The following is a 72,089-nucleotide window of genomic DNA, read 5'->3' on the forward strand; positions in this document are numbered from 1 at the left end:
GAGCTTGAATTTCTTTCACTGAAAATGTAAGTCCTGTTGTGCTGGGAAAAATTTTCCTTGTTTGGACAAAAATTGCTAGCTCATTTCCACAATTAGGGAAGTCCATTTTGGTATTAACATTTTGTAATTCATTTTGAAAGAGGTTAAACTTAGATTGATTGGGCTAAGTGTTTGTCGAAGATATTTTTAGCTCTCTTCTGAATTTTATCTTTTTTTATCTCTTTTTCTAACTACAATTGCGCGAAACATGATTAGGTTGGAAAATCGTCTAAGGAGGTTGTGTATTTAAGCCTCATAGCTTTATTTCTTTGTATCGAAACACTTGGTCCACTCATCTGGTACTGAGGTTGGCGGAGACAACTTGGAGACTTGTTGTGGATTGTACTATGGGAAATTTGGACGAGTCAGTCCTCAAAATTTAAGATTCCCGGGGGGTTGCCCTACTAAGGGATGTCGTGGGATGATCGACGCACAACCTTACATGCAAGTGAGAACAGATGGCGCTACGGCATCCATTGAAAATGGAGTTTGCACGAGCTGAGTTATTGACTTAATATCTGACAATTCATTATGAAAAACTGCTAAGCGGTTGATAAACATTTTACCATTAAGCAACATATGGTAACGTATCCAATCAGCGCAAATGGAATTATCGCTTTAGCCAAATTAACCACTTTTAAATATTATTTTTCAAATTGAAACCAACCGAAAATAAGACAGAGGCATTGTTATACGATTCAAAATCCAACGCTTAGTAAGTTAGCCGGTTCTGAATATTTAAGCGAAATGCAATAATTTCAAATTTAAGAAATTTCCAAGAATACGAGACGAGTCAAAATACTCCCGAGACAAGCATCCAATTGTGTCTAAGTGTTAGCTCATCGACAGCGGAAGCAATGAAATTGAATACAGTATTTTGTACTAAATCTCTGTTTTGTGGAACCGAGCGGAGGAGGTGATCGAGAAAAGAAATTAAGCGAGCAGCACCTCAGTGAATTGAGTGAACCAATCTTAACTCTAAAAGTGCAATATTCGAAGCTCAGAATCTGATGAAGCGATCAAGATCATCGCGGCTTCAAGGAATAAGATGGGACAAGCGTATGCTGTGTTATTGATATATCGATACATACTTTGACACTGTGAAGACAAAAGACCAGAACTGAGGGAAATACGCTTTTTATGGAGTTTTGTTTATACTGTGTCAAGATATTTCTCGTGACCCTGTACATTTTGATCAAGTTTGTTGACAGCATAGTGAACAGTCGAGTGAAAATTAAACATAATGATCAAGGATTTACGAAGAGGTTCTTCGATGAGAAAAAATACAACGTAATTAATGATAACAGTGTAGGCGAAACCTGCACAGGACTGGTGCATTTTATGTAGTGCCAAGAGACACATGTCGGAAAAAAAAATGACTGTTTCAATTATTTGTATTGGACTTTAGTGCGGTTTCTGTATTTTTAACTCGTTTCACATTTAATTATACGGCTTGTGTTACAGACCAGCCGCTTGTTTTGACTAATTTCCTACAAACTTTCTTTTGATTTGTATTTTGTTGTTATTTAGTTAATTAGTGATCTGAAATGAAGGTGTCAGTAGAAATCGAGATTTCTTGGAATTTTATCACAACTTTGGAATCTTTGCTGCCCAGGAAATAGTTCTTATATATTGTAGGAGCTACTTTTTGCAACGCCTTAGCTTTCTTCACGTATCATAAAAATGCGGCGTGTACCTTTTAAAAAAAAAGAAGTTGGTTGAAGCCGCACCGCTACCTTTGCTACGATCAGTAGGATCCAAGCCACCGCTATCTCAAGTGTATCTGCTATTTTTTCGGTGCGAGTCGTCAACTAAAGTACGTAAGTCTTTTCATTGTTTTAATTAAGTCACAGAAACATCAGCCTCTTCTCGGTCATAGAACGTCTCGTTTAGTCAACTAAGTGTTATTATTACGGCACTATAGCGAAACGATCTTATCTACAAATTGTCTTGGTTTCCTTTTAAATCGTTACCCTTTTATTTTCATTTAGTTACTTTTCTTTAGTACTATACTGTTGTTTGTACCATCGTTTGATTATAATTTATTTGACACGAGAATTATCACGTCTATTCATTTCACTCTATTAGTTTGCTACTTTACTGCTGTTATATGTCTCTTGAGAGTCTACCGTTTCTCTTTAGCCTTATCTAAGTTAGACTTTATGTTAATTATCGTGCTACAGTTCAAACCTACAACTTAATCTGCACCTACAGCTACTACAATTTTTTTATACTACCACGGCTACTAAGGTCAACGATCTTCGATCTTCGCCATCTTCATGACCCCTCATGTTAAATGCAACCGATTGATCTAGACCTTTGAACTTTTGATCTCTTATAAAATCAGTTTAAATCTACCAAGTGGAGTTTGAATTATTGTCACCCCACACCGCGCTGTCGTTGTTGAGGATTTGAGTAGGCCGCAACCTCCAGAGTTTTCACAATTACAAAGACAACGTGAAGAAAGCAAAGTTTCGTAGACGATATCAAAACTGAACGATATTGCAACAAACCCTTAGTGTCACTTAGTGATTCTTTTCTGAGTTCTGAATGAGCAGCCAATAAACTGCATCTCTAACGCTATTCAGTCGTTGAGTTTTTAAACTCTGATTGCGCCGAGGACATAAAGAAAACCAGGTTGTTTGACACTGCTTCCTCACAGGTAACAAAGGTGGCTGCTTGCGTTTTTAAAAAGAAGTCTGACCATTGTTCAAATCAAATCACAGGTATATCTACAACAACAAACAAAGCAGTCTTTTTGTGAGTGGTTGTGTTTTGTTGTTGTTTTTTTTCTAACAGTAGAAATTATGGTTGTGAATATATGAGTCATATAAGTCATATATTTGAACTGCGGATAAAGACGTGAATATGATAGCGATCTTCACAGTAAGGACCACTACTTAATCAGTAGTGAAAAGAAGGCCTGAAAAAAATTCAGGCCTGTACGGGATTTGAACCCATGACCGCTGCGATACCGGTGCAGTGCTCTACCAACTGAGCTAACAAGCCAACTGGGAGCTGAACTCTGTGTTGGTTCCAAATAAACCCGTGAAGAGGTGAATGAACGGCTGTGAATATATGAAAGTCATATATTTGAATTGCGGATAAATACGTGGATATGTTAGCGATCTTCGCAGTAATGAACACTACTTAAGCAATAGTAAAAAGAAGGCCTTTAACATGCCTTTATGACCATTTTGTCTATGCTACTCTACAGTCACACACGGTAATAATATCCTAGTGCGTTGTCCAGCCAAGCCTCCTTGCTATATACATCCGGGCGCTAAATCGAATCATTACGGTAGCTTCCATATTCTCAAAATGTATGTTGAGATTGAGGACTAAATGCATCAAAGCCGGACACGAAATTCCCAAAAGCCAGCAGATGTAAAAAAAGGGGAACAGGTGACCTCGACCAAGGTAGTAGTGTTATCGTCAGGACTTCAGGCGTCCCATGTAAAACATGGTGTGCACATGATAAAAAGTCAAGGAAGTCAAGGAAGGATATGAGTACACGTTAAACTGAAACAAGGTGCCAATATGACAATACATAATAAAATAATGAATTAAAAGAAAACGAAACCTAACAGTTTTACTTGGCGAGGGCTGAGCGTAGAATACCTCACCCTATTAGCGATTGAAAGATGCAAATTACGATCCCATCCTCGCGTCTCGCAACTACCTCCGACATGCGTACCGACAAACTAACGATCTAAGCTAATTAGTGTTAGTATATACCACACAAGTCTGATATCTGATATCTGAAGCCGGAAATTTTATTAAGAGATCGTGGTCGATGTAATAAAAAATGTAAGAAAAGAAATCGATAGCGCCCAGTTGTCGGACAACTGAGTCGTATATATTTAAAAAAAAATTATTTTCCAAGTAAGATATTCTAGAAAAATTGAATTAAAGTCACTGAAAAGTCAACAATATCTGCGGAGAGTTTTAAGCGTCACCTGGGAATTCTTTCTTCATTTCTAAATGTGCCGCTTATAAGCTGCTTTTCAAGGTGGTACGTTTCACAGGAATCAAGGACTTAAGGTACGGCCCTGTAAAACTACATTTTTGAAGTCAAAAGCCTTTCAATAAAATCTATGCTTAAAGTCCATGATAATTGTTTACGACTGAGTTCGAAGATCGCTTCCTTAAAAGTTATAAATGATGCTCAGACTGCTTTTCCACGCTGTCATCTGCCGTTTAGTTACGTGTCCCGGTTCCTGGCTTTAAAAGCATTCCTTTCCATCTCTCTTATTTTACGCGGAAGAAAAACAAAGTCGTTAGAGTCCAGTGATAACCAATATCAAAATACGTGTCTTGAATGCGATAAACACTGACCCTTTTACGAGTGGCTTTCGCGCGAGATGAAAATTAATGGGAGGGTTATAAAATAAATGACCCCCTTTCAGGTTTTGTGGTGTATCTTGGCTGATGATGTCCTTGGCTGGGAGATTGTCCTCAAAATTTCAAGTTTTCCCTTGAGGCTTCGCTTGTCGGCCGAATATTCATTTTTCGGTCAACATCCTAGCCGCCAGAAGAGGTTTATTTACAAAATAATTCAAAAAATAAATTGTGGAGGTACGAGTCTCAAAGCCACTGGTCCCTTAGCGCTACTTAATGATTCTTTTCTGAGTTCTGAATGAGCAGCTAATACGCTGCGTCTTGTGAGTAGCACTCTCTGGCTGCTTAAAATCAAGAACAGGACCAATCCTAAATTGCCCTTGATTGCAGTACGTAATTTATGTGAAACATTCTCTTAAGATTTTATCAGACGTTGTTGATCTTGAACTATTTTTGGAAATGATTTGACTTAGAATTCGCTTAACTTACCTTACCATTTTCGCGGGTCTTAATTTTCGAGATTGACAATGTCATCAACCAATTCATTGACCAAGTTAATAAACATCATACAACAATCATAACGGCTTAAATATCAGAAGCTAATTCTTAGACACAACTGTCTGTAAGGGTAAAAGATTCAACAGAGAGTCAGTTCTCGATATAAGAACCCACTTTAAACCAACAGAGACATTCTAGTTCACTTTCTGCACAACGTGTCACCCAACGGGAGCTAACAAAGGTTTCGCTAAAGGCGAAGAGTTACTTCTCCTCAGAAATAATTCTTCAACGCAAAACTTTGTTCAGAACACAGCTGGCCGGGAAAGTCAGAGAGAGGCATGCAAACAATTTCATTAACAACACACACTCAAAAGTTAAATTTAGAGGACGTAAACATTTTAGTTGAACAAGCCGCCAGATTGATCGACGGATACGTTTCGTATTGCGTTTTTGTTGTTTCTCTCTCATAACATAAGCATTTTAAATTTTACCCTTGTTAAAAATTATTAAGTATTTTCTAGCAAACTTATTATTTATCCTTTGAGTGAGTGCTGATCAGTATCATCAAAGAAAAGTAACATGTCGGTTGCTTTTTTTTTAGCCTTATGTAGGACTGAACTAACTGAGCGGTCTATTAATTGCTTACAATTAAATGAAAATAATTAAACTTAAAACGGCTGAAATATCAGAAGCTTCTTTCTCAGACACAACTATCCATAGGGGTGAAAGATTGAATAGGGAGTCAGTTCTCCATTTAAGAAACCACTTCAAACCAACAGAGACATTCCAGTTCACTTTCTACGTAACGTGTCACCCAGCGGGAGCAAAGAAAGGCTCCGCTAAAAGGAAAGAGTCACGACTCCTCGGGATTAATTCTTCAAAACAAATATTTGTTCAGAATAAAATTGGCGGAGAGAGGCAGAGAAAGACAACGCGAAAATTTTATTAACACACTCTCCAAGGTGAAAATGATATGCTAGCGTGGCATGGTCACCTCATACCAAACGAAACATTAACAATTTGGAACAGGTCCAACGTAGGGCTACGAGATTCATTCTTGGTAGGGATTATTCGGAGCACGAGCGCCTTAGTAAATTAAATCTATTACCTTTGCAGTATCATAGAGAAATTAATGATGCAGTTTACTTTTTTAAGTGTCTTAAGAATGTTTATAAAATAATTCAAATAGTACGCGCGCTCTGATTGGCCATAAAACCATTTTACATGAGCGTATGTAAACACGGTTTTCGTTCCTCTTTCATTAGTTATTTTATAAAAGAAATGTAAAGCTGAAAACCACTCCGCTTCGCGTCGTGGTTTCCTACGCTTATCTCGTGTTTTCCCAACCTCCCGCGTGTTTACATCAGGCTATGTAAACACGGAAACCATTTTACATTTCTTTACTTGATGTCCCTTTCAGAAGGACTGACGTCTTTAAGAATTCTTTTTTTGTTCGAATCTGTCGCGTGTGGAATGAACTACCTCTTAGTATAAGAGAGTTAAATACTTTATCGATCTTTTGTAAGAATTTGATGGCCTTCTATCATGATAACTCGATAAGCTGGAAACCACTCCGCCTCGCGTCTTGGTTTCCTACGCTTATTCTCCCAACCTCCCGCGTGTTTACATCAGGCTATGTAAACACGGAAACCATTTTACATTTCTTCAATTTATAAGCGTTCATGTCGCATATCTTTCATAACTGACATGTTACGCTAACGACTTTTTAGATAATTTTATTACTTAATTAATTTTGTAGATGTAATAATAGGTGGCTTATTTTTAAGGAGTCTTGTATTCTGTTTTAAGACTACCTCAGATTTGTCATTCTACTTGTAAATCTGAAACTTGATTAAAGAATAAAGAATCAAGAATTTAGTTCAACATGCAGCAACAATGATCAACAGATACGTTTCGTATGGCGTTTTTGTTATTTCTCTCTCATAGACTTGACTTAAGTATTTTAAATTGTAACCTTGGTAAAAATTGTGAAGTATTGTTTACTAAACTTATCATTTATCCTTTGAGTGAGTCTGCTGATCATTGTCAACAAACAAAAGTAAAATGTCAGTTGTTTTTCGTAGCCTTATGTAGGACTGAATTAACCGAGCGGTCTATTAAATTGGTTATTGGTTACAATTAAATGAAATGAATTTGATTTGATCGATGGATAAGAATTAACTTACGACATAATCCTTGCAAGTTGACCGTACGCTCAAAGAAATTTCGAAAAAGAAGCTTTCAAGGATGCTTGTGCTGAGACAGGAATCAAACTCGTGCTACCGGATAGTACTTGGTTGCTGCTACCAACTGAGAGACAAGGGTTAAGCGTCGAGAGCGCGGCAAATTTTCATGGGCTCTTCATTATCGTAAAAGGAATCTTATGACAATTGATTCAAATAAATTGCACTTGTTCATACTTACCTGTTCCTCAATTTCTTTTTATCTGTGCAACTATGGGGAAATGGATTGTTATGTATTCTCCATATTCTATATGGAAATTGACCAAATATCATTTCATTTAAGCCTGACAATGAACAACTGAATAATTCTTGAAATAAGTTTTGGAATAACGAGAAGAAGCAAGAACGTCAGTCATGCCCTTGGAAGAGGGTAGTGAACGAATAGATGCAGCTTTTAGAGTCGATCTTAACTGAGAAAAATCTGGTCTGCCCATTGTAGAAGAGAGTATAGATTGCTTTAATCTGGACTTCTGATTTCTTTTTTCTTTTTTTGCAACCCAACTATAGAAGTGTCTTGGACAACGAGCTCCAGACATTGCCAGAGGGAATATTTGACAACATGACCAGCTTAACTGAACTGTAAGTATTTATCAACTGATTAATTGATTGATGAACGAGAGCAAGCGTCTTTACTTGTTGCATGCGTGTTCACTAGTATTAAAAGATTAAGTATTTACAGGAATCATGAACGCAGATTTCTACTTTGACTTAAAAATCGTGATCGTGATAGCAGTACGATGCTATATAAACCATAATCCAGCTTTGCAGATCAAAAGTTATGATTAGGGTACATTGCGAGCTCCTGTGAAATGAGAGCAATAAACTATGAGTTTCCACATATAACTACAGCAATCAATTTTTTTGTTTCAATTGGGAGACGTTCTGCCTAAATACATTTGCAACGTCGGAGAATACAAACAGGTGAAATGTATGGAAAACCTCACATAATATTTATATTCCCCAAGTATCATGTAATTACAATTACACTTAACTGAAACGAAGTGCACTTTCCTCTTGGGTGATAACTGATCTTCTCCAACTTCCTATATCTCCAATAAACAGTTATATCTGAGGCTGGAAATCTGACTAAGAGATCGTTACCTAGGTGAATAAATTAAAACTGCAGAATAGAAATTGATAGCGCCCAGTGATCGGACAACTTAGTCGCGTAAAAAAAATGAGTTTCAAAGGAGGTAAATATTCGAGAAAAATTGAATTAAAATCACTGAAAAGTCAGCAATATCTGCGCAAAGTTTTAAGTGTTACCTGGGAATTATTTTCTCATTTTTAAATGCGCTGCTTAGAAGCTGCATTTGTCATGCTGCTAGGCTGAGTATTCTCTGTTCGCAAATACAGATCTTCTTTTCGAAAAAAACAAGATTTTTATTTTGCAAATTATAGATTTCCAATTCGTTTCGTCCTGTTTCGTTTCGAAAATTACAGTAGGCCCCCGCTTCGTAAGAATCAACAAGGAAAAAAAAGCAACATTCAAATGGTGAGATGAAAACAACTCAAGCAAGGCGTACGTCTAAGCATCCAACAACGTCTTGTGGTCGAGCATTGTGTTCAATCCAAGATGTTAGAGGACTGGCCCTCTATCGCAGAAGGATTCCCAACCTTATTTTCACGAGTAACAATTAACACAATGAAAAATTGTCGAATACCTGTGAAAAAATGCTGGTCGTCTCGGCCAAGGTTAGGCTTATCAGAGTCTCGTTAATGAGTTTAAGATTATTTAGTTTGTTAGACTGATGGAGTTAACTAGCTTAAGAAACTCGCGCAAAAGGATGGCGGGTTATCGATATATCGATACATACTTTGAGACTGTAAGGACAAAAGACCAGAACTGAGGAAAATACGCTTTTTATGGAGTTTTGTTCATACCGTGTCAAGATATTTCTCTCGACCCTGTACATTTTGATCAAGCTTGATGCAGCATAGTGAACAGTCGAGTGAAAATGAAACATTCTGATCAAGGATTTAGAAAAAATACATCGTAGTTAATGAAACCAGTATAGGCGAAACCTGCACTGGACTGGTGCGTTTTATGCCAGGAGACACATGTCGGAAAAAAAATTAATGTTTCGAATCAATTATTTGCATTGGACTTTAGTGCGGTTTCTTTTTGACTCGTTTCATATTTTATTATAGGACTCGTGTCAGATCAGCTTGTCAATAACCAATCATGTTCGACAAAACTTTCAATGTTTTGATCTGAGCTCTAGTGGCTCATGCTGTATTTGGACACCTATAGTTTGATAAAAAACCTAACCCTGGGCTTAGTGACAACACATACTAAGAATCACACTCGTACATCGCAACTTAGTTCAGGTGATGCTTATTATTAAGAATTCAACGAGCAGTATGTTGCACACAACTGCTGTTATAAGAGAAACTAAGCATCCGTTTCGTACCTTTCGAGCACTGCCAACTACAACTGGTTTACCGGACTGCTTCATTCACGGGCCTGAGAAACACAAACGGCTCCATAGGTTAGAGATGGTTGCAACTATGCAAAGGAAACTCGAACCTACATCTGGTCCTGCTGGGAAAAGTTATCGTCTCTCAATGAAAACAGCCGTAGACGAAGTTACGATGTAATCGAAAATGATGAAAGATATGGATAACGCCCTGAAACGGAACAATTTGGTTAGACAAAAATACATGTCTTTTAAAGAAAATAGATCTTTGAGAACCAGTTGATTAATATTTATATCGTTGACGGATAAACGATATTGCAGCAAACCCTTAGCGTTACTGGAGTATTCTTTTATGAGTTCCGAATGGACTTGGAATGAGCTGCATTTGGAATGCTTCTCAGTCGTTGAGTATGCAAACTCTGATTACGATGGGTACATAAGACTGTTAGTTTCGAAACGCCGTTTATTTCTACTAATTTCCTACAAACTTCCTTTTGATTTATATTTAGTTATTATGTAGTCAATTACGTGATCTACAATGAAGGCGTCGGTAGAAATCGAGCTTTCCTGGAATTGTATCACAACTTTGGAATCTTTGCTGCCTAGGAAATAGTTCTTATTGTGGGCGCTACTTTTTGCAACGCTTTTGCTTTCTTCACGCAGCATAAACTATAAAAGTGCGACGCGCACCGTTTAAAAAAAGAAGAAGTTGGTTGAGGCCACAGCGCTACCAGTGGGATCCAAGCTACCACTATCTCAAGTGTCTTTGCTATTTTTTTATTGCGATTCGTCAACCAAAGTACGTAGGTCTTTTCTTTGTTTTAATAAAGTCACAGAATCATAAGCCTTTTCAATAGTCTCGGTCATAGAACCTCTCGTGTTATTATTACAGTATTATAGCGAAACGATCTTATTTACAAATTGTCTTGATTTCTTTTTAAATCGTTACTCTTTTATTCTCATTTAGTTACTTTTGTTTAGTACTATCCTGTTGTTTGTACCTTAATTCGTTTGATTATAATAATATGATAAATAATGACATGAAAACAACTGAAGCAAGGCTGCATGCAGACGCTAAACAAGAAATTTGAAATGTCAAAGAAGGCGTACGTCTAAGCATCCAACAACGTTTAGCGGTCTTTTCCAGAGGCGGTTACTTTTATTTGCTTTATTGCTGCAATGCATAAATGGAACAGTTCTCCCTTTTTTCTTTCCTTTGCGACCATCACTCAACTGGTATCTTCCATCCCACAAGTTACTTTTCTTTTTTCCACATTGAATTTCTAAAAAGTTTCGCTCATTTTCACTCACACGGCACTTTATTCCTTTTACCGATGAGAGCGACTTCCTACTTAGTCTCGTTCTCGCGACGTAATTTTAACACCAGATTTCTTTAATATCGTGAGAACACTGGGAATTGCGGAAATGGCCCATTTGAAGCAAATCCATTGAGCATCGCGTTCAGTTCAAGACGTTAGCGGACTGGCCCTCTATCGCAGAAGGTTCCCAACCTCATTGTCACGAGTGACAATTAACACAATGAAAAATTGTCGAATACCTGTGAAAAAATACTTCTTGGGATGTCGTCTCTGCCAAGGTTAGGCTAACCGTAGTCCCGTTAACAAATTTAAGATTATTTAGTTTGTGGACTGGTGGAGTTAACTAGCTTAAGAAACTCGTGCAAACGGAGGCACGCGGAAATGGGACAGTTACAACTTTTTTTTTTCTTTCTTTTGCCGCCATTACTTAGCTGATAGCCTCTCTCTCACTAATAATTACTCACTCCATCACGTTAAATTTCGTGAAACAGTCGCTCATTTTCGCCAGCACAGCGCTTCATTTTTTCTAACTATGAGAGTGACTTCGCTCTTACCCTCGTTCTTGAGACGTAATTTCGGCATCAGATTTTTAAACCGCGAGAACAGTTGGGACTGCGGAAATAGCATATTTCCAGAAAATTCGTTGAGCATCGCGTTCAATTCAGATGTTAGCGGACTGGCCCTCTATCGCAGAAGGATTCCTAACCTCATTTCACGAGTTACAATTTATACAATGAAAAATTGTGGAATACCTGTGAAAAAATACTTCCTGGCTGGTCGTCTCGGCCAAGCTTAGGCTTATCAGTGTCCCGTTAACGATTTAAAGGTTGTTTGGTTTGTTGGACTGATGGAGGTGAGTTAGCTTAAGAAACTCGTGCAAACAGAGGCACTGGGAGTTTGATCAAGAACTTCCATTCCCTCTCTGCTTAATGACTCTAAATGGCTCTTCATCTGAAAGACTGGGTCTTTGTGTCTAATTCAGCCCTAAGTACACGCTCTTAAATATCCTATTAGTATAGGTATGTTTAGAGTTATGCGACAAGTGACCTTGGCAGAGTGAACGCTAACCCAAGTAACTTTACTAGACATTCGAAATGAACAACAAAGTACTTCAAAAACGACTAAAATTCGAGAACTGAAACCCTAAAGAAAACTTCCCGATGGGAACCATAAACAAGATCAAGGACAAACCCAAACATGACCAGCGATGACAATTACTGTGCGAGAATTAAGCCCTATTTGAACTGTCAAAGACACATCACTCAAAATGTAAAAATAGATGTGTGGTCTTGCAGCACAGAACAAACCAAAGCTCATGGCTCTCGCACAAAGATTTCAAGGTCATATAGCAGGCCTAAACAATTCCCAAATACTTAGTGGGAACATTCCCGATTTTAGTAGTTCCCAAAGACTTCTAATTTTAGTAGCTAATAGCAATTTCATTAGAAGATACTGGCTGAGCAGATGTAGTATAACTTGTCGAGTGCTTTAAAATGGGTGAACGCTGCCCTGTTAGCAAATATACTCAATAGAGAGCAGCGGAGGAAAAATAATAAACAAATAGGAAGTAAATGTAACTACGGTCAATTTTCTAAAATCTCAATATTATAATATCATTGTTAGTACTAACCTGCCATCGCCATTATTTATCACAGGCGGTTAGATTTCAAACAGTTAAAAGCACTATCACCAAACGTTTTTGATAAATTGACTCAGCCATAGTACTTGCGAGTAGTTCACTCTATATTCCTAACAATGCAGACATTTAAGATTGAATTGAGCTGCAAACGTTCTCTCAATTATCTATCAGAGGTAGTTGATATATAATTATCTTTTATAATGACTTGGCTGGGTATCACCTAAGCTTATGTCGCTCTAGTGCTGAATTGCTTTGCAATGAAGTAATAAAATGAAGGTGGCTGTCAGCCAAATACTCAGAAAATTATTTATGGAGGGATGAGAAGTCAAGGCCACTGAATTGGTTTGGTTGAATGAACTTAACTTATCAGGTCTCTTTACAACAACAAACTAAGCAACCTTCATCCGGGAATATTTTTTTTTCCTTTTTTTTGTAAATTATAGAAATCGATCGTTAAAATTTTAGTCACAGCGACTTTTATTCAAAAATAGAGTGACCGACTCTGTGTAAGCACAATATCAAAGGGCTTTCTCTGTAGTTATTTACTGATTTTATTAGTTTATTATTTAGTTCATGAGAAAATACTGGGTGAGCAGAATAAAGTAAAGCAAAAAACATGTTGAGTTCCTTTGAATTATGTGAAACGTTTCCCTGTTAGCAAATAAGCTCAATGGAAACCAGTAAGGAAAACAACATAAACAAATAAATTGCCATAATTATTATCATTGTTATTACTAACCCGCCACCGACATCCTTTATTACAGGCGGTTATATGGTAATCAGTTAAAAGAACCACCACCAAAAGTTTTTGATGAATTGACTCAGCTGCAGAGCTTGTTAGTAGCGTGTTGAGTGCCTTTCAATTATGTGAAACGTTTCCTTGTTAGCAAATATGCTCAATCGAAAGTAGTAGGGAAAACAAAATAAACAAATAAATTGCCATAATTATTGTCATGGTTATTGTCATAGTTGTTGCTAACCTACCATCCACATCCTTTATTACAGGGGGTTATATGGTAATCAGCTAAAAGAACTACCACCGAAAGTTTTTGATGAATTGACTCAGCTGCAGTACTTGTGAGTAGTATATTGAGTACTTTTAAATTATGTGAAACGTTTCCCTGTTAGCAAATATGCTCAATCGAAAGTAGTAGGGAAAACAAAATAAACAAATAAATTGCCATAATTATTGTCATGGTTATTGTCATAGTTGTTGCTAACCTACCATCCACATCCTTTATTACAGGGGGTTATATGGTAATCAGCTAAAAGAACTACCACCAAAAGTTTTTGATGAATTGACTCAGCTACAGAACTTGTGAGTAGCATGTTGAGTGCCTTTCAATTATGTGAAACGTTTCCTTGTTAGCAAATATGCTCAATCGAAAGTAGTAGGGAAAACAAAATAAACAAATAAATTGCCATAACTATTGTCATGGTTATTGTCATAGTTGTTGCTAACCTACCATCCACATCCTTTATTACAGGTGGTTAGGTAGTAATCAGTTAAAAGAACTACCACCAAAAGTTTTTGATGAATTGACTCAGCTACAGAACTTGTGAGTAGCATGTTGAGTGCCTTTCAATTATGTCAAACGTTTCCCTGTTAACAAATATGCTCAATGGAAAGCAGTAAGGAAGACAAAATAAACAAATAGGAAGTAAACGTTGATATGCTCAATTACATAAAATTGCAATAATTATTGTCATGGTTATTACTAACCTGCCATCGAGATCCTTTATTACAGGCAGTTAAATGGTAATTTGTTAAAAGAACTACCACCAAAATTTTTGATGAATTGACTCAGCTGCATTACTTGTGAGTAGCACTCTCTAGCTGCTTCAAATCAGGAACAGGGCCAGTCCCAAATTATCCTTGATTGCAGTATTAAATATCTGTGAAAGATTTTCTTAAGATTTTGTCAGAAATTGTTGATATATAACTATATTTAATAATGATTTGGCTTGAATTTACCTAACTTACCTTACCATTTTGGCGGCTCTTAATTTTCGCGATTGACAATGTCGTCAACCAGTTTATTGATAAAGTTAATAAACACCATCCATTAATCAAAACGGCTGAAATATCAGAAGCTTCTTTCTCAGAAACAACTATATATAGCGGTGAAAGTTTGAACAGGGAGTTCTCGATTTAAGAAACCAACAGACATTCCACTCCATTCTAAACAACGTGTCACCCAGCGGGAGCAAAGAAAGGCTCCGCTAAAATGAAAGAGTCACGACTCCTCGGGATTAATTCTTCAAAACAAATATTTGTTCAGAACAAAACTGGCGGAGAGAGGCAGAGAGAGACAACGCGAAAACATTTATTAACACACTCTCCAAGGTGAAATTTGAAGGACGTAAACTGTTCAGTTCAACAAGCAGCCGCAATGATTGACAGATTCGTTTCGTATGGCGTTTCTGTTGTTTCTCTCTCATAGACTTGACTTAAGTATTTTAAATTGTAACCTTGTTAAAAATTATTAAGTATTGTTTACCAAGGTAATCATTCATCCTTTGAGTGAGTCTGCTGATCATTGTCAACAAACAAAAGTGAAACGTCGGTTGTTTTTGTAGCCTTATGTTGGACTGAATTAACCGAGCGGTCTATTAAATTGATTACAATTGAATGAAATGAATTTGATTTGATCGATGGATAAGAATTAACTTACGATGTGATCCTTGCAAGTTGACCATTCGCTCAAAGAAATTTAAAAAAAGAAGCTTTCAAGGATATTCGTGCTGCGCCAGGAATCAAACTCGTGCTACCGGATAGTGCTTGGTTTCTGCTACCAACTGAGGGCCGGAGGGCTAAGTGTCGAGAGCGACGTAAATTTTAATGGACTCTTCAATATCGTAAAAGGATTCTGATGACAATTGATTCAAATAAATTGCACTCATTCATAATTACCAGTCCCTCGATTTTTTTTTATCTGTGCAACTATGGGGAAATGGATTGCCATGTATTCTCTATATTCCATTTGGAAATTGACCAGGTATCATTTCCTTCAAGCCTGACAATGAACAACTGAATAATTCTTGAAATAAGTATTGGAGTAATGAGTAGAAGCAAGAAAGTCAGTCATACCCTCACAAGCGGGTAGTGAACGAATAGATGCAGCTTTTAGAGACGATCTTAACTGAGAGTAAGCTGGTCTACCTATTGTTGAAGAGAGTGTAGATTGCTTTAATCTGGACTTCTGATGTGTTTTTTTTTTAACCCAACTATAGGGGTGTAAGCGACAACGAGCTCCATACGTTGCAGGAGGGAATATTCGACAACCTGGCCAACTTAAGTGGACTGTAAGTGTATACCAACTGATTAATTGATTAATGAACGAGAGTAAGCGTCTTTTACCTGTTACATGCGTGTTCACTAGTATTAAAAGATTAAGTATTTAGAGGAGTCATGAACGCAGATTTCTACTTTCACTTAAAAATCGTGATCGTGATAGAAGTACGATGCTATATGACCATGATCCAGCTTTGCAGATCAAAAGTTATGATCAGGGTCCATTATGAGCTCCTGTGAAATAAAAGCAATAAACTTTGAGTAACCGAAAACTTTCCATAACTACGGCGATCAGTTTTTTTGTTTCAATTGGCAGACGTAATGCCTAGATACATTTGCGACTTCGGAGAATACAAACGGGCGAGATGTATGGAAAACCTTACATAATATTCGTAGTCCACAGGTGTCATGTAATTACAATTACACTAACTTAACTGAGCCGATGTACTTTTTCCTATTGGGTGATAACTCATCCTCTCCAATTTTTTATATCTCCAATAAATTTTTACATCTGAGGCCGGAAATCTGACTAAGAGATCGCTAACTATGTGATCAAAACTGCAGAACAGAAATTGATAGCGCCCAATGATCGGACAACTTAGTCGCGTAAAAAATGATTTTCAAAGGAGGTAAATATTCGAGAAAATTGAATTAAAATCACTGAAAAATAAAAAAATATCTGCGGAAAGTTTTTAAGCGTTACCTAAGAATTCTTTTCTCATTTTTAAATGCGCTGCTTATGAGCTGTATTTGTCATGCTGCTACTCTGAGTATTCTCTTTTCGCAAAATACAGATCTTCATTTCGAAAAATAAAGCTTTTTATCTTGCAAATTTTAGATTTCCAATTCGTTTCGTCATGTTTCGTTTCGAAAATTACAGTAGGCCCCCGCTACGTAAGAATCAGGAAGAAAAAAAAAGCAACAATTAAGTGATAACATGAAAACAACTGAGGCAAGGCTGCATGCAGACGACGGACAAGAACTTTGAAATGTTAAAGAAGGCGTACGTCTAAGCATCTAACAACGTTTTGTGGTCTTTTCCAGAAGCGGCTTGTTTTATTTGCTTCATTGCTGTGGTGCATAAAAGGAACAGTTCTGCCTTTTTTCTTTCCTTTGCCACCATCACTTAACTGATATCCTCCATCCCACAAATTACTTTTCTCTCTTCCACACTGAATTTCCAGAAAGTTTGGCTTATTTTCACTAGCACGACACTTTATTTTCTTTACCGATGAGAGCAACTTCCCACTTAACCTCGTTCTCGCGACGTAATTTCGGCACCAGATTTTTTAAATATCGCGAGAACACTGGGAATTGCGGAAATGGTCCATTTTAAGCAAATTCGTTGAGCGTCACGTTCCATTCAAGATGTTAGCGGACTGGCCCTCTATCGCAGAAGGATTCCCAACCTTATTTTCACGAGTAACAATTAACACAATGAAAAATTGTCGAATACCTGTGAAGAAATACTTCCTGACTGGTCGTCTCGACCAAGCTTAGGCTAATCAGAGACCTGTTGACGAATTTAAGATTATTTAGTTTGTTAGACTGATGGAGTTAACTAGCTTGAGAAACTCGTGCAAACGGAGGTACCGGGAGTTTGATAAAGAACTTTCATTCCCTCTCTGATTAATGACTCTAAATGGCTCTTCATCTGAAAGACTAAGTCTCTGTGTGTTATTCAGCCCCAAGTACACGCTCTTAAATATCCTAACGGTAGGGATGTTTGGGCTTACGCAACAACTGACCTAAGCAGAGTGAACATATTTTTATAACGCTAACCCAAACAATTTCACAAGACATTGGAAATGAACAACAAAGCACTTCAATCTCAACTAATCTCCGAGAACTGAAATCTAGAGAAAACTTATTTTTTCTTTCGCGAAACAATAAGCCATATCCTGTTTGAGTGTTGTTATTCAATGTTCTACAACTATATAATAATTTTAGGAAAAATCTGCCTTTGGACCCGTAAACAAAAAAATCATGAAGCCAAACCTAAGACACTTTAAAGTGATTCTTAAAAAAAACTTAGATAAAACTTCCCAATGAGGACCCTAATTCAGGTCAAGAACAAACCCAAACATGACCAGCGATGACGATTATCGCACGAGAATTAAACCATATTTCAACACTCAAAGACACATCACTAAAAGGTAAAAATAAATTTGTTGTCTCGCAGCACAGAACAAACCAAGGGCCATATGACTCGCACAAGGATTTCAAAATCATTTCACAGACGTAAACAATTCCCAAACAGACATAGTTTGAAGCTACACTGGTTTGCAGATTTAATGAATGTAACCGAAGAAGTTACAATTCATAGACCCAACGTTTCGACACTCCTGTCTAGTGCCTTCATCAGGGGTGATCTAAACACTGCAACAAGAGGTCCTTTTATATGATCACTAATTAGCGGCCTTTTTTCTGACGAGGTGTAAATAGGCGTCAGGAAGCAGACCGCCATTGTCACGATTTAAAGGAGCGTGGGCGGAGTTAATGTGCCAAGCCTCCAAACAAAGGCGCTGGTGGTAACGCCGATTAGTAGTGATAATTTTAGAATTATCCCACCCAATTGTATGGTTGGTTAGGCAAGTATGCTCCGATAAAGCTGAATTTTCCTTTTTGCAAAGAAAAACCGCTTTTTGGTGCTCTTTTAACCGTGTACCAAACTGGCGTTTGGTCTGTCCGATGTATTCGTTATCACAGTCATTGCAAGGAATAGAATAAATGGCGTCGGTTCGTTGTTCTTTCGTGACAGGATCCTTAGGTTTGGCGAAAATGTGCCCCAAAGTCTGAAAAGGTTTTTGAGCAACTTTAACGTTGTGGCTATTCAAAATTCTCTTGATGGGTTCAGTAACACCCTGTATGTAAGGAATAACAGCAAAACCAGTCGCTGGTTCTCTTTCATCAAGAGCGTTACTATTTGTAACTGGTTTTTGGCAGTTACGGAGAAAAGTTTTTGTATAGCCATTTGCCTTTAGGACATTGGAAACATATTTCCTCTCCTCAGCCTTCGAATCGAGTGATGATGGTAGACAATCAGCCCTCCTAAGTAAAGTTTTGGCTACAGACTATTTATGGCAAATAGGATGGTGAGAATCGAAAGCGAGGTATTTGTCGGTGTGGGTGGGTTTACGATAGACACTTGTCTCTAAATTACCCTGAACCCCTCTAAAATCTTCACTAAAATCCCAGTTGATCTTGCCGTTAAGGTTGCGGAGGAAAGACTCAGAGAAGATGCTTCCCTAGGACAAAGAACTTCTTTGCCTGTGGAGGATATTATTCATCTGCTGTCTTTTTGCCTCAAAACCACGCAATTTACATATAACGGCACATACTATCAACAAGTTTTTGGTACAGCTATGGGTTCGCCTGTTTCTGCTGTCATTGCTAACATGGTAATGGAAGACGTGGAACAAAGGGCCTTAGCCACTTCACCGGTTAAACCCTTTTTCTGGAAACGATATGTCGATGCTGTTATTTCTGCGGTATCCGGAAATGAAGCGGAGCGCCTCTTGTCGCATTTGAATTCAGTAGAGCCGTCGATCCAATTCACCCTTGAACGTGAAAAGGATAGACATTTGCCCTTTCTTGATTTAAATGTGTCTACAGGGGTTCAGGGTAATTTAGAGACAAGTGTCTATCGTAAACCCACCCACACCGACAAATACCTCGCTTTCGATTCTCACCATCCTATTTGCCATAAATAGTCTGTAGCCAAAACTTTACTTAGGAGGGCTGATTGTCTACCATCATCACTCGATTCGAAGGCTGAGGAGAGGAAATATGTTTCCAATGTCCTAAAGGCAAATGGCTATACAAAAACTTTTCTCCGTAACTGCCAAAAACCAGTTACAAATAGTAACGCTCTTGATGAAAGAGAACCAGCGACTGGTTTTGCTGTTATTCCTTACATACAGGGTGTTACTGAACCCATCAAGAGAATTTTGAATAGCCACAACGTTAAAGTTGCTCAAAAACCTTTTCAGACTTTGGGGCACATTTTCGCCAAACCTAAGGATCCTGTCACGAAAGAACAACGAACCGACGCCATTTATTCTATTCCTTGCAATGACTGTGATAACGAATACATCGGACAGACCAAACGCCAGTTTGGTACACGGTTAAAAGAGCACCAAAAAGCGGTTTTTCTTTGCAAAAAGGAAAATTCAGCTTTATCGGAGCATACTTGCCTAACCAACCATACAATTGGGTGGGATAATTCTAAAATTATCACTACTAATCGGCGTTACCACCAGCGCCTTTGTTTGGAGGCTTGGCACATTAACTCCGCCCACGCTCCTTTAAATCGTGACGATGGCGGTCTGCTTCCTGACGCCTATTTACACCTCGTCAGAAAAAAGGCCGCTAATTAGTGATCATATAAAAGGACCTCTTGTTGCAGCGTTTAGATCACCCCTGATGAAAGCACTAGACAGGAGTGTCGAAACGTTGGGTCTATGAATTGTAACTTCTTCGGTTACATTCATTAAATCTGCAAACCAGTGTAGCTTCAAACTATGTCTGATTGTCCACCTGGTTGCCGTGTGAACTTTAATATAATTCCCAAACACTTGGCCGGAACATTCCTGATTTTAATAGTTCCCAAACAATTCTGATTTTAGTAGCTCATAGCAAGTACATTAGAAGATGCAGGGTGAGCAGATGTAATATAACTTGTAGAGTGCTTTAAAATGGGTGAACGTTGCCCTGTTAGCAAATATACTCAATAAATTGACAAATATACTTGATAAATTGACTCAGCTATAGGACTTGCGAGTAGCACACTCTATATTCTTAACAATGCAGATATTTCAGATTGGTTAAAAACGGGAACAGAACCGACCCTAAATTTTACCCCGATTGATTGAACTTCAAACGTTCTCTTAATTCTCTATCAGACGTAGTTGATATATAATTATTTTTCATAATGATTTGGCTGAGTACCACCTTAGCTTACGTCGCTTTAGTGCTGAATTGCTTTGCAATGAAGTACTAAAATGAATGTGGCTGCAGCCAAATACATCAGAAAATTATTTATAGAGGAATGGGACGTCAACACCACTGAACTGACTTCGGAATAAACTTTTGGCTGTGGCAAGTCATGTTTTACCTGTGTGGTGTACTCGCGGGAAACCCGTCCAGGGTCCTTTGTTGACATTGACTGAAATGCGGTGAACGAAGTGGAGTTTCTCGACCGAGGCAAACGAGAGATGTAAACTTATGACATCATTCCGATGGCTGTGTGATCGAAAACCAAAATCATCCAACATACAGCTCAGATCAGATTGTGAAAGGGGGTAGTGTGCAGCCTCGTGTGGCGTAAATACTGTGAATACTAAGTAACCGAAAACTCTCCATAATTGCAACGATTAAGTTTTTGTTTCAATTCGCATACGTGCAGCTAAAGTACATTTGCTATGTTGGCGAAGGCATACAGGCGGAGTGTATTAAATTAAAAATTTACCTTGCGTAATATTTATATTCCCACTGTTTGAAGGTAAACGCATAGGGCCGAATAAAACGAAGGATTAATATCACTGATATTTTCAGAAGGAGTATAGAAATTGCCCGAGCCGTGCAGCGACTTCGTCAACTTCTGAAAACATTAGTAACATCGATCCCAATATTTTTACGACGAAACATTGATTATAAAGGGCAAAGTTTTATTTTACTATGGTCAAAAATGGACGCTGTAGTGCAATTACGTAGAAAGCCATTTCAGTTTTCAGTTAGCAGCAATGAACTTAAAAACTTTCGAATCAGCTGAATGAAATTTTATTTTTTATAGCAACGCCAAAGCAATGACGCCAGCCTTGCTAACAAACGTTCGTACATTCTGACATTCATAACTATTATACAAGGTAGAACAAGGTAGAACAGCAGATCAAAGGGACAGTAGATTCAAGTTTCATAAAAAAATGGTTTATCAGGAAAAGGGTTCTTTAGGAAAAATAAACTGAATTAAGAAGTTTTTCAACTGTCAGCGGACTCTCAGTATTTACGTACGGTCAATGGCTCTTAACGTAATTTAAGTTTCAGTATATTGTGATCATAGTTGTACCTCGATACATGGCCCGTATGGATACCAGCCTTCGAGCAAAAAGGGCTATCCTGTCTAAATAAAGTTTTACTCCACTTACTTCTAAGCTCCAAATGTGTTGCTATAAGCTGAATTTATGATGCTACTAAAGCATTGTGGTTTTAGACTAAGATCAGTTGGATTTCGTGCATGAGACCACACGAAGAAAGCCGGGTTTTTGACATTGCTTCAAAACAGAAAATATAGAGCGTTGTTTGCGTTTTTGACAATCGTTCCGATCAAATCACAGGTATATCTTCAACAACAAACTTAGCAGCCTTCATGCAGGAATATTCAAGACCTTGAAGTCCTTGGAATCTTTGTGAGTGTTTGTGTTTTTTTTTTCTAACAGTAAAAGTCACTTGGTAAAGATTTCGGTCATGCACGCTTTCATTTGGAAATAAATTGACTTATTTGCAATTTACTATGTAAGGGCTCCTTTCGATTTTGATATTTACTGATGTGATTACTGAGTTGACTGGGACGGTTTGTTCCACCTAAGAGTTGCTTGGGTTAAACATTTGAAAAAAACTATATGCTATTTTGTTCCGTGTCTGAGCAACAATTATCTTGAATAGGCCTGGAAAACATTTGTAGAAAATACTTTTTAGTTCACCAAACTGCCACAGTGATCGGCAGATACTTCTAGTATAACTTTTACGCTGTTTCTTTTTCCTAAAGTTATCATAAAAAAATAAGTAATCAGTTTACAAATTACTACGTCTTCGTCACTGTCGTCGTCGCCCTGGGCGCTAATCTGAATCATTACGTTAGCTTCTATAAGCTCAAAAAGTATGTTGCGATTGAGGAAAACTAATTGCTTCAAAGCCGGACACAAAATCCCCCAAAAATCAGAAGGTGTGAAAAAAGGGAACAAGGGTGTAGTGCTTTTTTTGGGACTTCGGGACTTCAGGCGTCCTATGTAAAACATGGTATGCACGTACTGACTGGCTAGTTCAGAGGTGAAAAGCAATAATTTTTTACCTCCGAGCAGCCGATGAAATAACATATCGTGCGTCAAGGGTATACTTCCGACCATTTTTCGGTATATCGAAAGTGATAAACTAATTTTTTCAAAAGCAGTTTTGCCTAATAAGTATTTCTGATTTAAAGATTTACAAGAGTACTTGTCTGTCGTGCATTCAAAAATAGACATCGATGATTTCTGACTCATAACTACCACAATAGCCCATATTCCTAAAACTATTCGGAATTGTTTTACTTACGGATATTTGATCCCGATTTTCAAGGGAAGACCCGTGAGAGCGAGGTTGTGAATATGCGTCATATGTAAATTTGATATGCAATTTTATATTGAGTGGTTTTAGTCATTGGAGACCGTTTTTAGAGCGGATCTCTGATTTTGGTATCTATAGCCTTTTTTGGATTTTCGGTAAATGAATTTCATATTTAAGAGATATCAAAAGGAAGGGAAGGCTGTATCAAACAATTCCTGAATGTGCGAAATTTTATCCTTCAAATAGTATTAAAATGTATGTGACACCGTTTGCACATTATGATGTCTACTGGCATGAAAAAGAATAGTTAAAGAGCCTATGTCACGGGTACGAATAAATAGCGCTGTATTATGGAGAGGTCAATCTCAGCAACGAAGGAACGAAGCGGATATTTATATGTTAGGCACGTGAACGCAAGCACTTCATCCATGCCCGAGCAATAATCGCGTAAATGGCACCACTATGGGTGATATAGTAGATAAAAACCGGCCTTACGGCCAACAAACAGGGTTATCAAAAAAAAAGAAGACAAAATTACCGCAAAACATGTTTAGTTAGCTTTGCAGATTTGAGAGTATTCTCGCGCGCACTATACATGCCTAATATTATTCATGCCAACTAATTGGCAATTCTTATCGAGGACTTTTTTCAATTCTTTTACGAATCTGCATTTGTCAAGTTTTATCGCATCCATCGCCAGGTGGTTGCGCGACAACAAACTGAAGAAGCTAACCCCAAAACTATTCACAGATTTAATCAGTTTGAATGACCTGCGAGTGAATGCGTTGAAGATTAAATCTAAAAGCCCTTTGATCTTATATTTCTACCTCCTGAAAAGTCGTAATTTGGGGAAAGGGGAAATAAAATTGTTATTCCTAAATAGCACCATGAACAAATATGTACACTGCAAATATTGTGACATGCCATTCTGACTTAAGAAAAAGGCTTAGTTTTTCGATTTTATTTCCTTAAAATTTGGAAAAAATCATGATGAAATACGCATTAAAGCAAATCAATCTACACTCGGATGTTAGGAAACTATCAATCTATTTAGTGCAGCGAAGGGGGGGGGGAAGCGTGAGCCTCTGAAGCCCTCCCCCCTCTACCTCTCCAAACCCTGTTGCAAATGCAAAAGAGCCCAGTGCCCAGTTTGAATATCATCAACAACGTATTTACTAACAGTAACTTTGGGGGCTGGCAGGTCAAGTTTCGTTACCTTCTTAGCCATAACGAGCATGGGTTTTCTTTTTGCCTCTTAACTTATCAATTCCTAAACGTATCCAGGTCAAAGCAATGACCAAAAGTAATGTAAACGTCTGCTTTCTAGCTTGGCCCCGAAAGTAATCAGTCTTACCCATTCGACAAAGAGCACTTGGTTTCACTATTTCCCAGGCTGAGCAGGATCTGTTTCTGTTGCGATTCATGAAATAAACGATTGCTTTCAGGGATCTGTCGAACAACGAAATTAAAAATCTACCCCAAGGACTTTTCCAAGGTTTAAAGAAGCTTAAAAAGCTGTAAGTGATGAGTTATATCTAAGAATTCCTTAGTTTTGGAGAATGATTTAAACATCCTTCCTTCAAATATAAAACTCAGAAGTGCTAAATCTTAATTAATAATGTTGATGTCACTCACCTTTCCAACCAACAATTTTCTAAATAAGCTACAAGGCAAGCGCTTTCATTAACAGGGGGACCAGGATTAGGAAAAAAAAAAGATAATTAAAGCAAATGTTCAAAAATATAAATTTCAACAAAGAACATGCAAGAAGAATAAAGATTTGCTGGTGTTATTAGATACTAACTAAGTTCTAACAAATGTTTATGAAACCTTAAGTTCATCAAGACTTAAAATTTAAATATCAAGAGAAACAAATTGATGAAAACTGCTAAAAAAGAACAAATCGAATATAAAGTAGTTTCTAGTGCACAAAATTTTGAAACAAAAATTCTAAATTTACCATTTAGTTTAATTATTTCTTCGTTCATTCATTCATTTAGCTGTTGCATTCTATTCATATGCACAAAATTTTACATATTTTTTTTAAAGACATATTTAGTTAGCTTTGTAGATTTGAGAGTATTCTCACGCGCACTATACATGCCTAATATTATTCATGCCAACTAATTGGCAATTCTTATCGAGGACTTTTTTCAATTCTTTTACGAATCTGCATTTGTCAAGTTTTATCGCATCCATCGCCATCTTTTTCTCTCATTGATACAGTGACTCGTAAACAAATTACTCTTAAAGAAATTACCATGCAGGATGTTTCTTTAGTATTGCCTACAACATTCACTTTGTAGGCGTTTTTTTCTTATATTTTAAATGGATATTTGGAAATCGTATTACAAAGACATGAAAGCTAAAATGAGGATTCAAAGTGAGGATGGTAGAAGCTTATTTTCACCTTAAACTAACTGCAGGTGGTTACACGCCAACAAACTGCAAAGCCTTCCTTCTACGATATCTGGTAACCTTACCTCCCTGAGAAAACTGTAAATACCTGTAACTCGCAATTTTCAGTTGAAAACTTTTTCATCAATGCTAGCATTCTCATGCAAACGTTGAATCCTACGTCATAAAGATCTAAATGATCTCTGCTTACCAAGAATATGATAACACGTTTTTCCCTGAAATGAATTCTAAAGGTCAGAGAACTGATATATCCGAACTAATTTTTCAATTCTTAACTGTGCACCTTAAAACTTAATCATTTAAGGTATGGGGTAACTGTTTAAAAAAATATTTTACAGGTCCTTGTCCGTTAACCAACTCAGTCAACTACCACCGATTATTTTCAAGGAAAATAAAAACCTAGAGTGGCTGTAAGTAGAAAACGACTTGCTCTTCATAGTTACTGAAGCTGTACTCAACAGCGATCGACATATTAGACCAGAGGTGCTAGATTCAGACAATCATTCCCTATAAATTTCCTATATTTTTTCCTCTCTTCTGTATTCTGTATTTCCTCTCTTATGAAAGTGCGTCAGTCAGTGATCGAACGACTGAAGCTGGGTTCACTGGATTTACGAGGAACTAATATTCCTCTAGAAATCCCGGCAAAGAAGTTTGAATTCTTTTGTGATTTACATTGATGTGTTTATTTTCCCTCTTGATTACTTCTAGCTAGTGCCACGTTGGGTTAGTCATCAGTTAGCGTTAATGACCCCTGCGGCCTTACGGCCTTTTAATTACAAGCATAAGAGAAAAATCCCCATACAAAGGCTGTAGCAACGACTTGAGTAAGACCAAAAAGCCTTGCGGCCCCGGGAGGTGCGAAATGAAGAAGAAATTAATAGAAAGAAAGAGTGAAGGTCATAGGTGCGTCGCCTACAGATATCTACATTACATCAATTACTGACCAACGTCACAGGCAAGGACGAGCCAAAAAATAGACAGGGAGCTTTAATAAGGTCAACTGCTCATACTGCTAAGAATCCTTTATCGGAAAAACTTCCAAAACAACCGCATGAGTGGACACAAACGAGAGGCAATAAGTGGTGACGTCAAAATACTCATCGCTGAACATTATTTACTCTATAAAGACACTATCGACTGGGACTCTACGTAATGCCTGACCTCCAGCACCAACTAATCTCGACGACAGATTCTGGAAAGCAGATTTACTACCTTAGAACAGACTCCCCTCAACAGATGCCATTATCATACAAACGCCTTATTCACAACATTTGCAGACAAATGGAACCGAAGAGAACGACCTTTACCGACGGATCAAAGCCGATCGGCTACGACCTACTAACGGGTACTCGAGTCTTGCAGACAATAACACCATGGGAAAACTGACCAATCAGTATGCACGAACCGGACTATAAACAACTCGACTGACAACAACTCTTCACTTGTCTCTAGTGAAGACTTCTGCTGAGGTTGTGCAAGCGTCATTCACCACTTCCCTCGCCCGGACGATCAGAATAAATGATCAAATGTTACTCACACGTTTAAGACATTTATGGTACCATTATTTTTGTTTTCTGTTTTATTTCTATGAACAATGCAGAGAGTTGTCCGACAACAATCTCAACGAATTAACTGATAACCTGTTTCGAGGAATGAAGAATTTAACAAGGCTGTAAGTAAGACCTTTTAAGATCCTAATAACGCTATGATTAAAGGAACTTTCTGGCATGGGATTTAAACTTGTAAGAGCAAATCCTGACGACAGAAGTTAACGATTTTTCACCGTAGGGCAAGGAGACTAATAGGGAAATTACAATTTATGACAAGCCAGCTTGCAAAGGCTGTTCTATGATTAGATTTTTATATTTCTCATTAATCATTCCAAATGATGGTAAAGGCTGCAAACCAGCTCGTTAAAACATCTATAACCTTTACGGAATTTTTTTGGAGTCTTTCTGTTGTTATCCTCTATCAGTCCATTCTTAACCTTTATCTAGATTGTTTTTCCTATTTTTATACTGTCTTTCCGCATATCTCTCCCTCCGTTTTCCCCGCTTCTCGTTTCAGTGTGTTTATCTGTCTGGATTTACATTGATTCTCTTGCCACTCTTATAGGTGGATGCGCGACAACAAACTGAAGAAGCTAACCCCAGAAATGTTCACAGATTTAATCAGTTTAGATGACCTGTGGGTGAATGTGTTGAAGATTAAATCTAAAAGCCCTTTGATCTTATATTTCTACCTCCTGAAAAGTCGTAATTTGTCAAGTTAGACTGACTGAAAAGGGAAAGGGGAAATAAAATTGTTATTCTTAAATAACACCATGAACAAATATGTACACTGCAAATATTGTGACATGCCATTCTGACTTAAGAAAAAGGCTTAGTTTTTCGGTTTTATTTCCTTAAAATTTGGAAGAAATCATGATGCAATACGCATTAAAGAAAATCAATCTACACTCAGATGTTAGGAAACTATCAATCTATTCAATGCAGTGAAGCGGGGGGGGGGAAGCGTGAGCCTCTGAAGCCCTCCCCCCTCTACCTCTCCAAACCCTGTTGCAAATGTAAAAGAGCCCAGTGCCCAGTTTGAATATCATCAACAACGTATTTACTCACAGTAACTTTGGGGGCTGGCAGGTCAAGTTTCGTTACCTTCTTAGCCATAACGAGCATAGGTTTTCTTTTTGCCCCTTAACTTATCAATTCCTAAACGTATCCAGGTCAAAGCAATGACCAAAAGTAATGCAAACGTCTGCTTTCTAGCTTGGCCTCGAAAGTAATCAGTCAAGTTACCCATTAGACAAAGAGCACTTGGTTTCACTAATCCCCGGGCTAAGCAGGATCTGTTTCTGTTGCGATTCATGAAATAAACGATTGCTTTCAGGGATCTGTCGAACAACGAAATTAAAAATCTGCCCCAAGGACTTTTCCAAGGTTTAAAGAAGCTTGAACATCTGTAAGTGATGAATTACATCTACGAATTCCTTAGTTTTGGAGAATGATTTAAACATCCTTCCTTCAAATATAAAACTCAGAAGTGCTAAATCTTAATTAATAATGTTGATGTCACTCACCTTTCCAACCAACAATTTTCTAAATAAGCTACAAGGCAAGCGCTTTCATTAACAGGGGGACCAGGATTAGGAAAAAAAAAGATAATTAAAGCAAATGTTCAAAAATATAAATTTCAACAAAGAACATGTGAGAAGAATAAAGATTTGCTGGTGTTATTAGATACTAACTAAGTTCTAATAAATGTATATGAAACCTTAAGTTCATCAAGACTTAAAATTTAAATATCAAGAGAAACAAATTGATGAAGAAAACTGCTAAAAAAGAACAAATCAAATATAAAGTAGTTTCTAATGCAAAAAATTTTGAAACAAAAATTCTAAATTTACCATTTAGTTTCATTATTTCTTCGTTCATTCATTCATTTAGCTGTTGCTCTCTCACTTTCTTATTTATTTATTTATTAATTTATTCATCATTTCACTTGCTTAGTTCAAATACAACCTTTCTGATAAAAACAAATACCATTGGTAATTATCTTTTTGTAAAGGATAAAGCAGAGGTTTTTGTTGTCGATTAAGGTGATTCCTCAAAGAAAAAAAGTGACCGAACATACCAGTAATTTTTTTTAAACTTTCCTTAAACGTTCCTTACCAATGTCTCTTTCGAAATTACAATAAAAGGGATAGGTCATCGTGCTTGTTTTGGATGATAAGCCAAACTTACCCCACTTATGCCTGTACTGGTACTAATCACGCGCGTCATTTTATCGGTTAACGGTACGTTTTTCTGCACTGGGTTTTTAAAGTAACACATGTAAAAAAATCTTGATTGGTAGAAAGTGTCCAGCGCATGGCACAATTGATATGTAATTTCGGGAAAATCACACAAATTTAAACATGTTCCTCGAGTCGTTCCTTTCAAGGTTATAATTTGCATCCTCGAGGAATGGGCTTCGTGCACGCTTTTAGCCTTATCTTTTTTTTCCTAAGAATAATTTTTTTTAATTTCCCCAATTTAAAGTGGAAAAATTTTGCACCAAAATTATGAAAAAAAAAAAAAAAAAAAAAAATATATATATATATATATATATATAGGTCACCGTGCTCGTTCAAGAGCTAAAGACCATCGTACCTCTTTTCCTGATCCATAGATTGAAAAACAATACCGTGAGGGCGCTCATTCCTCTGATTACGTGATTTTTATGCGCAATACAGGATGCGCGGTGCAAAACTGAGGAATTACCTCAGGCAAAGTGTTAAAGCAGATTTAAGCAATCGTATTTGATTGGAAGAAGCAAGTATCGGAAGTAGCTATGTAATCAATAAGCAACAGGTTAGTCCTCGATCCTCCTGAAACGGTTGATAGCGAAACTAGACTTAACTTTCAACTTGGTATCTAGTTTCTTTTACGCTATCCCTGTTTTCCATAGGATTTTGTCAGGCAATCAACTCGAGGAACTACCCGGAAATATTTTTGCCAACCTCTCGAAGCTGTCAAATATGTAAGTCATCAAGCACTACACCCAATGTCCCATGAATAGTGTTTTCGCCGACGTCACAAAATGTATTTTTGAAGAGATATACTATGTTTCACAGTGCTCCAAAGCTTTCTTCGTCGCATTTTCATTGACTTATTATATGCCACAGAAAACTGGCCAAGAACAAGCTTAAGAGCCTCCCCAGGGATTTGCTTCGTACTCTGGTCAACTTAAACGGGCTGTAAGTTTTGTGATTGGGTTCAAAGATATCACTTACTTTAATAATGACATATTGTAATCCGCGAAAGCATTATCGAACCTAAATAAGTTCTCTAATTTAAAAATATGCATAGTAAAACTATTCCTTGGATTCAGTTTCTATATGAAAGTGAATCCATTTTTTAATCTCGCTATCGCGCGCTGTCTTTGATTGAAAGAACGTGTTCTAACAGAGTACAAAACACGGAGCTGAGCTGAAGCTGTTACGCTATCTGCCAATGTTTACTATTTTTTTGTAAACATGCCGTGCGCCGTGATTGATGTTATTAAAAAACGTGAGCAGAGACGAAAATCCTCAAAGAGAAAATGAAATGGGCAGTCCGAGTTTCGAAGGTTTTCACTCCCAGTGAGATTGTGAGCTTTCTTACGGCAATAAAAATCCAACATAGATAACACTCGTATAGCATATATAGTTTCGTGTTCTAAAACAAAATAGAACCAAGCAGGAATCATGAAAAACATAACCAAACTGGCATAACTGCTAAAATTCATGTAAATCATGACGGTGTCAGAGCGACCCTGCGATCATGATGAGGTCAATCGCGGTTAACTGTAAATTCGGCTGTCGTTTATTCAGTAAACATACGACTTCAGCAGTTTGTTTTATAGTTGCCATATGAAAAAAAATTTGCGTGTCTTTATTAGCCACAATTAGATCGGATTTAAATGCACATTTCACTTTAAGATTCTGTTATAAGACTGAAAAACTTCTGGCAACAGTGTTAAATTCGACCTGCCGAACGTACTATTTCAGTTTGTGAACTAATACAGATTGTGCACTTTGATGGTTGTAAACTTTGATTGTTTGACATTCATTTTTGACAGCTTTGGTCTTATTCAACCAATCAGATCATTTGAACCATTCTAACAAGGATTCTGACACTTTATTGATTTGGCTTATTCTAACTTGATTCATGAGAGTATAGAACATGCCGACGGCGCTTTTGCTTGCTTCTAAAACTACAATTTGTTTTGAAAATAGTAAGTAATGCGTGGGAAATTTGACGGATTCTTTGTTATAAAAAAAATAAAGACAACTCCATCAAGGGCGTGGCAAAACTGAATTGCTCCCATTTGTACTAAATAATATCGTTGGAATATGCTACTTTGAAAACAGTCTAAGGGATAACGCGGGTGAAAAACTGATCAAGACGACGGAGAGATGTCTGTGATACTACTATCACACTATCAGCTGACTCTAGATCCACGATATCTTGTTTGCCTCAGTAGCTCGATATACCAGGGTTTACTTTGAATAACTGTTGTAATCCGCAAGTTTTGTGTCTGTTCATGCTCTGTAACTATTACTTTGTAGCTACCATTTAGTTTCCCTGTTGATGCACGTGTTTACATCTCGTACCCGTGGTGCAAAGTCATGCCTCTACAGATAAACATTTATTCGTTTGCCTAGCCAGTCCAATAAAAAAAATTTGGGCATTTATCTAAAACATAATTTACATTTAAGGTATCTGTCCCAAAATAAAATCGAGAATTTACCCAAAGGGATTTTCAGCGGCACGAGAAAACTTCAGATTCTGTAAGTACAACATTTGCAAAAATCACCTGATGGATTTTTCTTTTTTTGTATGCTTAAGAAGCACTCCATATCATCCAATGCCATATCATACTATGACATTACCGACCACACCACATGTAGATTACTGAGGATCACATAAACCATCTCACGGCCACACTTTTCCCCATTGAATCACAGCACATCATATCATTTTGAAACCTTCAATACTGCTCAAACTTTATAATTTCTGAAACCCTCAACGAAAGACATACCTTACTATCTCAAGAAGCACTCCATATCATACGATGCTATACGATGCCAAATCATACTTTGACATTGCGGACCACACTACATGTAGATTACTAAGGACCACATTAACCATCTCATATCCACACTTTTCCCCATTGAATTACAGCACATCGCATCATTTTAAAACCTACAACATTGCTCAAACTTTATAATTTCTGAAACCCTCAACAAAAGACACACCTTACTATCTCATACAGTACCACACGTCATCATAAAAAAGAACACTATAACACATCGCATCACATCGCATCACACTTTACTATGTCATACTACCCCACAGCACACCACACCATGAGAAGGAACACTGCAACACATCACATCACACTTTACCATGTAGTACCACACCACTGCACACCATATCATGAGAAGGAACACTGCAACACATCACATCACATTTTATTATGTCATGCCACACCACAGCACACCATATCATGAGAAGGAACACTACAACACATCACATCACACTTTATCATGTCATACCACACCGCACCACAGCACACCATATCATGAAAACGAACACCGCAGCACACCATATCACGAGAGGGAACACCACAACACATCGCATCACACTTTGCAATGTCATATCACACCATGGCACTCCATATCATGAGAAGGAACACGGCAACACATCACAACACACTTTACCAAGTCATACCACACCACAGCACACCAAATCATGATAAGGAACCCTGCAACACATCACATCACACCTTATCATGTCATACCACATCACAGCTTACCATATCATGAGAAGGAACACCGCAACACGTCATATCTTACTTTATCATGTCATACCACACCACAGCACACCATATCATGAAAACACACACTGCAGCACATCATACCACACTTTTCCATGTCATATAACACCAGAGCACACTGTATCATCAAAACGAACACCATGGCACATCACATCACACTTTACCATGTCATACTGCACCACACAATACCTCAACATTCCAGTCATACCCTGCAAAACCACTCTTTATTAATTCACACCATAACAAATGATCCACAAAACATCACACCACATAAGACTTTTCCGTGAGCAGTTGCCCTTACCTCATATTATGGTGGATATTACAGCTGTGACTTTTTACTTCCTAACGCCGATTTTTTTTCTCCACAGCACTATTTCTGATAACAAGATTCCCGGTGTCACCAACGAAAACTTTAGGGACCTTCCAAATTTGGTTATTTTGTGAGCATATACCCACTGATGAATTCATCATTAGACCACCACATTATATCTTAAAGCCCACTGGATCCTACTGGCCTTGCTAAAAATGAAAATTGGTTTATAACAATGACTTCCTGTAAATAAACACACTTTTAAATTGAAAATCATGAAATAGGAACATGATGTTCTAGCGCTAGCTTTATATTTTTTGCATCAAAAATACAGAGAAACCGTATTTACTCTGTTTTAGTTGTCGTTTAACTTACAAGAGGATCCTGAAAAGACTTTTTTAACCCTTTAACTCCAACGAGTGACCAAGAAAGCATTTCTCCCTACAATATTAATACAATATCAAAGAGAAAAGTGATGAGAATAGGGAACACATCAGTTAGGGGATTATTTGTTGATCCTGCACCAAATTCTCCAAACTAACAATAGAATGACTGAATGGAAGGCAGAATGATTAATGTGATCTTGGGAATGAAAGAGTTAACGACTAAACTGCTTGAATTCTAGCGAATTTTATCCTACTGCAGTTAATATGTCGCTGGTACAATGGTACAGTAAAAAAACTTAACTGGCTTATTTTTGAGAAAAGATTACAGGTATTTATTGCGAGCACAGAGCGAGAGGCACCTTTAAAGAAATCGGGATCGCCAGTTTACACAAACCTCATGGTTTGTTCCGAGATCGATTTAGACTGGAATCCGGAGACGTTGGGCTATAAAAAAGGATGAATCTTCACGGCGTTTAAACATAATTTAAACACACAACAAGGGGGCACAGGTTTTGACATCACGGTGTAGTTTCAATTTCTTATCCATACCTATTTATCGATGGTAGCCTTTTTAATTTTTAGGAATATGCAAAATAACGAAATGTCTGAGCTTCCTAACGGGTTTTTCGATGGAATGAAGGACATCATGAAAGTGTAAGTTTTTTTTAATGGTCAGTGAAACGTACAATATTATATTATATTATGTTTCAAGTTTCCTGCAATACCGACTCCGCAAATATTTAGCTGGTTTAGGTCAGTTTAACCTACTGAAAACTTGTAGCTATACAGAGATTGTTGTTGAAGTTACAATCTTTTGCAATTATATGGTTTCCTTTTTCCTTTTTTGAGGCCCCATATAATCACAGCCTACCTCACTTAGCCTCAAAATAAGCGGAAACTTTGGTGCCTCAAAGACCATTCGATTCACTATCCCTAGATTGAGCCAACAGCAACCTGAAAAATAAATTATACCCCATATTTTGATCATGACCTTTCAGTGTGAGTGACAACATATCTTTTGCGTTTTTATCCTCACTGTATTTGCCCTCTACATTATGGATTATAGGATAGTGGACACCAGTCTTATGTGTTGTCATCTGACAAAAGAAGACGCCCAATGCACCTCTTTATACGACGACAGCTTCGCCAGTTGCGAGAGCATGTTCCGCGACTCAGCTCCACGTAAAAGTATTTGGGCAATCGGAATCCTTTCTTTGCTTGGTGCTGTGTTCGTAATTGTGTGGCGTCTAATCTTTAAAGAGAGAAACGTAGTTCAGCTTATCATGTTAATGCACTTAGCAGTTGGGGATTGCTTGATGGGCGTTTACTTGGTCACCTTAGGTGCCAAAGACCTGTTATGGTCGGGAAGTTACTATCTGCATGACTTCCAGTGGCGATCCGGTTTGTCGTGTCAGGTTACAGGTGCGATCTCAGTGCTGTCCAGTGAGGTGTCTGTAATGGTACTGGCGCTCATCTCTGCTGACAGGCTGAAGAACATCGTTTTCCCATACCATGGCAGAGGGCTGACTCGCAGGAAGGCACACATTCTGTGCGCGATTATTTGGGTCCTTAGTTTTGTCATCGCATTCCTTCCCCTCAGTGACATTGGCTACTTTTATGACGCCCTAGGGCGCCCTGCCTACTACGGACGTTCCGTTGTGTGCCTCCCACTGCAACTGTCCAACAGGTTTCCAGCTGGTTGGGAGTTCTCCATCGCTATCTTTGTCGGGTTAAACTTCCTCCTATTCCTGTTCATGACGGTGGCCTATGTCGCAATTTTCCTTAAAAGTTATCGCTCCAGCCGTCAGCTTGCAAGGGAAGGAACCCGACGAGAGGTGCAGGCAAGAAAGAAGAACGCAAGTTCCAGAAGGGAGAGAGCATTGGCCAAAAGAGTCTTCTTTATCATTCTCACAGATTGCGCCTGTTGGATGCCGATAATAGTCATGGGCATCAGGTCTTTGGTTGAAAAAGATTACAGTCCCCGAGGAGATCTTCCTGCCTGGATCGCCGTGTTTGTACTGCCAATTAACTCAGCCTTGAATCCAATTATCTACACCCTATCAACCCCTCAGGTATGTCAGGGACGTAAATTAGTAAAGTGCAATCGACGTATTACTCCACCGTGTTTATGCGTTAATTACGTATTCTCGCGGAATGCTTAAAAGTGGTAATGAAAGATATACTTCGTAGGCTTCCTAGGAAAAACCTTATCGTGGAATTATCGTCCAGTGGAAGAATTTTTTCATAAAAGAAAGAAGTAGGTAGCTTATCAAATGTTGCGATTGCAAATGAACACGGCTGTGACATTGAATTTCAAAATGATTTGTTTCACACAAAAATTTCCCGCTCCTTGAAAAATATTATTACAAATATCTGCACATGAAATTTCTAAAAGCTACTTGAACAGTTTCTCATAGTCCATGTTGAGGCATTTGGAAAATATCAGAATTCGATAAATGGCCATGCAACTTAACAGGCTTATTCTAGCAATCGGCTCTTCTTGTGTTTAAATTGTATGATAAGCTTTATCACTGTTTATGAAAGTTACATTTGTAAACTCTCTATCATATTCTATCTTAATTTATACAGATTTAATGAAATATTCACTTTTCATTCCCCTAATAGGTGCAGGGCATATTGCGACCTAAACTGCGAATTTTGATGAACCATGTGCGCAGCTTTTTCTCTTGCTGTAAAAAACAACAAGATCATCAAAGTAAGGTTTACCATTTTCTTTAGTCACTGTTAAGTCACTACATAGGTGGGAGGTATCATATTTTTGTGATAAGAAAGAAAAGCTCATATCAGTTTGCCTGAAAATAATATGGCTCAGTGCAATTAATGGAATTAGAAACTTGATTACATCCATTTTGAAATCACTGGTGGTCCTTGTAATTTGATTAGCTCTGATTGGTGCACCATTTCTTGCTTTAAATCGCATCATTTTCCCGGCCAATGAGGAGGTTACGCTGAAAACAAAACAACCAATCAGATTTCAAGGCTTGTATAAAGTGTCCAATCTAATTGCAGGAAAATGAAAGACGAAGAGTATCATGTGGCAAATTTTGCAATCTTTGTTTCCAAAACTCTTGTTTTTTAAAATGGATGTAATAAAGTGGTAATTGAACCTTGTGCCGTGCAATTTTGGTCTGAAATCATACTTGTGATTTCAAATCGAACTCGCGCTATGCGCTTGGTTGATTTTGAAATCACACGTATGATTTCAGCCCAAATTGTACTCCACTCAGTTCAATTGCCATTATTTTTCACATTATCGCATCAATGGAAAAGCTCAGTAAATATAATAAGAACTTATCCAAGGTCACTTTTAGAGTATTCACAGCATGTTAGATTATATGAGCATACATATATATATGAGTTCACACGTATACATGTATAAATATGAATATTTATTGTACATGTATGTTGATTGGTCACGGTAGATCAGGAACAGGGAGACGATGGAATGCTTGAAATGGTGGAAATGGTGCAACTTGGACAAGCAGATCCAGAGCAAGGTAACTTCTGTTAAATTGATCTTTGGCATTTATCCAGGCAAACCAAAAAGAATAATCTATGAATACAAGATACATTAGTTAGGAAGCTGATTTATGTCAAAATAATGGATGAAGGACTAAAAAGAAAACTTTTTATTCTTTAATTTTCTTTATAGCTTTATTTATCTATTAAATATACCTTTGGTGGTCGTGTAGTAAGAATGGATGCAACATTAACAAAACTTGTTTTGCACAGGTTGTATCGCTATTTAAAATAAGAGACCTCACTTTAAACATACTTGACATTAACAGTATACTTTATTAGTATTGGTACGAAACGACCGAGCTGAGTACTAAACAACTCAACTGACTGGATACGAATCGACCGGGTATGAAACAACCGTGAGTCGGTACGAAACCACCGGTAACCAACTCAAATAAGGTGGTAACACCTTTATCTGTTTTTTCCTTAACGATATTGGAAGAACTTGAAGAAGAACTCCCATTAATGAGTTGCAAAAGCAATAAAGAAATAGAAACAACTGATTCATTTTCTGTTAGGTGCAGGCCAAGTTAACGAGGAAGAACACGTGCTGCCGGCTGAAGCAGGTATTACAACAAACAAGACCCAACATTTATTATCGCAATGAAGTCCTTAGATTAAAAAGATGGATATGCCTCATTTGATCTTTTAACGTGGAGTTCCCAAAAAGGTTTTGTCTGTTGATCAGTTTACTTTTTTTGTCGTAATTCACAATTTTTTTTGGCTTTTTTAATTAACAAAACTCGACGAATATTGTAAGAAGGCGGGAAAGGCGGGTGACCTGCGATGAATCAGAATGATTGTTGCATATAAAGGAAACCCGGAACAACTTCGCCGCCTCGTGGGCTAATAGGGTAGAGAATGAATTTGACTTTACTTTAGCCTAACTTAAATGTGTTGGAACAGTTATGAAATAAACACACAAAGTTTAACTGTTATCCTGAAGTAGATGTCACTTATTTGTTGTGTTCAATATTTGCAGCTCAAGAAGAAGAAGTACATTTGTTGATTGGCGCAGAAGGCGCTTTTTTAAAGCAATTTTATTTTTGTTAGACTGCTTATTGTGACACATGTCACACTCGATCGTGAATATAAATTTTTTCAATAGCGTTGGATAAGGGATAATGTACTGTGAACATTTAAGAATATTTCTGTTGGATAATTTGATACCATTTTGTTGTTCAAGCAGAAAAAGACGAAGATGAGGGCAACGGAGGAAATTTGCAAATGGTTGTTGTGGAAGGTGAGTCGTTCTCTGAGAGTCTGTATCAAAGGACATAGCCTTGAATGCTCTTTCAGAAAATAGTAAGTGTTAGTGGTAAAACCTACAGAGAGTTAAACGAAACGAACCTGAGAGGACCCCGAAAGCATTGCGCTGAGACTTCTATCAAGAAAAGATCTGAGGGGTCATCATTTTTCCAAAGAAAGAGGTGCTTGGATGCTCACTTTGTTCATCTCTGTCATGGAAAGGAAATCTTAATGTCATCAATATTTTCATTCGGAGCTAATACATTGATTGCTAACGAGAAAATTAATCTTAGTCTGTTTTTTTTCCATTTCAGTTCATCCATACAAAGGACCACGAGATAATGCAGTCCAAACTATGACTTATGGACAAGGTAAAGTTTTCATTGTACTAAATCAGTTTTAAAGCGGTTCATAAGTCATCACCACTTCTTAATTTTTGTCTTTTTAATTTACGCCAAAGCCACCTTTATAGTTTTTGAGTTCAACTACTTATATTTTTTCAACTACAAATTACGTTTTCAATACCAAATTAACCAATTGTCTTACCGATTGACTTATCAATCAACTTACCGATTAACAAATATCAAGGTTTTGTTTCCTTCTGTTTCAAATCAGAACAAAAGCAGGATTCTGAACAGGACAAGGAAGGACAACAGGCAGCTTCCACAGAACAACCATCAACTTCCTTTGAGGGTGAAGAAGAAAAAGAGGCCGTTGAATTTGAAACCAAAAGTAGTGACAGAGATGATCGAACTACCTCGGACCGACCACCAACTCCTTTGAAGGAAACCAGCGAAGAAGCTATTGAACACGAAGACAACAGGAGAGAAGAAAAAGAGAAAGAAGAAGAAAAAGAAGAAGAAGAAAAAGAAAAGGAAGAAGAAGAAGAAGAAATGGAATACGAAGAAAAAGAAAAGGAAGAAGAAGAAAAAGAAAAGGAAGAAGAAGAAAAAGAAAAGGAAGAAGAAGAAAACGAAAAGGAAGAAGAAGAAGAAGAAGAAGAAGAAAAGGAAGAAGAAGAAGAAGAAGAAGAAGAAGAAGAAGAAGAAGAAGAAGAAAGTAAGATCGCTCCAGATGAACCATCTGCTCTCTGTAAAGAAACATTTGAGGAAGCTAAAGAATACCGAGACACAATGGGTGAGGATGATGAGAGCAAGAACGTCCCAGCTAAACCAGAGTAGTAAAACTACTTGATATGACACAGGCAGTGACTTAACTTAAATATAATTATAAACGTTTTATGTAGCACTTAGATTTGTAGTTTCGAGCTGGAATAAGCAGATAGCGAGAAAAGACAGCAAAACTATACAGAAAAAAAAGTTCAGTTGCTCCACAGGATCGTAAAGACTAAGGTGAACTAGTTCGGTAAAATTGGAAAAAAAAAAGTCACTCACTGAATACAAAGATATCTAGACACGTATTTATCTCTTGTTTTACTCAGAAGTTACGATAGCATTTAGCATTTGCAACATGTATACACAATATGTTGGTAGGAGACGGTTGAGGTCCTTTTTCTTGCATGTTTCCGAGTTTCATTATACTGGTCTATTTTAATCTTCTCTCTCGTCAAATAAAATTTCATGTATTGCTTTTGCTTACAATAAAAAGAAGATCAGGTTTTAGAACAATTTTGTAGCACCGATTAGAAGCCGTCTCTGGAAAAGTAACATACATTCCTGAAACAAGGTGAAAACGTTTGTGACTAACAAACAACAGAGGCTTAAAGATGTATGGACAATGAGATTGTAATCGTGATTAAGTAAGCAACGCTGTTAAACCACATGATTATCAATAAAACCGTCGAGAGAGTTTAAGTTACTTTGCCTTCTAGAGATGACTTGTTACTTTGCGAAAAGTGATAAAGACAACACACTACCATCTGATTTGCAATGAGGTAGAAGCAGAAGTAAGGAGTTTATTTGTGTACCGTCTGTCGGAACATAAGGGGTGGCCTAAGATTTATATTCGACCGAATGCGACTTCCCTTTCATGGAAAAAGTGAAGAAAGTTTCGGTAATACCTTGAGAGCGGGACGGATTATCAGACTTAAAACTGTAAAACGCATTAAAAACCAACAACAAAAATCAATCAAACAAACAAAAAAAAAACTAAAAAAATTAAGTAAAAGTAACTGGCAACCTAGAATTGGCACATGGAATGATTGTTAAGCTCAGGCGTGATAATAGCAGTACTTTGCTCTTCTCCAATCTACATCGAGTCTGTGTGGATTAAAAAAAAAAAAAAAGGTGTACTGAGAATTAACCAGCGTATCCTACTAAATCAGAAGTACATTGATGAGACGAAAGTGCAAAGCTGCTTTGCTATTTCCATTGACCCCTGCAAGTCTCGTGCCCCTTAAGATACCCCAAGACAACCCACGGAGTTCTATGAGAGAAACTCCCTCCTTACCCACTCAGCTCTGTCTTTAAGGTTTTTTAGTTGATTAATCCCGCCATTACTAGCCCCTCTACAGGAGTCCATACACCCTTTAATTTTCATTTTCTCTTAGTTCAGGCGTCGACGAATCCAAGGAACTTAGTTTTAAAACCTTAGTTTTAAAACTAAGGTGGAAACGAATTGATATGATCCCTCACTAGATTTTGCATATCAATAACGCTAACGTCTGGCCCGTTGGCGTTTTATGTTGTGACTCAAACAGAAAATGCAATCGCCGTAGGAAAACGGAGTGATAAAATCATGAGCTACGCAGGCGTCTGTATTGCATAGCAGTTTATTTTTTTTACTGTTACAAAGTCTGTATTGCCTAGCAGTTTATTTTGATTACTGTTACAAACAAGTCCTAGATGGATCTGTTCTTACTCCTTTACTTTAGCACGGCATTAATGTATTTGGATGGCTTCATTGGAAAAATAAATATTGTATCTCAAGTAACCAAAAGACCTGGTATTCTCTTAAAGCCGCTCAATGCCAGTAAAAAAAGGTATAATAAGTAATGAAGGAATGGAAAAGCTTTGTATCAGCAAGTGTCTTAAATTCTCGAGGTCTTTCAGTTGAGGCTAAAGAAACGAACCTGACAATCAAAAGAAAAATAGTTCGTTCCCTACGGCAATTTCACATGTCACCTTACGCGCACATCAAGTCACCACACAAACCAACTATGAATACCAATAATTAATCTTGTACGGTGTTAGTCTTACTATAAAGTTTTACACTGTTTAAGTAGAACGCTGATCTATGTAAAACAGGTAATTTAGTGTTAACAACTGAGTTGAAAACGTAAATTGGCCACCGTTAAGAGTAAAAAAGCTGACGTTTCGAGCGTTAGCCCTTCAGTCAGATCGTCAGAACTTTTCGAGCGTTAGCCCTTCGCCATCGCTCTGACGAAGGACTAACGCTCGAAACGTCAGCTTTTTACTCTTTACGGTGGCCAATTTACGTTTTCAACTTAGTTGTTAACAGTAAGTAAACTACCTGCTATACTCTCCCACCGACGCAGCACCACAGTTTCTTTAGAGACGTACCCCCTTTATTCTATGTAAAACAGACACGTACTGACCATTTGCTATTAGAAAGATTAAACTGAGTTTATAAATGAAGACTATCAATCGTATGGGTCAGCGAGCTATGACACGCAGCTTGTGAAAAGCACTGGCTTTTGGTGGAGATTTTCGAACTTTGCCTTACTTTACCACAAGAAACTAATCAAAATATGCGACGGTGGTATTATCAGATTTAACTACCTATACCGATATCAGTTAAAAGTCATTGACTACGAGATAATTTCTGTCAAAACACGACATTCTACAACATTTCACAACATTTCATCCTGGCCGCGCGAATTTTCTCTAGGGACTGGAGAGGCAGAATCTTGTTGATCTGCTGACCGTAAGGCTTCGCGGGCAAGAAAGTTCTCTCTCTTGACTTGATTGTCAACTTCCTTCGGAACATCGGGGATAATCCAAGCCAAGATTGCCGTCATACCGAACACGATGTGCTGCACAAAATAACAAAATAATAAGACGATCAGCCAAACACAAGAAGAAATATTAGATGGTAGGTAAGTTTCTTCAACTGAACCGTTTTTTTTTTTGGTTGGTCAGTTTTAAATGTTTCACAGAACTGCTACAAGGATCAACTAGGAAACAGAGAGGAACACAGATAGGGTGGAATCTTCTTTTTACAACATTACTGCAGTAATCTCCACCAACAATTCTATTTGTAGGAAAATACTCCGATTCTAAGTATCCCATCAGGTGCATCATAACGAGCGTCCCACAATTAAAAGTGGACACAAACTCACCAGAAAGGCAACTACAAAAAACAGCTTGGCCGCCAAAATATGCCAATAGGCTGTCGAGAACTTGTAAGCATTCGGATTTGGAAGGGTCGTGTTGAGTATTGTAATTTTTGGTCGTTCATAATACCCTCGGAATCTAAAATGCAAGCACACAAGACCTTTAAAACTTGAGTTATAATGGATGACTTATGATTCTTACAATAGTGTCACCAAGCGTCCAGCAAGCTTTGACAAATTAATGAATCAGTACACTAATCAGTAAAGGCGATTCTTTTTTCTGCAAGAACTAAACCATAAAACAGAACCCTCCTTGTTATTTTACCTGCAGGTAGATAAATTAAACCCACAACTGTTAATTCTTAGGGGGAACTCAGCAGCAGCAGCTCCAGAAGGTCTCTCAGACTCAGGAAAATCATCCACCGCAAAACACGACAAGGTGTGGTTTACAAATCCTTCCAAGCTGTCGTTGTGTTCACCTAAGGTGTAATACAGTCTGGGGACGAATTCGGAAACAAAGGCAATCACAAAGCCCTAACAAAAAGGGTAAGAAAAAAACAAGTTACCGTGATTATACATTGTGGCTTTCCTTACAATAAGTTCTCTTTGGTTTTAAATCAAAACGCCGAGTACGACATGTTTTTCACCTTTGACAACAGGTAGAACAAAGAGATAACTCTCTGCTGTATTCTGCTCTTTAAATCGCTGATTCAAATTATTCAATTGTTATTGTTTCCTTCAACTAAAGTGACTCGAACCGCAGCATGCAGCACGTACGATTAATGAAGCAATACTATTGCTCAAGTTCTTTTGAATACAAACTGTTTTCAAGCAAAATGAGCGGTCATTGTAGAACATGCTAAATCATTGTCTCTCCGCTTGAATTTGCAAGTTACCAAAGCAATGAAATATCTCATCCTATTAGGAAATCCTTCATTTTTAGCTCTTACAGGTCAATAACTACCACCAGGTGACCAAATTTGACTATATTATTGTTATTTGATTTAACTCAGGACCAACCTTTTTTGCTCGAACATGGGAAAAACTGTCTCATTAATTTTTTCTTTATTCGATAAAATTGGGGGAAAAAATACTGTGTTTGTAACTGAATCTGTCGCCCAAGTAATTTTTCTCTGATTATTTTCCGTTTTTTTAATGATTTTCTTTCAATTTCAATCCTTAAAGAAATAATATTCAAAAACGCACAACTTTGTTAAATAGATTCTTACATTTACGACCACAGAGATCTTCGTAACGCCTTTCAAGATTGCGTACCAAATTCCTGTGAAAACAAAAGGTTTTTTTTTTTTCAAGTGTTCTATTCGGTAGTTCCTAAATAGAATTTCGATGAATAAAAAATGTTTAAGACCAACAAAAATAATCGGCCCTCTCTTTGTATATAACGCATACCTATATCCTGCGCACGAGCTGCCATTGGGCGCTGAAAAACCACGATAAACTTGCAAGCATCAAGACGAATTTCCAACAAGTTATTGATGAGGGCAAAGAACGGTCCAAGTGGAAAGGCGGCCACAAATAGTGTCACAAAGCCATACTGGATCACTGGAAAAAACAAAAACAAAAAAAACAAAAAACAAAAAAACAAAACAGAGTTTATAACCAGTAAATCTCAACCATCTCCTTCGCTCAACCGTACAAGCTGCGCAGTTCTTACCCATCTCAAGGTATTCATAAAACAACCCGTGCACGGGATACTGAGTCAAGTCATAGTCCAGTTCCCAACGTGTGTATTCGGTCAAGTCGGGGGTTTCAATATTCTGACGGCGTCTCCACCAGTTCTGAAGCTTTCTGTGGAAAATAATTATAATAAAAAAAAAAAACGAAAACATGATATCTTCATACGTGAAGATAACATGTTACTCTTTACACGTGGAAACAATACCGATACTATGATTATACTATTACTAGGCCGCTTGGAGCTACGAAATTTCTCTTCACGCGTTGAAAAATATTTCTCTCGTTCGTTTCGCTCACTCGTGAAATATTTCCCAACACTCGAACAGAATTAATTATCTTCGCGCGGCCATGTAATATCCTCTATTTTCAGGAATAAAAGAGACCATAGTGGTAATAATAATAATAATAATAATGATAATAATAATAGTAATAATAATAATAATGGTGACGGTATCAACTACAGCAATAATACTAATAATGAAGATGATGATGAAGATGATGATGATGATGGTGGTGGTGATGGTGGTGGTGATGATGATGATGATGATGATGATGATGATGATGATGAAAAAATAGGAGTGCTTACCCAAATGATCATCCCACTCATTTGAAATTTGAGTCAAAATATTATTAATCCACAACGTTCACAGAATGAGTGACTTGGCCTGTGAAATACTGTTTTACAGGACTAAACAATTAAAAGTATTATTTCACTGTAAAATGTGTTTGGAGCATGTTCCCACAATAATAATATACATGGAAAAATTTCTCAGTTCTGATTGGTCAAGATAAATGCAGTTTTCAGGTAATTCAGTGCAGAAGAGAGTTAATTCAGTGCAGAAGAGGGTTAATTCAGTGCAAAGAAAGTAACAAATCAAACATTCTGATTGGTCAATAATCAAAGAAACTCATAGATAGCCAATCAAATAAGAGTCTTCGATGTCGCAACAAAATTTGAAAATTTGAAAATTTGAAAATTTGCGAGCGAAACAATGGCCTGCTTTTTAAGTAGGTTTTCTTTCGCCACCGCAGCTGAAAACAGCTCAGACGACCAAAACACTGTAAAAAGCACTGTTTTTGGTTTCAGTCTGGAAAAAGTGGTTTTTAGAGAAGGGAATTGCCAAGGAAATCAAAAATTACAAGCCGACCTAGCTTAACACTTTGCTCGAGCGATCCAACGCTGAAATTAAAAACAAACATGGTTAAACCTCGAAAACGACGATTCCATTTCATCGAAAGTGATTCGGACACAGACTGAACAATTCCTTGAACTGTTTAGCCCGACTTTGAACTTTTTTGCGCCTTAAAGATGTGAAGATATCATCGCATATTATTGTTTTGATCGTACATTGTTGTTTTGACCGAACGCACGGTTTGAATAAATTATTTTTGCTCTTGATGCGCGCTTTGCTTCTGCTTAATTATGATAAGCCATCCCGTATTTTCTCATGTCTATTATTAACACGTAATCCCATGATTTTTCTCGTGCAATTTGGAATAAATAAGCACTTGTTAATTTTTTCAAAGACCACAAATTGCACTCGCCCTACGGGCTCGTGCAATTTTGTTAGTCTTTGAAAAAATTTACTCGTGCTTATTTATTCCAAATTGCACTCGAAATCATGTGATTACCTATACAAATACATTCCCTGATTTTTTTTTCAGCGATTCCGGTTTTCTGATTACTATACCTGTGTTTCACTTACGCTATAAATGTGCTTCTCCAATAAGCTATTAGACCTATATGTATGTCGTATTGCAAAACTGTCCAAGTATATCGAGCACAACGTAAATACTCCTAGTTAACAGTAAACTGTTATTACATTAGAATACGTAAATGTCCATAAATGTGTAATTTTCTAAAACCTTCCTTAAGTCCAATGAAGTCTCAAAAAGCGGGAACGTTAAAAATGTACCTCATCTCTTTACGGGCTACTTACGGGACGATTATTTCAATAAAATTATTGAAGATCTGCTTTCCAACCATGATAACTGCCAGCTGAACCAAGAGCTCAAATAAACAACCTGCCGGATTACACTGCCAGAACAACATAAAAATGACTCAGAATTCTCCTTTACAACTGCTCTATGTTTGAAAGATATTTTCAGTTACTTTTGTGCCTTATTTTACTTTCTATTTTCTGATTGAAATGAACTAATATTGTCCAAAGGAGGTAAAAAAGTCAAAAATAAGATTTAAATTGTTAAAGCAACTATTTCCAAGTCGGCAAACCTTGCATTGTCAAATTTAACGAACATCACATACACCCTTACGATATAAATTCTAATCAAACGCGTCCTTTTTAAACTGGTCCAACTAATGGGACCAAAGGCGAAAAACATTATTTACTTCAATTACAAACAATGTCTAAAGACGATCTTCCCTTCCTTTTCTCGCAAATTTTTGACGACAGTACCGTCTGATCAACCCAATGCAGCTTTAAATACCCTAAACTGTCACAAAAAAAGCTTTACATATCGAATACTTTTTCTTACCTCTTCTTGTCGAAAACCAAATATCCTGTTAAATTCTGCTGGCCTTCCAGGGCTGAAAACAAACATTTTTTTTGTCAGCGCAGTTCTTTCTTCCAGAGGGACGAAAATTGTTGTCCCCGTAGGTCTGTTCAGTACCATTTTTAAAATTATGCATAAAAAATCTGTCTCACCCTAAACAGATAACTCATAATTATCTGTTGAAAATATTCTCAAAATATGATTCAATACGTTCATTCTACCGCTGTGATGCCAAACAATTTTTAATGTGTTTAACGCTTCTATGTAAATAGATAAAAGTTCCTACTGGTAATTATGTAAAACTATTTTTCTGAAGAGTTTTTTACTTTTGATGTGAATGGCGACGTTTCAATGGCTTAGTGGGAGTTTTCTTTACGTGATGAGGTTGAGTGTATACGAGTCACCTTCTGAAGCATTATGCTCCAATGTGGTGGGCTGTTTCTCAACAGCTTAGCGCATTTCGAAGATTCGCTGTAACACGGCTCTCCTGTTGTTGTTTTTGATCGTCAGTATTACAACACAGCATCACAAAGAAACAAGACAACAGCAGAACCGTGCAACAGCAAATGGGTGAGGGAAGATCACGATCTGCATGTCATTCGAAGAGCCTAAATCGTGAGAAAAACAATGACACTTAAGGCTGGCGGGATAGATAGTCGGGGATTTCAATATTTCTCGATGATTCCAGAGTTTTCTAATTAATGAAACTCGAAATCGTAGACATTCCGATTGTCTGATGGTTGGCGAAAAATAGAACAGACACCACTTCATTTGGGACTCGGGGCTACAGGAGCCAAGGAATGGTAGCAAATTAAAACTAACGACAGTTCAAAATAGGAGTTTTCATTAACCTTCAGTAATCGCGGATCATCGCAAAAATCTGGGTTGCGTCAGAAAAAAAAAAGCGCTCTCGATTTAACCGATTTGTCGTCAGTCATCCCAGACAATCGAAAATGTCTACGATTTTGAGTTTTTTTTCTTAGGAGAACTCTAAGTAACTTTTTTCCCATTGTTACTCATGACATAAACTCACCTGAGTTTAAAAAACGCAATATAAAAGAGTGACGAATAGAAGTTCACAAACTGGAAAAGGTACATCTTAAATGAAAAGATGTCTTCAAGCTCCGTCTGGGTGCGAGGCATCTCTGAAATAAAAACAGATGATGAATTTAACCCTATCCTCATTGCCTCCTACTTTGTTAGCTTTCGACGCCGCATGCCAATGCAGTTTAGAGGTACGGTAACTTGTTCGGCTACTAATTTTGAATTTAAAATTCCTATGTAATGTGTAATGACCACAATGTGCACGAGTACAGTAGTACGGTTAAGGTCAGTTGAAAGATCGGATGCATTGATGATTCAATATCAGTAAAGTGGTCAATAGCTTAAAGCATGAATGAAGTTCACTGAATTCATTTTCTACACACGTACCCCATCGTGTCAAAATCTCAGCAAGTTTTTCGTAAACCTGGAGATAAAATAACGTAATTAACAAAAAGAAGTCACCAGAGGATCACACTAAATGATCAGTTGTTACTCCAAAGTATAAAACCATCCGCTGAACTTCTACTGTTAACCCTCTAACTCCCAAGATCTGATTGAGAGGTTACATGTTCATCACTTCTGGGAGTTAAAGGGTTAACTTATATCTGCTAATTCAAGTAGGAACCATCGCTGTGTAACAGTCGCAAACGAACATCTACATGAGAGGGCAGACAACAAAAATTTACCTCAAGATGTTTACTAGTTGTGTACCGTCTCCATAGAAAAAGATAAGTTTATGCGGGTACCTTGTTGAGGAGCATGATGGTAATGAGATTTAGGAGAGCTGCAGTGCCGGACGTGGCCATGTTTACAGCTCCCATGTTGTAGTCGCTGCTTGCGGCTAACACCGCGTAAACTGCAACACGGTATACTACAACAGCAAACACGGCGATGACGACAAGCGCCAGCTGCGATACAAAGATCATAATACTATAGATCAAAATTCAGAACTTCGCTGTTGCACCTCTTATCCTCTTTTAAAACACTACGAGCCATACCGGTGACCAAAAGTCAGTTTTTCTGTCGGTTATAACTAGCTTGCAAAAGACGCCGGGGCTACAGAATTCAGGTAAATCTAGATTTGAAAAGGTCAAATTGTTGCAGTAATATGAGCGTTTGGCCTCGTCCAAGTAGCAATGCCCAATAGTATCAAGGTGGTGGGTGGGTGGGTGGATGCGAACAGTTGACACCATAGGAGGGAAGCAATCTCCCAGCAATCAAGCCGCAGCCAACCTCCAGGCACCTGTCAACGCAACACCAATAACCGGTGCGCGGAATGGACACTCACCCAAAAGAGGGAGGGGGCGAGGGAAGGAGGGAAGGAAGGAAGGGAGGAAACAAAGCAGTAAGGTAGTAATGCACATCAATGCCCTTGGGAAGCTCTAGTGAAACTGCTGCATTATCTCGGTTTAAACCTGGCCAAAATCACATTGAGCCTTATTAAACATTATCCAGTTCTTACCATGAAGATGATGAAACTGAAACTACAAATAAATCTGGGCACTTTCCTCCCAAGCGATATGAAAGGCTCTTCCACTTTCGTGATGGGGTTCAAACGGGTCTCCATCGCTACTGCCTCGTACTCGGGACGAGGTTGTTCCTAAAACAGAATAATGAATTGGAGCTTGTACATTTATGGAAAGATGGTCAAATGAAAAACACACTGAACAGGACTGACGTTCAAGTTTTTGCGAGTCTTTTAAAGTAATAAACTGTACCTTGAGTTCAAACGAACACAGTTCAGAGATTCGTGAGATTAATATTAATTGCTTATAACATGCAACAAGATCAACAAAAACGTTTACATTTAAAGCACCATTCACAAAACGAAAGAAAAATCGACACGGAGAAGTAAGTAGTGTGGTTTTTTGTTCCTGGATAAATCCTAAACGGCATAAGCTTACCTTGTCAAGCCTAATCTTTGCCTTCTTACAAATAATTAACAAAAGTCATAAATAAATACATTGATTGATTAATTAATATCATACCTCTTCGTCCTCATATCCCATTAGATCCCATTCGTAAGCAATCTCTGCCTGCCGCCTCTTCCAAAACTCAAGAAACATGGTGGCTGTGTAACAAATACACACATGATCATCAGCAAAGTATTGCATTAACATTACGACCCTGAAAGAAAATCAAAGTTTCCTTTCTGTGAAAGTCACAGACAAAATGATCCTATTTATGAAATGTTCGGTAATCAATCCATTAGCTATTTTTTCAACTCTTGAACGGGATGGTTCAGTACAAGTTGCCCAAATATTCTGTCAAGTTTCTTTGACTATTCAGCGTTGCCAATATGTATATACTCCCGAGTGGAGAGAAGCATTCTCAGAGTGAATCATCTCGCCCAACAACTCAATATAATGACCACACCAGGGCTTAAACATTTAGACTTAAGGTTCCACGTGCTAGCCATTTATGAATTGTACAGCTGCCAACAATAGAGCCTCGGGGTCTGACACAGTTTACTACACAAGCAATTATTCTTAAAAATAAAAAAAGGTCTCACCCCAAATCGACATAAAAATGGCAAAAACCACAGTAAACTCATTGTCAAAAACATAAGCCACCTGAAGAGAATCAAAGAGGGCATTTAAGTACATGTAGACGATAAAACTGGATAGATAACTTCTGAAAAACGAACTGCAAAGATGAATATTTACCAGCAAAATAATGTGTTAATCATTATGAATTGTGTTAATGAAAGTGATCCTCGCAGTAATGTGCACTACTTTCATTAACGTCTTTATCCGCAGTTCAAATATATGACTTTCATATATTCTTAACCATTTATTCATCACTTAACTTCGGGTTTATTTAGAACCAACATCATAACCAGCTCCCAGTTGGCTTGTTAGCTCAATTGGTAGAGTGCTACACCGGTATCGCAGAGGTCATGGGTTCAAATCCCGTACAGGCCTGAATTTTTTTCAGGCCTTATTTTCACTACTGCCTAAGTAGTGCACATTACTGCGAGGATCACTTTCATTAACGTCTTTATCCGCAGTTCAAATATATGACTTTCATATATTCTTAACCATTTATTATGAATTGTCTCCAAATTCATGGTTTATGCTACGTGTAGCCCCTTTAACAAGGGGCTACATCAATTATTAATGGGACACAGGGCCTCACACCGCGGTCATTTGGTCACCATGGTCAGCAGGAAGAAACTGTGGTGCTTAAATTCAATGTTGCACAAAATTTCTTTCTCTTCTTTCTTCTTTTCTTTCTCCATTTCTGGCAAACATTTCGTGATTTTAACCCTTTAATTCCCATGAGTGACCAAGACAGAATTTTTCCTTACAATATCAATATAATATCAACCAGATAAGTGATAATAATAAAGAAAAATATCAATTTGGGGGTAACTAGTTGTTCCAATACTAAATTCTCTGAACAAACAATATAAATATTGTATGGTTGACTGTGAAGAGAATGACAAATTTGGTTTAGTCGCCAAATAGCGACCTTTAAAAAACTTTAGCAAAGAAGTCGAGGAAGAAGAAAAGAAGGAACTTGAGGTAAGAGGTAAAAATGTTCTTTAAGTCACCTTTGAATAGATGCATGTGTCCGATAAAGGCCAGTAGGGACAGCGTTTGTCACAGCGAGGGCACATGGGAAAGTTCTTAGACGTATCACAGATGTCTTTCCTAAAGCAAAAGATACATACATACAGTTGGTTTTACTTGTCTGAAAGCCACGTTTACACAAAAATAAAAAAAAGTTCGTTCTCTGACTTGCGTTTTTTCAGTATAACACCAGTGATTGCAACACTGTTAACGCTTACCACTGGCAGTAATAGTGAACACTGGATGCACATTATAGTCTGTGAAAGTTATGTAAAATAGCACATGTGAATGTATCACCAAGTATATTTTTCTTTTGTTCCATTTCAGAGTTTCAAGTCTGATATTTTGTACCCAGCTTGAGTATAAAATGAATGAGTACAAAACAACTATGGGTACGAAATGACTGCATACCATAGATTTGTTTAGGAGTTTATTAGGTCCGAGTTGTACATACACAATGTACACTGTAAACTTAACAGCAAACAACATACACAAAACTAATTAACCTTACAAGGTCTATCAATTTAAAAATAATAATAAAAAAATTACCTGTCTGGCATTTTCAGGTCTTGGAGGATCATTGGATTGATCTTTTTCATAAGTGTCCTACATCAACCTTTGTAAAATACAAAAATTATGGTACTGTATCAAGTTATTCCATGCATTATTGTGGTAATTTTTGCAATGTATAGATCTCTACATGTCAAATTCCCTGATAAAGTAATTATAAATTACAGTGTGCTCATCATACGCCAAATCCATCTCTTTTACCTCTCTCCAGTAAAAAAAAAAATCAAATGCAACTCTTTAATTTGTAACATCAACACCTAAAGGTAAAAGAACATGTTTCAAAATGCTAAAAAATTACTTTTGTGTGTGTTATGAGCAACTGACAACCACACAGTTGTCCTAGATATGATTAAGACAACATGATTTTCATACATGTTGTGTTCAAGTCTGATTGAATTATTTTGATGGTCATGAACAAAAAGCATACCCTGAAAATTGGCTTGAAGTACAATTATGCTTTGTTGCTATTCAAAATCCCTGGTTTCATTGATCAAAACTATAACAAAATTCTTAAGTTCTCCAGCTCAGTTTAAGCACTAATAGGACAGTGTACACATCATGCTTGTAATTGGACAGTGTAATAAGGCAATTAACACACCATGCCTGTGTAAGTGCACAGAAGGTGTCACATGTGCATGCTATTGTCTCACATTTTGCCCCTTTAACTGTTGTTTTTTTTTAGATGAAAAGGTACAACGGGTGCCTTCACAGTGCAATCATCCAATTTTGTTAATCACTTGGATAATTACAGCCTGAATTGGACTCCTCTTAGTCCTATTACTATTATATACATGTACAATGTACATGTATCAGTCTGAATAGCTCCCCGTGTACAACAAGCTTAATGTTCCCTGGATCAAGACATCCATTGTCCAACTCTCACTTGACTAAACATATGGACATGTAGTTATTTGATGTTATTCCTTCTTTCTATTAAATTTTCATTCTAAAATTTTGATCTCACAAGAATGCCTTACTGTACTTTCTGAAATAAATGACAAGAAAACACAGTTGGCTAACTTTGCCAACATTTGGCTGAATCCTGTTCAAGCAACCTGACATAATTGTTGATTCAAGGAAAATATCATTATTAGACTCCAAATCACTCTGAGAAAACTGATGCAGTATGTTGCCTTTTCCTCTGGCCAGTCCCTTGCATGGGACCATTCAACCATATGGAGTGCACTTACAAAAAATGAACCATGACCTATATGGCTTTGTTTGGCTTTTTCATGTCCCTTTAATTCCTGACAGGAGACAAGGTTTTTAATTTTAAGTTTTGTATGATATAACTGTATGTCAGCCTACTTGGGCCTTCAACTTAATAATCATGTGCAAATATGAGGGCCCTTAAATTTGTTCACCACTGCCCTTCAAGTCTCTGATTTCAGTCACTCTAAATTCTGAGAAGTTTCAAAGCCTATGATATTCTCTTCTAAAGGACTATCACTCAGGAACTGCTCAATTTTTAAACCTAGAGAAATCATTGTAAATTGCAGTGATCCATCAAATTATACCATAGTTAATTTCTTGGACACTTTTTAAGTTTCACAGTAAGGAGTTGTTATACTGAAGACAAAAAAACAAAACAAAACAAAACTTGCAATTAATTTTTTACCTCGTGTAAGGGATAAGCTGCAGCGTAAGATCCATTGCCAATTAAGCATCCAATGCCTAATATCATATTACAAAGATGCATAAATGACAAGGATATGCACCTACATTATGTTAGATATAAGTTTCTGATCACACCATACACAATGTGATACATGTTATACTGCAAAATCAGTTTAATAAGCTGACATCAATTATTAAAAGTAATACAAAAGGGAATACTTCAAAGAGTCTTGCTGTTATCAGAGAAAACTGACATGTACCTTTAAATCCCCTGTAGGTGGCAATATTCTTATTGTTCAATGACTGACAAAAATATATTTCTCTTCCTAATGTAAAGGGCCCCAAATTTTTAATGCTAGTCATTCACATAAAGTATAGTTTTGATTAAGATTGCTTCATTTTTACCAACCTGATTCCTCTTCTCACCATACTGTGTTCTTGTCAAAATTCTGTGAACGTGCTTACAATTGAACATCAATATTTACTGTACTTCTATTTGTTTTGCCATCTCTGTCTGAGATATATATCGATGTGTTACCTGAGTATACTATTTTATAAATCAGGCAAAGGATGAATATAACATTTGGTCATTGTTCAGGTACTACAAGACATACATGACTGTAAAACTATCAGACTTGTAATGTTGTAACGATAAAGTTGAGTTCAAAGTAAACATCCTGTGTTACAGGAATCACTTACAATTCTGCTTCGCTGAGCACTTTTGAAGAAATCATCACGGCTAACCATAACCATTTGTTAACCATAATCCTGATGGTTAACAAAGAAAACGTCCAGTACGTACGTACGTCAAGTTTGTCTTTTCTGAAGGCACAAGTGAAGTAGTTTGGCTGCTCTAGGAGATCTTCAGCTCTGAGTTCAAATGGATTACGCATTCCAATGGTATCAAAACATCTCTCAGTCCAATCTCTTGTGTTAAAGTCATTCTCCTGTCAACAGAAAAGATTGGGTTAATTTCAAGCACTTATCAGGCACTTGTCAAATATATGTAATTTATGAAGATTGCGTGACGAAAACAAGTCACGCTGTCATGTCTATCATGAGGAACGGTTCTTGGGAGATCGTGGGCGACTCTTCTTAAGAGGCATATAGCGAGTACAACGGACACGTACGGTCCCCGTACCCAGCAATCGGAGAAAATGCTTATGGAAGATGAGCATCATTGGCTGTGACTGTCTGCATCAACATCACACTGATCGATACAGTACTGAAAATAACATTGAAATGAAATGCTTATTGATTAACTAGAGATTTTTAAATTTAGAAATTGAACACGGAAGCGGGTGCCAGGAAACTTTTAGGGAGCAACAGGAGACGCTTCCAAGGGACTGAACACATGCATCATCATTCGCTGCAGGGTTATCAATCAATAATTGCTTTATTATAATACATACATGCGAGGCAGTGAGTTTTTAAAGTGTTTCCTCCACCTAGGCCTTGAGTATTTACTCTATTTTACATGATGTGATTCACGAAGATGACGTCTGCTTGCTCGATTATTTTTGAGTCTAATGCCCCAAGTGAATTTTCTAATAATTGCTTTTGGGTTCCCACTTCTAAATATGTTACTTACTTAAAGAGTCGTGTGAGACAGTTCATTTCAGGTTTAGCAATCAAATAGCCATTTTGAACTCCGATGGTGAAACAGAGAATTAACTCTGAAGTGTAAATTAAAGTGCTATTTAAACCCATGAATAACCCACCGGGCGTTAGCCCTAATAAAGGGAAACAGGGAACCACACGAGGCAAAGAAAAAATCTTTTGACCTCGGTGGGAATCGAACCCACGACCTCCGGATTTGATCTACCGTTACTCTGCCGACTGAGCTACGAGGTCGCACAGAGAAAGTCGGGGACGATTTAGGATGGTGAATCGCGGCGAAGAGAAAGTAAGGGTATGTGGTTCCCTGTTTCCCTTTATTAGGGCTAACGCCCGGTGGGTTATTCATGGGTTTAAATAGCACTTTAATTTACACTTCAGAGTTAATTCTCTGTTTCACCATTTGTGTTCCCAGTGCTACGCGGCACAACATTCATATGTACCCTTACTTTCTCTTCGCCGCGATTCACCATCCTAAATCGTCCCCGACTTTCTCTGTGCGACCTCGTAGCTCAGTCGGCAGAGTAACGGTAGATCAAATCCGGAGGTCGTGGGTTCGATTCCCACCGAGGTCAAAAGATTTTTTCTTTGCCTCATGTGGTTCCCTGTTTCCCTTTATTAGGGCTAACGCCCGGTGGGTTATTCATGGGTTTAAATAGCACTTTAATTTACACTTCAGAGTTAATTCTCTGTTTCACCATTTGTGTTCCCAGTGCTACGCGGCACAACATTCATTTTGAACTCCGCTTTGCTTCGTTCCCAGGACCTCTCCTCTCTGAGAAACAGGACCGAGGTTGTGACTTGATTTGCATAAGCATCCCGCGCGAAAGAGAAATCACCGACGTTTTTGTGCTAATCTCTAGAGAATCCAGTGTCATTCACTAAAATGCAGGTGACTGCTACGAAAGATCGTTCTGATGTGCCTTCACGGCGTCACAATCAGGCCGAGGAAATTTTCGGGTGACTCCTTACAATTTTAAGGTATACCAGTGTCTTGTGGGGCAAATGTTAGGTATATCATCGCGGTCAATATCCCTTTACTTCCCCACCCCCTAACCCTATACGGCGTTTGCATTTTGGCGAAAGAGGTTCATTCTGCACTACAAGTCTCAAAGGAAAGAAAGAACAGTTGTACTTTCAATTGTATTAAGTCTATAGCTAATATTTCGCCCCATCCTTTCCTTCATCATTATTCTCGCCGTGCCTGAAATCTTCCACACTTACTCAAAACAGTTCCCTCTGACTTTCAGGAGTGTTTTCTTGACATGAAAAAATCTCCTTGAAACATAGGAGTACTTTCGCTGATTGGTTAGAGAATATGATCGAAAAACTAAATCCTCTTAACTAATTTTATGCATAGAAATGTGTGACAGCTGAGAAAGAAAATTGCCTGTCACATCTTTAGATTTAAGGGGTTCAAACGGAGATGGTGCTGCCTTATGGCACTTATCTTACGTTCTCCTGAGAGCAAAAATGCTGGGTTCCATCACTTTTGTAAAGGGTAGTAAATCAAAAGGTAAATATGAGTTTAATCCTCTTTTTCAACTCTCGTGCAGCAAAACATAGCTTCATATCAATACCATGAGAAACATTGGTCAACCTCGATGTCTTTGACAAGGCTCCGAAACTAATATTTTTACATCTGGAACAAACATCCACGCTTGGACAATGAGATGTTTAGGTTTTATCTGACGTTACTGTTTTGACATTATGACTAGGGGTGTGTGTAGTGTTTTTGATCCTGGCGGCGGGAAACTTGACAAATCTTGTCAATCTGCACGTGGCTGATGTTGGGAAAACCGGTGAATTGCGTATTTGGCTCGTGATTTGTTTTGCTGTTCTGCTGCCATACTCGTGGTTGGGAACGCCCAAGCACTTCTGAGGGATCGCTGTCAGTGCTAGTGTAGCAACAGCTATGGCTTGTTTGATGATCTGCGTGTGCATCGCATTGGATATGCCGTCTGATTTGAATACTGTTGAACAACCTAGTGTAAGCTTCGAGAGTTTCTTTTCAGGTGTGTTTTCCTAAGTGGACTTATTATCATATATAATTATATATGCTACTCATATAAAATTATACGATAAGCTGAATTATACAAGCATTTTATTGGTATTACTTATGTTCTGTTGGAAGACAAACGCATAGATGACGTCATTATTAACAACCTTTCGTCATCTCTACAATTAGAAAATCGATTCTACGTTGCTGTGGGTCTGTACAATAATAGATCACAGAAGACATCAAAATGTGGTAAAAACATCAGTGACACAACCGGCTGTGCTTCATGTGCTCTTTTGTTTTTTCTTATCACGTTTTGACTGCATCTGTGATCCATTTCTGAACAGAGGCTGTCAATGGTCTCGGTGTGGCCAAGTCGACTTACAAGATTATCCAGTGTAATAAAAAAATGACACGACTTTTTTACTGGAATGTGCCGCGAAATTTTAACATTTTAATCGTCAGTAAGAGCTATCCACTGCGTGGCTAAAATTTCGCAGGAAAAATGAGGATGGTAGGTTTTATCTAAAGTGAACCTTATATTCATTCCTCAATGCTGCTGAGTTCTTCTAATTTCTCCTTTTCTTTTAGCTTTCGGAACTATATTATTTTCATTTGGTGGCGCTTCAACCTTTCCAACGATTCAGACAGACATGAAAAAATGCTCCAAGTTTCCAATTTCTGTGTTCTGGGCGTAGGTTGGTGTCGTAAGCATGGATCTGCCTGTGTCAATCCTCGGTTTGTGGCTTACGGCAAGAACATCACATCGAACATTCTCGAGAGCGTGAAATACGAAGGACATGACGCAGCTGCTTTTATGTTAGACATAGTGCTTGTACTGATCACACTTCACCTGCTGTTAAGCTTTGTTATTGTGATAAACCCAGTATCGCAGTCTTTTGAGGAGTTTTTGAGGATACCTCAAGGTTGGTTTAAATACACCCAGGGTTAATCTCATTAATTCAGCGGGAAGCAAGGGTTGCGATGGACGTCTACCTATTCCGTAAAAAAACATAGAATCTAATATTTTACAAGGAATGTGATCAAGATAGCTCTAGGGTCCACAGCTACGCTTATATATCTAGGGGCGAAATACGAGCGCTTTTTTTTCTTACTTCTTTCGTGTAAAACTGTTTTCCTTATCGGCGTCTTGCTTTCATAAAACCCCCCATCCACACAGCGTTTTAATGTTAGGCACTTACGCTACTTTAAGTCATTTTTCGGTCTTCTTTTCCAACAGGATTTGGTGTCAAACGGTGCCTCCTTCGCACCGCCATCATGTGTTTTATTCTTGGCATTGGCGAAGTCATCCCAAAGTTTGGTCCCATTCTGTCTCTTATTGGAGGATCCACAATAACTGCATTGACCTTTGTATTTCCCTGTTTGCTTTATTTGAGAATTGAACGTAATATTCCTCTTCATATCAAGGTTTTCTTGTATGAACTCATAGCTGTTGGAATTTTTGGTGGTGTGGCGTCCACCTACTCCGCAATAAATGACATTCGAAAAGTATTCAGTTAAATCTTCAAAATGATAAAAATATCGGACTTTTTCAATGGCCTTCATTTTGATCCTTCATTTTGATCAAACTAGTAGAATTAGGGTACGAATTGTTTGATCCAGTGATAGTTCGTATTATTACTTAATGCATGAAATATGTTTGTGCTAGTTTATTATAAAGAGCTGTAATCTGGCCCTCGTGTATGATTCATCGAGTGCCTAAGGAAAACGGTTATAAACAGCTCCCCGTCCATGAATAAAAGTACATGAATCGTAACATGCAGGGCTGATGGTTGTCTTATTCTTCTAAAAAGATCTGAACATGTTGACATATTTGGTATGTCCGACACAACAAGCAGCCCAGGCTCAATCTGAGAAGTTTGAAAAATTTAGATATTATATGATATGACCAAACTGTTACACGAAACATGAAAAGAAACATGAACTGTATGTGAAATTCACCTTTTAGCCTAAATAATTTAAAAAGAGCTAGATTTGCAATGGAAAGTTCACCTACGGCAAAGCATCAGGACATAAATATGTATTTTTAAAAAAAACTCCCCACTTTAGTTTTGGGCGGTCTGTGAGATCTGGTTTGTTAAATGCGACAACATAGAAAAATCTGTGTTGGTGAGAAATTTATGTATTGAAACGCAACGTACCAGGCTTTAGCTTCTTGTGGGCATGCGCACTCTTTTCACTTCCTCGGAAATACACCTTTTACTAATATCTATTTCTGAATGAATGGTATTCCTCAGCTTCAGTCGTATTACCATTCAAAATTTCTTTGTGAACTAAAAATATTTCATCCTACGTGTTTCATTTGAATTTTCATGATAAAGATCGCTAGTTTTTAAATAACAACAATGACAATAACGTCATTTTAGACAGGCATTGAACATATTGTACGAAAAAGAAATGAAAAAACACAAATATTTGCTATAAGTAGAGACAAGAAGCCGAATGAACAGTTCAGTTTTTTAAAGAAAGATGAATTCCTGAAAAGTTTGGAAGTTTCAAAACAATTTCAGTTCCCCGGGATATTAATTATGTATCGTCCACCACATAATTATCGGTAATTATGCATGCAAATCCACGTTTTCATGCAATTTATTGCAAACGTATTCAAATAACGTTATTTTAGCAATTCTGTCTTTAACGGTGCAATATTGTGGCTTACAAGAAACCAGAGACTCCTCAATGGGGTAGTTCAGGTAAATAATTGAATTCATCCATTTGTGTACTGCAACTAGTACATTTAATAGTTCAGAACAATTGGTAAAAAATATATAGTTACAGCCAGTTATAGTTTTTTCAGTGATCAAGTCATAGTAACTGTTACCGCACCATATGCTTTTGACTTTATGTTGTTGTCAGGCTGAAAAAAATCAATATGCTCCGTAATACTTACTGTTTTTTTGTTTTGAAAATTACACATAAATAACGATTTTTAACAGAAATTGAAGAAGCAATGGTTGTTTATGCGATTAGCTTTTAACATGTCCAACAGAAACTAATGTAATCATTATGGCATCGTGCTACAGTTTACGTCATCCTTTAACATTCGGCCGGTTGTCAAAAGACGGATGTTTAGCAACCTCTCTCTCTTGGTAAAATAATTCACCGAAAATGTTATGACAAAACGACAATTAATTTGAGATTGCAATAAGAAAGTTATTTTCGTTATCTCTGTGACTAAAGGAATAATCACTGAAATTGTTTGTGAGGCTTTTTAAAACTGAGCAGCAATTTTTTCTCTTTTGGGAGCGGGTAATTGTTTTTCACCATCTGCTTAAAACTTAAAATTAATGACAAAAACGACAATTATCTGACGGTTTTTTGTTGTTCACAAGTACTTTTATAGTGCGTTTGAATCGCAGGTCTTAGTGTAACGTCAACACAGACTGCTTCAAAAGGCTTCAAAGGCTTTTCTTTGAGCTTGTTTCAGACCAGGCACGACTGATGACGGACTTCAGCAATAAAGCTCATTGTCATTGTCATATTCTTATGATCCCCATTCATTCGCACTTAATCGGCTGTCAATTTTCTTCAGTTCTATCTTTATACTCTGTTGGCGATACATACCCCCCCTCCCCTCCGCTTCTGCTGAACACCACGTGATTTCCTCAGATAATCCCCCCCCTTGCCCCCCCCCCCCCCACCCTCTCGGCGATAAGTAGTCATTTTCATATTTGCATGAGTGCCCCTCATTAAAAATTAATCGTCTGTCAACTTTCTACAGTTCTATTTTTAATCACTGTTAGCGACGACTGATCCCCCTCCGTTTCTGTTGACCCCTACGTGGTCCACCAAATCCTCTGCCTCCCCCCTCCCCCGGCCCCCCTCGGCGATAAATAGTCATTTTCATATTTGCATGAGTCCCCCTCATTAAAAGTCAATCGGCTGTCAATTTTCTACAGTTCTATTTTTATACTCTGTTGGCGACGACTGATTCCCCCTTCATTTCCCCTACCGTTGATAAATAAAGACTGGTCCCTTAGTGTACGCCTATGGTTGCTTTTTCAAGATTATATTCAGCTCTTCAAATTTTTCCAAGCTCGCCTTAGTTTATTTCCCCTTTGACCAAAAGACTGAAAATGCGTTCCACATAGATTTCTTTGCCATGCCTGCTTGCCTCGATCTTAAGCGCTGATCTTGTCTATTGTGCTTTCAGGTGATTCTCGCGTCATGTCTGTCACAAAGAAAACCATGTTCGTGTTTATTTTTTTATTGGGTAAGCGATGACATTTCACTTCTCGTAAATACTATTGGCGAATAATTTAGCCCTCTCTACTAAATATATTTAGTAATCATCAGTCATCAGTTGGTAGTTTTGTTTCTTATTTTGGAAATACTTATCACTTATGTAAATTTAACTGAACAGCTGTTGAAACCGTAAGAAGCAATGATTTGGCATCAAATACTACAATTGATTGTCCAGAACCCTGTGAATGCAAGTCAGTGGTAGTTAACTGCAGGGGAAAACAACTTAAATCATTTCCATGGAAACTGCCAGCTACAACGACAATCTTGTGCGTATATTACATGTAATCATTCAAGTCAAATAAATTCAAATAATAGACAAAAAAAAAGAAAAAATAAAAGCATTAAATAGCTAATCAACCAGCTGCCAAATATACCAAGAAGCAAAGATGAATGGATAATTCAATTGCTTCTTTAAGAGAAAATCGTCCATCACCATGATAGAGGAAATTTTCTCTTTATCCATTCTTGTAACTATGTAATAAATTTTTCAGTCTTCTTGTAAACGCTAATCACCTGAGAATAATAAAGTCAGAGTTGATCACGGATATTTCCCCTTGTACACGTTATTTGTAAATGCCATTGCATTTTACAGAGACCTGAGATATAACCATTTGGAATTGGAGGAGCTACCATCTGACTTGCTTGCCAACCTCAGCAATCTTCAAGCATTGTACGTTGAATTACGTTTGCCAACTTTATTACAGTTGTGATTTAAATAAAAATGTTGTCTTAGTTATGTAAGGAAAAAGAAACATGTCATATCATTTATTTATAATATGTCACGATCGATATGATGGGGTCAAAAAAGTAGGTGTGGTCCTGACAGACTTCTTTTTGGTTCATATTGACGTTGAACCCATAGAGGAAAAAGAACTTCAGTCTAGAGGCAAAAGTTCAGGGAGCCTAAGGTCATGATTTTGCTAATAAATCTTTGTTATTCTTGTGATAAGCTAACAGCTAATCTTCTTGACTGTTCTGGCTAAATAGGAGATTAAACAAAAACAAGCTGAAAGACCTTCCTCCAACCCTATTTGATCGCAATCCACATTTGAATATCCTGTCAGTGAACTTTACCTACCTTTCTTTCATTGGGTCTGCTCCTTTAGTAGCTCCTAGTTTAGCAGGAAAAATTGTGACTTTCGGGGAATTTACTCTCTGTCGATTCATATATGAACTGTGTCATAGGAAGTCATATTTTGTGGATGGATTTTGTCAACGTTCTGTTAGAAGTTATAATAGTTTGACTTGGCTGTGTAATCATAAATTGTCGAGCCCTAAGGACGGAAAGATCCGACAACAGTACTAACGTTTCGTCTTCCATGTGTTTCTACCCGAGTCAAAACAAGCAATTAAATGCCACAGCGCAGTCCTCACTATGCACTAGTCACTCTACACTCCGCACCCTGCATATGGAGGCGTTAATCAATACACGGACAGTATCAACGCCTTTGACAATCGTTCCAATCAAATCACAGGTATATCCACAACAACACACTAAGCAGCCTTCATCCAGGAATATTTAGAACCTTAAAGTCCTTGGAAATTTTTTTAATCTTCTAACAGTAGAAATTATTTGGTAAAGTTTCTGGTCACGCACACTTTTATTTGAAAATAAATTGACTTATTTGCAATTTACTATGCAAGGGCGCCTTTCGATTTTGATATAGGTTTATAGGGACAGTTTGTTCCATGTAAGAGTTTCATCATCCTTATAGAAGAAATTCTCCTCTTTATCCATTCTTGTAACTATGTAATAAATTTTTCAGTCTTCTTGTAAACGCTAATCACCTGAGAATAATAAAGTCAGAGTTGATCACGGATATTTCCCCTTGTACACGTTATTTGTAAATGCCATTGCATTTTACAGAGACCTGAGATATAACCATTTGGAGGAGCTACCATCTGACTTGCTTGCCAGCCTCAGCAATCTTCAACAATTGTACGTTGAATTACGTTTGCCAACTTCATTACAGTTGTGATTTAAATAAAAATGTTGTCTTAGTTATGTAAGGAAAAAGAAACATGTCATACCATTTATTTATAATATGTCACGATCGATATGATGGGGTCAAAAAAAGTAGGTGTGGTCATGACAGACTTCTGTTTGGTTCATATTGACGTTGAACCCATAGAGGAAAAAGAACTTCAGACTGGAGGCAAAAGTTCAGGGAGCCTAAGGTCGCTGTTTCGTTGATAAGTCTTTGTTATTCTTGTGATAAGCTAACATCTAATCTTCTTGACTGTTCTGGCTAAATTGGAGATTAAACAAAAACAAGCTGAAAGAGCTTCCTCCAACCCTATTTGATCGCAATCCACATTTGAATATCCTGTCAGTGAACTTTACCTACCTTTCTTTCATTGGGTCTGCTCCTTTAGTAGCTCCTAGTTTAGCAGGAAAAATTGTGACTTTCGGGGAATTTACTCTCTGTCGATTTATATATGAACTGTGTCATAGGAAGTCATATTTTGTGGATGGATTTTGTCAACGTTCTGTTAGAAGTTATAATAGTTTGACTTGGCTGTGTAATCGTAAATTGTCGAGCCCTAAGGACGGAAAGATCCGACAACAGTACTAACGTTTCGTCTTCCATGTGTGTCTACCCGAGTCAAAACAAGCAATTAAATGCCACAGCGCAGTCCTCACTATGCACTAGTCACTCTACACTCCGCACCCTGCATATGGAGGCGTTAATCAATACACGGACAGTATCAACGCTTTTGACAATCGTTCCAATCAAATCACAGGTATATCCACAACAACACACTAAGCAGCCTTCATCCAGGAATATTTAGAACCTTAAAGTCCTTGGAAATTTTTTTAATCTTCTAACAGTAGAAATTATTTGGTAAAGTGTCTGGTCACGCACACTTTTATTTGAAAATAAATTGACTTATTTGCAATTTACTATGCAAGGGTGCCTTTCGATTTTGATATTTATTGATATGATTGCTAGGTTTATAGGGACAGTTTGATCCATGTAAGAGTTTCATCATCCTTATAGAAGAAATTCTCCTCTTTATGCATTCTTGTAACTATGTAATAAATTTTTCAGTCTTCTTGTAAACGCTAATCACCTGAGAATAATAAAGTCAGAGTTGATCACGGATATTTCCCCTTGTACACGTTATTTGTAAATGCCATTGCATTTTACAGAGACCTGAGATATAACCATTTGGAATTGGAGGAGCTACCATCTGACTTGCTTGCCAACCTCAGCAATCTTCAAGCATTGTACGTTGAATTACGTTTGCCAACTTTATTACAGTTGTGATTTAAATAAAAATGTTGTCTTAGTTATGTAAGGAAAAAGAAACATGTCATATCATTTATTTATAATATGTCACGATCGATATGATGGGGTCAAAAAAGTAGGTGTGGTCCTGACAGACTTCTTTTTGGTTCATATTGACGTTGAACCCATAGAGGAAAAAGAACTTCAGTCTAGAGGCAAAAGTTCAGGGAGCCTAAGGTCATGATTTTGCTAATAAATCTTTGTTATTCTTGTGATAAGCTAACAGCTAATCTTCTTGACTGTTCTGGCTAAATAGGAGATTAAACAAAAACAAGCTGAAAGACCTTCCTCCAACCCTATTTGATCGCAATCCACATTTGAATATCCTGTCAGTGAACTTTACCTACCTTTCTTTCATTGGGTCTGCTCCTTTAGTAGCTCCTAGTTTAGCAGGAAAAATTGTGACTTTCGGGGAATTTACTCTCTGTCGATTCATATATGAACTGTGTCATAGGAAGTCATATTTTGTGGATGGATTTTGTCAACGTTCTGTTAGAAGTTATAATAGTTTGACTTGGCTGTGTAATCATAAATTGTCGAGCCCTAAGGACGGAAAGATCCGACAACAGTACTAACGTTTCGTCTTCCATGTGTTTCTACCCGAGTCAAAACAAGCAATTAAATGCCACAGCGCAGTCCTCACTATGCACTAGTCACTCTACACTCCGCACCCTGCATATGGAGGCGTTAATCAATACACGGACAGTATCAACGCCTTTGACAATCGTTCCAATCAAATCACAGGTATATCCACAACAACACACTAAGCAGCCTTCATCCAGGAATATTTAGAACCTTAAAGTCCTTGGAAATTTTTTTTATCTTCTAACAATAGAAATTATTTGGTAAAGTTTCTGGTCACGCACACTTTTATTTGAAAATAAATTGACTTATTTGCAATTTACTATGCAAGGGTGCCTTTCGATTTTGATATTTATTGATATGATTGCTGAGTTTATAGGGACAGTTTGGTCCATGTAAGAGTTTCATCACCCTTATAGAAGAAATTCTCCTCTTTATCCATTCTTGTAACTATGTAATAAATTTTTCAGTCTTCTTGTAAACGCTAATCACCTGAGAATAATAAAGTCAGAGTTGATCACGGATATTTCCCCTTGTACACGTTATTTGTAAATGCCATTGCATTTTACAGAGACCTGAGTGATAACCATTTGGAGGAGCTACCATCTGACTTGCTTGCCAACCTCAGCAATCTTCAAATATTGTACGTTGAATTACGTTTGCCAACTTCATTACAGTTGTGATTTAAATAAAAATGTTGTCTTAGTTATGTAAGGAAAAAGAAACATGTCATACCACTTATTTATAATATGTCACGATCGATATGATGGGGTCAAAAAAAGTAGGTGTGGTCCTGACAGACTTCTGTATGGTTCATATTGACGTTGAACCCATAGAGAAAAAAAAAAAAGACTAGAGGGAAAAGTTCAGGGAGCCTAAGGTCATGTTTCGTTGATAAATCTTTGTTATTCTTGTGATAAGCTTACAGCTAATCTTCTTGACTATTCTGGTTAAATAGGAGATTAAACAAAAACAAGCTGAAAGACCTTTCTCCAATCCTATTTGATCGCAATCCACATTTGAAGATCCTATGAGTGAACTTTACCTACCCTATAGCAGCTTCTAGTTCAGCAGGAAAAATTGCGACTTTCGGGGAATTTACTCTCTGTTGATTCATTTATGAACTGTGTCATACGAAGTCATATTTGGTGGATGGATTTTGCCATCGTTCTATTAGAAGTTATAATAGTTTGACTCGGCTGTGTAATCATAAATTGCCGAGCCCTAAGGAAGGAAAGATCCGACAACAGTACTAACGTTTCGTCTTCCATGTGCTTCTACTCAAGTCAAAGCAAGCAATTTTAATTTTAAAAATGCCACAGCACGGTCATTAGAGGCGTTAATCAATAAACGGACAGAATCAACGCCTTTGTTGCCTCTGACAGGCCAGACTAGTTCACCCGTACTAAACTGAAACATGTCTTTTGAGTATCAAAATAGTTTGCTCCAATCATTTAATTACTCTCTATTCTCGTATAGTTCTTGTAAACAATGCGGAAACTGTTGATGATAAACAAAACTTTTTTCATTCTTACGTTGGGTCGGTCCCAGGGCCACTTTGGACAAATGGTAATCGCTTTAATTGAATTACAAAAACAAACAAGTTAACAAAAACACTATGGCAATAATTTTGTGCGACCTGGCTATGTGCTCATAAATCATGTCCAAACCCTGATTTAGGAACCATCGACAGCAATTTAACTGTTTGTCCTCCATGCGTTTTTGTACCCGAGTCAAGCTAGCAATGTCAGAATAGTCCTCAACTTCAAGCTGCATACAAAGGCGTTAATTAACATACAGGCGGGAAAAAACGCCTTGGTGGGAAGCGACAGACCAGACCAGGTCATTAATAATGAATTGTAACATGACCGTTGTATATCAAAACCGTCTGCCTCGATCATTGAAATATTCTTTATTCTTATGGTAATCTCATGAAAGCTCTCAAAATCTCATGAAAGCTCTTAAATGATATTTATTCATTCGTACGGTTAGTCGGCCTGGGGTCATTTTAGACAAGTGGTAAACGCCTTCTACTCGTATTAAAATAAAAAGCAGCCATCGTAATAAGTTTCTAAGCAGACCCAAAGCGGGATTATTGCTTTGAAATACAAGCCCCGTCACTTTTTATCGATGAGATGGAAGGAGTCTCCTGGAGAGGCATGAAATATCAAATAATTGAGGTTATGCTTTTACATTGCTGAACGATCAATTAAATACAACTAGTAAATGATCAACTGGCAACCAACTGAAAAGACAGCAAGGGACAAAAAATTACCATCTCTTCTATTCTTTGAGAAGAAAATGAAAAATTGTGCGTTACATAGTAAAAGACTTTATCATTTTTGCTCTGCGTGCTAAATGTTTTGGCTTCGTAAACGTTAATTACTTCTGAAATTAATCAGAGTTTTTTATGGGTTTTTCCCGCTGTTGTAAATAGATTCGCTCTTACAGAGACCTGAGTGACAGTTTATTACAGTTGTAGTTGATGTTTCGTTTGCTATACAGGGTTTAGGAAAAATAGAATAGCAGAGAGAATTTGTGGCATTAATTGACATATTTCAAGAATGACATGATATAAGGGCAGGCAAGGGTGGTCCTCTTAGTCCTAATGCCGGCTACTGACTTCGACACTTGACGCGGAATAAAGTTCGAAGGACGCTACCATAAAGAGTTATAACTGATGCCGAGACTGCTTTTCCGCGTTGTCGTTTGCCATTTTGAATTGATATGCGGATAACGTCTCTACTTCGGTCCCAGAATACCGTTCCTAGTTGCCCGTTCCCTGTTCCTGACTTTAAAAGCATCTCTTTCCATCTCTAGTATTTTACACGGATGGAAAACAAAGTCGTTTGAGTCCAGTGATAATTTATATTAAAATACGTGTCTGCAATCAGATAAACAGTGGCTTTTTTTACGAGTGGCTTTCGCACGAGATGAAAATTAATGGGAGGGTTATAAAATTAGTAACCCTTTTCTGGTATATGTTGGCTGACAATGTCCTTGGCTGAGCATGAGAGAGTGTCCTAAAAAATTTCAAGTTTTCCCTCGAAGCTTCGCTTCTCGGCCCAATATTGATTTATCAGTCAATTTCCTAGCCGTGGACTTTATCAGCCGGCATACTAGCCGCTTGAAGGGGTTTATTTACAAACTCATTGAGGAAATGACTTGCCAAGGAGTGAAACTCAAGTCCACTGGTTATGTTTTATGGCAAGTCGTGTTTTATCAATGCGTTATACTCCCACAAAGCCCATGCAGTATTCTTTATTAACATCGAGTAAGTGGAATGAACAAAGTTGACGTTGAGGGGAGACTCTGCTCGGCCGAGGTTTTCTTAAAGGAAAGATGCAAAGTTATTACATCATTTCTCAGTATTAAGGTGACTATGCTGATCAGTCTAATTGAGCAACGAAGTTAACTGTTGGGAGCGAGGCAACTTTTAGTGGGCTCTTCATTCTCGTAAATGAATCTAATCGCAACTTATTGAAATAAATCGTACTTGTTTAGTTACTCATTCTTTGATCGTTTTTATTCTGTGCAACTCGTTGGCACTAGAATGCTATTTATTACTTTGAAGGGATAGTTTATAGTTTATTTTTTTTAACTGTGTCTTTAAACATATTTCTTGTTCAGTTCACTTTGAATGCAACCATTTAAAGCATGGTAATCAGCATTTAAGAAACCAATTACCGAAGCAAAGCGCTCGTCTTTTCTTCTCTTGTCTGTAGAAAAATTATGTGAAGGGTAAAGTTCAATGTTTATAATTTTTTCGGCGGTTGAAAACTCAATTTAGTATTAGACCGTTTGTTCAATAAGTTTACTACTTTAGCTGAATAACCTACACAGGATGTTGCGTGAATAAGTATTTTGCATTTCTTTTTGTTTTTTTTTTTTTATTTTCTTCGGTTTTTTTATCGAGAGCCAAAGACAGTTGACCCACATAATTATCGAGTTGGCAGATCAGAGTTCACCTAATACCTTAGTTATTTTCTCACCACCTATATGTAACGTGGACAATGCAATGAAATAAATTAAGCGTTGTGACGATAAGTTTTCTCGCTCGCTAAACTGGGAAACTGAATCTTCGCGGACGGAACAATAACAACTGGGGGAAATAACTCTGTAGAGACGACTTGGCAGCGAGAACGGAAACTCGTCACGATTTCCTGGTACACGGAGATATACTTCGAGCGAGCTTATACGGACGTCAAGGATAAGACAATCTTTTGTTCCACAGTACTTTTATTCTAGGTCAGGCCAACAAGCGACATGACCTCTAGCATACTCTAGTTTGTAATCATCAAAACTGTACAAGGTACTTGCTTAAGAAGTAACTGGTGTGAAGTGCTATTGTTACACAAATCGCAATATTTGAATAAGGACACAAAGGAGCGGAAAAAAAGTCTCTCTGAAGTCAAACGAAAACTACTTAAATATTCCATCTGTTTCTACGACGGAAAGAATCTCAAAATTAAAAAGACGGATGCAATAAACTCTAGGCCATTAAAGTAGGAAACCTAGGTGCGAATTTACAGTTCTGATATAGAAAACAATACCTATCTTAATTGCAGTAGCGCAGCTCAGGAAATAAAAAAAACGGAAAAGCAATTAAAAGTTTCTGCTTATTTATGCAAGATTGGTTTGGAAACCATCGCATGAAAAGAAATTAAATCTACGAGTATAAACTCAGCTGCTATCTACCATGAAAACCAATGTTTCCAGAAAGACCATTAACACTTATATTTACCTAAAAAACCATGTAATAAATAACAAAAGTGCCGACAAGCAGGTGCATACGATGAAAGCGAGTAACAACAAAAATCTATTCAAAAGCTACTGTGGTTTTTTATGCATTTTTTGATTTATTAAAATGAAAGGACTTGAAATGGTTAAATGTGAAAGTTTACGAATGAATATGTACCGAATAACACACACGGGAAAAATCAGTAAATTTTCCCGTAACAGCGTATAGTTAAAACAAAAAATGTATTTCCTCCTTATTCCCTTTTAAAAACTAATTACCATGAATGTTCTTCCGTCTACACTGAATTACCTTGTGTGAGCTGTGCATAAATCAGGTAGAAACAGACATGTTTTGTCCAACATCATGTTGGTGGAGCATGTACAACCACATACACTTCAAATGCCTCCCTCAACATTGTGTTTGATGGATTCCTAGGTTTGTTCTAAATCAAAAATATTGATTCAATTTTTGATGGTAATTTTGCATGTATCGAAGTATGAATACACGCAGAAGGTTTGGATAGCACGAGAGAAGCGTCGCTCGAGGGGCAAAGGTCTTCCCTTGGGCGGCTACAACACTGGTATTTTGATGGACAGTAATACCATTTTGGAAGACCCGGATGAGCTAGTTTTTTTTGCTAAACTCGCATGACGAAGCGTTTGTAGTATTTAACTATAACTGGCAGTTGAACTGACGTTAAAGATGCAGTTTGTTACAACTCACACGTCATGTTATTTACGAACAGTTCTACGTATAGTTAACAGCCAGTCCACGATCGTGCGTTAGATATAAGGATGGTAAAAAGCAAAGAAGGGCGTAGCGCCGAGCTAGCTGTGACCGGTCACGTATCCAACCAAAATAAATGGAATTATAGCCTCGGTTAAATAAAACGCTGATAAACCTTGCTATGGTCGTTTACTTAATTTGTTTTCACTCTAAATATTTTTTTGAAATTTAAAACAAACTGAAGTCACTGCTTCTTTCTATTGTTAAAACAGAAAAAAAATCACAAAACAGAGGTATTGTTATGCGACCAGAACTGAATCAAAATCCAGTGCTAATCAATTTACACAGTCTGTTCTGGATATTTTTAAATGAATTCAGCAATTTAAAATCCAAGAAGTTTTCAAGAATACGAGGGGAAGTGGAATACTTCTTAGACAAGTATTCGATTTCGTGGGAGTTTTAGCTCATCGACAACTGAAGCAATGAAGTTGTGCACAGCCTTTTTAAAAAGTTTTTTACTTTGTGCAACCGAGCGGAGGAAGTGATCGAGAAAAAGAATTCAGCGATCAGCACTTTAGTAAATTGAGTGACTCTGATAGAGCGATCAAAATCATCATGGCTTCAAAGGAATTAGATACGACAAGCACATGCTGTGTTGTTCGGGAAAATATATATAGGCTCCATTTAACTCGAAAAAGTAGTCGTATCCTTTCTATCGACAAGTGAACACGTCTTATAAAAGTGAAATTTAAAGAAAAATCTGACCGACCTGGAAGCCATTGTGAGTAAAGGACGCTCAGTACTCGGCCAGGAATTCGTATATAACCGAACGGTTTATCAAAATAGACTAATGAGTCATCGAAATAATAAAGAACAATTAGAAAAAGTAAGAGTGCCGCATACCATTATAGTAGGTCCTTCATTTAAAGTCCCTTAACTTAGACCACATTAGGTTTGCATAGATGGTATGAAGGTTGGCAGAAGGGTGCCGGAGACTTGACGTTGTAAACAGGGCGCAAATACACTGAGTATTCTCTGTGCAATGTATCCTGGTCGAATGGATGACAAAAAAGACATTAATACTGTCGTCTTTCCATAACTTAAACCCGTGACGGAAATTTAGAATGCGCTTGAAATATCGATATATCGATATTTATTTCAGAGTTTTGAGAACAAAAGACCAGAACTTTATCTTTATCAAGATGTTTCTC

The 72,089-nt window shown here is 37.5% G+C and overlaps 3 protein-coding genes, 1 long non-coding RNA gene and 1 pseudogene across 4 annotated transcripts; 4 read left to right on the top strand and 1 right to left on the bottom strand.

The window, feature by feature from the left end:
• Window positions 1-22,129: 22,129 nt before the first annotated feature.
• Window positions 22,130-27,265, top strand: LOC149049826 (uncharacterized). The gene is made up of 4 exons (XR_016183394.1): window positions 22,130-22,201; window positions 24,563-24,634; window positions 25,874-25,945; window positions 27,139-27,265. It is a non-coding gene; the product is annotated as an uncharacterized LOC149049826 (long non-coding RNA).
• Window positions 27,266-34,024: 6,759 nt separating this feature from the next.
• LOC149049827 (G protein-coupled receptor GRL101-like) lies at window positions 34,025-37,834 on the top strand. The gene is made up of 5 exons (XM_089195335.1): window positions 34,025-34,247; window positions 34,660-35,665; window positions 36,219-36,309; window positions 37,037-37,111; window positions 37,652-37,834. The coding sequence occupies exons 1-5, from the start codon at window positions 34,153-34,155 to the stop codon at window positions 37,738-37,740; spliced, it is 1,356 nt and encodes a 451-aa protein (XP_089051461.1). The 5' UTR covers window positions 34,025-34,152; the 3' UTR covers window positions 37,741-37,834.
• A 776-nt stretch (window positions 37,835-38,610) lies between these two features.
• On the top strand, window positions 38,611-39,690 carry LOC149049828 (uncharacterized). Its single transcript, XM_089195336.1, has 2 exons — window positions 38,611-38,752; window positions 38,997-39,690. The coding sequence occupies exons 1-2, from the start codon at window positions 38,737-38,739 to the stop codon at window positions 39,560-39,562; spliced, it is 582 nt and encodes a 193-aa protein (XP_089051462.1). The 5' UTR covers window positions 38,611-38,736; the 3' UTR covers window positions 39,563-39,690.
• A 1,404-nt stretch (window positions 39,691-41,094) lies between these two features.
• LOC149049829 (anoctamin-4-like) lies at window positions 41,095-51,724 on the bottom strand. Its single transcript, XM_089195334.1, has 15 exons — window positions 51,449-51,724; window positions 50,405-50,465; window positions 49,881-49,963; window positions 49,355-49,492; window positions 48,639-48,800; window positions 48,280-48,316; window positions 47,882-47,993; window positions 46,831-46,882; window positions 46,275-46,372; window positions 44,312-44,445; window positions 44,047-44,199; window positions 43,866-43,918; window positions 42,962-43,170; window positions 42,643-42,775; window positions 41,095-42,336 (listed from the first exon to the last, which is right to left on the bottom strand). The coding sequence occupies exons 1-15, from the start codon at window positions 51,512-51,514 to the stop codon at window positions 42,154-42,156; spliced, it is 1,674 nt and encodes a 557-aa protein (XP_089051460.1). The 5' UTR covers window positions 51,515-51,724; the 3' UTR covers window positions 41,095-42,153.
• A 2,500-nt stretch (window positions 51,725-54,224) lies between these two features.
• Window positions 54,225-58,805, top strand: LOC149049830 (uncharacterized; annotated as a pseudogene).
• Window positions 58,806-72,089: the final 13,284 nt, after the last annotated feature.

Source organism: Pocillopora damicornis, chromosome 2 (genome assembly GCF_964200805.1).
Source record: "Pocillopora damicornis chromosome 2, jaPocDami1.2, whole genome shotgun sequence".
NCBI classification, from domain to species: Eukaryota; Metazoa; Cnidaria; class Anthozoa; order Scleractinia; family Pocilloporidae; genus Pocillopora; species Pocillopora damicornis.

What these genes read in the sequence shown, in the direction of transcription:
- LOC149049827 (XM_089195335.1), top strand. Translation starts at nt 34,153, where the DNA reads ATGGTAGCCTTTTTAATTTTTAGGAATATGCAAAATAACGAAATGTCT. An exon ending in ACACCCTATCAACCCCTCAG is followed by an intron (nt 35,666 to 36,218) that starts GTATGTCAGGGA and finishes TTCCCCTAATAG; the next exon opens with GTGCAGGGCATATTGCGACC. An exon ending in ACAAGCAGATCCAGAGCAAG is followed by an intron (nt 37,112 to 37,651) that starts GTAACTTCTGTT and finishes ATTTTCTGTTAG; the next exon opens with GTGCAGGCCAAGTTAACGAG.
- LOC149049829 (XM_089195334.1), bottom strand. Translation starts at nt 51,514, where the DNA reads ATGTGCCCTCGCTGTGACAAACGCTGTCCCTACTGGCCTTTATCGGAC. An exon ending in TGGGATATGAGGACGAAGAG is followed by an intron (nt 49,493 to 49,880) that starts GTATGATATTAA and finishes ATTCTGTTTTAG; the next exon opens with GAACAACCTCGTCCCGAGTA. An exon ending in AGCTCGTGCGCAGGATATAG is followed by an intron (nt 43,919 to 44,046) that starts GTATGCGTTATA and finishes TTGTTTTCACAG; the next exon opens with GAATTTGGTACGCAATCTTG.